Below are 72,089 nucleotides of genomic sequence, written 5' to 3'. Positions count from 1 at the left end.
TCTCGTGTACTCGAAATGATGAGAGCAACACCTTGTTATAACCAATTGATGCCTGTTTGACACTAAATATACTAGAATTGGAATAGATTAACTGTTAGTTCGGTAACAATCGTAAACCACGCAATCCTTCTTCTCAATGAGACTTTGGTGTAGTATCCATTTCAAAATAGATAACGATCCCCTGCTGTTTGTTTGTATTTTAGAGCAGGCCTATATACCTAAGAGTGTTTTCTCTCAAACTCCAAAATTAGATCAAAACAATATAAAACACACAATCCCGGAGCCAGTGGTCCAGAAATGCAATAACATGTTTTTTCTCATTCCTGCATTAATGAAGTTCATTCGTAACAGTTTAGTCTAATTCCTACAAATTGAAAGATGGGCTCTGCATTAGCAGCAGTGAACAAGTACAATGACAACTTCATTACCATAAGTAGAACTGTGCATCATAAAAATCATATTAAAAATTGCTCCCTAAATTGCCATATTAGTTTCTTTATGGGGTAATTTCTACACTACATGCAGTAATAGAATATTTTCTTTACCCTCCAGTGCATATTAAACTCACTTATCTTCCCCTATAAACTCTAGCCTTTGTGAATTTAATGGTGAAATAGGACAAAAAGTTGCTTCTCTTCTTTCCAGGCAAATATATTTACAATACAAAATTGACACTGGCAAATGCTATAGAGGCAAATATCCATTTTGAAGATGATCAAACATTGTAATTTATTTCTTATTAAAAACAGCAGCGCCTATGAGGATAGAGTGAAATGGTTTCCAAACAACAAAGATGACTGATAAAGGATAAAGACGGCGCGTAGCACACAGCTCCATGGCTTATAGACCAGGTTTGGATGGATGAGGCGGGGAGTCAAAAGAACGCCAATAAATTAGTGATAAATGATTCAGCTCTGATTAGAAATATTGCTATTTTTCAGCGCTGTCAGTAGAATAAAGGCATCAGCACAATGGAGTAGTTACTGACTTTTTCATAATTGAGACTAGACCTACTAGCTGTGCCCCACAGCTTAACATTAATCAAGCTGAATGAAGCTGAGGCAGTGTGACAGCTTTGGACAGCACAAGATGGGGAAGGTGCTTTTTCAGGTAGCCGGGCAAACCAGAGAGTCATTCATCCACAACTCAAGCAACTCAAGCACTTAATTTTTTTTTTTTTGCTAGTTAAAAATCTTCTGAGTGTCCTTATCAATGTTAATTAATTCGGGTTGCTTTTTTTTTTTTACATTTGTGCAGGTGTGTACTGTGTTTTAATTTATTTTGAGACCGGTGTGTGACTGGTTTGTATTGTTTGGTACTGGTAGCTTTGGTACCATTTTTACCATCTGTCACCCAAATACTGCTGACCTACTAGCAGCCAGATACAACCCAAGATGAGCGAATCCTCCTCTTTTCACTAGGAAATTAGTCGTCAGACATTAGAATTATAAAAATGTAAGCCATGATGTAATAGAAACCCAATAAATCTACAAGTTGACAGTGACAGGGTATCCTAAATGGGTTGTCACTAAGAAATCAATGCGGAATGGCAAAGCCCATTATTGTTGAAAGATGTTCATTAATTATGTAATTTAATTGGATTTAGGCAGGTGCACAATGAACACCTCAGCCAGGGTGGTCAATGGTGGGAAAGGCCTGACCGTCACTCTCTTTTTCTATTAGGAAGCAGCATGTCCCCTGCCTCCTGGAATTGCTGTGCTCTTTATTGATTAATGACTCTAATTTATTACCAAGAAGAAGGCAGTAAGTTGTACTAAATGTACCATTAATCAATTTTTCAGCATCAAGTTATGAGGATCTGTGTTGAAAATGCCACTAGGAACACAGGAGACCAAGTGGCTGTTTTCCCTCAGCTCCTCCTCGAGCGAGAAGTCCAAGGTGCTGATTTTAACAGGAGCTAAGAGTCTTTCATTGCTCTAATACCTCCTGTCTTGTATGACAAATGTCTCTGTGAGTTACTGAGCATAATTCCTTTTGATGGAGTGACCGCCATGTTCTTGCCACAATTCACAGTCAAGCCAACTAGAATAATGAAACACCAGTCCACACCCTTGAAGACCATCTATTCATTTCAGAACAGGAGCAGGAAAACGCCCGCAGCCTCAAATATATCACAGATAAATCAACAATATATTAAGCTGAAAACAGATAAGAGGTTAAAGAACTGGAGGCAAGACTACAATGAAATCAACTCTCACAAGTCTGTACAAGGCTATTATTTCCCCGTGAAGGGAGACATTTATGACATCTTAAATCCAGCTTTGTAAAAACTGCAATTGATCATAATTTCTGAATGCATTGCCTAACAGCCTACAACTAGTAGTTACTCCAAATGCATTTGAGCCCTACTCAAGTACTCAGGTCTTTTTTTTTCCACAGCTGTGTTATGATGTATTAAAATGCTATGAGCATAATTTTACAATTAACCTCTTAAGCAGATGGAAATGATCAGGAAGTACCACTTAAATTATCCACATTTTACTGTAAAGGTTATAACTCACTTGTTATTTCTAAGGAAACGTTTTTTTTTTAAATCGGTTGGGTTATGTTAAGTAGTTAAAACTTTCTTCTTTTTATATGAAATGCAAAACTTTTGTTGCACCTTTGCCTAGTCCAGCCTGCGACCAGTTATTGCCTTCATGAAGAGCTGTAGCGTAATAGCTGCAGGTACACTGAATACTCAAACAGATTTTTGAAGCAAAAATCCATTTGACTGTTGAAACTCAAGTCATGGGAGTGTGAAATCAGTCATTTTAAGTTTTACAACTGCAGTTGCTCTGAGAGTCGTTCACTTGCAAAAAGATCTGTTGGACCATCCCAGACTGTTGAAGGAAAATGCACATTTTTTTTTATGCATGACAATTTCTACTTCAAACCTAGAAGCTGACATTAGTTATGTTAAAATGCTGCAGTGATGAGGGGTGCTACCTACCCAGTGTAGATAGGAACTGGGCTGATTTAACAAAGACATTTTGGTTTTGTTTCTCGGTGGTGATTTGTTTTTTTCTGCTCTATGTTGCTATATGTCAGTGCTGCTCTTCATTATACCTGTAGTGTAGTAATCTATGGCAATTTATTTCTATTCATTTTGAAAGATGGAAAAATGTGTAATGAAATGCATATCACTCAGATGTGTTTAGCATTTTAATGATTAGATAAATGGCTGATTAGTTAATTGTCAGAAAATTAATCAGCACTTTTTGATTGTTTGTGATATTTGCTTAAAAAAAAAGACAAATAGTTTCAGCTTCTGAAATATGAGCTGAAAAATGAGACATTTAAAGACATTGTTGCATAATAAATAAATGCAAGTTGTATTTGCAGCCCAGCTGCCTTGAAACACAATAAAAAGCATCGCAGACTGCAGCTTGATACTATAATCAACTAGGTCTCTAGAGGTGAAAGAGAAAGGTTAAAGGTAATTGTAAACATAATGTTATCTAGTTAAGATCAGGATGTACACTCCCTCAGGGGAAGCCCTGGTGTCACAGACAGAAACAAGGTGAGGGAAAGCATGGTAACAGGAAAAAAATCACCAGCACAGTGTAAACTATATTCCCCTAAAGGTCTCTACTGTGTAACATGACAGCAATGTATGCCTCAACAGATGTGGAATTATTATTTTTTTAAGGACGGTAACCTTCAAGCTCATTTTTTTTTAAATTTCTTGTGCAGTGCTCACACTTTCAGTCTGGCAACAGCATGCATGGCTGAGCTGCGAAAAAAGCAATGTCCCATGATGATCGGGGACAATCCACTGGTTTGTCAAAACCTGGCAGAATCTCTGGCTCCAGCAATAGCACCTTGTTAGATTGAGGTGCTCAATCAGGGGAGTGCTGGAGTGCCCAGCCAGGTTGAGAGTGGTGATTACCGGGGCACGGCTGTCCAAAGCCGGTGAAATGCTCCACCTCTCCGCAGGAGGCCCTCTGACATTCAAGCCTGCATTTTCTGAATCAGTCTTGAGTGATTAGGGCAACGACAGGCAAAAGGACAGATCAAACAATTATTCCTCCTCACCCTCCTCTCTATCCTTTTGACATGTGGCAGAGCAGGAAGAGTGCAACCATTTTAATCAGTTCTAATCGGAAAGAATATTCAGGTGGGTTTGTCTGTTTTTTTTTGTTTTGTTTTGTTTTGTTTTTTTTGGGGGGGTTTTATTTTTTTTAATTCATTTTTAAAGAGACAGATCACACATCTTTTGAAGGTCAGCTATTTCATAAAAAAGAATCTTATATATAATTAGCATTGAGAAATGTAAGCAGTGCTTTTAAACTGCTAGACAAAGGCAAAATACTACTAATCTCTTTGTATGAGGGCTAACTAAGCTCATTCAAAAGCTGAGCATTATAGACGCACGTCACTGATGCAGTGGTTCTCTCCATATTCATAACCTGCAGATTCCAAAAGATCAAAACTCTCGTAACAGGTCACGTGTCCGTTTGTTGTTTACTGCTGTGTATGAGCTGCGGGGACACCGAGCAGTAAAAATTAGTCGGTGTGAACAGATGAGAGGGAGTACAGTATGTTTCAGAGCACAAGAGGGCAGTGTAAAATCCCTCTGACAGTCATCCAGCTGACTAACTTGCCTCCCACCTGAAACAACAGCCATAAAACCTGTTGTAGGCTGCCAATCTCCAGTGATTGTTTTCTTCCATAAAGCACAGGCCTGAGATCTGATTACAGAGGGAAAACTGGACCACAGACGGCTGCGAGAGACAGGGTGACGGTCTTGTATAACTGTTCAGCAGGGACTCCACTTTGATCTTGCAGAAGAGGACTTTCCATCTGCGTGAATATGTTTTCAGACATAACAACAAACAGTAATAACAAATTAATAAAGGGGATAAGGTAACCAGATATCCTCGTATTGCCTCTGCTACGCTGACATCACTTTTTGAGAAGATTAGTAAGAAGAAGATTATAGGTCTGGAAAAATAAAGGTTAAATTCAGGTTGTGAATGACATCAGTAGAGCCTGTACCTTTACACACCTTCACTAAAAATACACTAAACCAAGTCTTATCAACCAAAGTTGAATATCAGAAACGTTGAAGTAGCATGCACTATGTCTTGACTATATATGTGTGCATACGTGTACATATGTGTACATGCGTGTGTATATAGGATTTATTATAGGATTTATATATATGTATATATATATTTATATATATATATATATATAAATCATATGATTAATATGACTGAGGAGAGAGCGACAGCCCCTGAAAACTGGACAGAACAGCCAGTTTCCTGCTGCGGACAGAGAGCACCCCAATACCCATCATAGACACAATACCCCGTTCGCCCCATGTCTCCACTGAATGGGCTCCTTTTTACTTATTTTACATTTTTACATTTAATGTTTTCAGACGTCTGATTTGAAGGTCAAAACAAATAAATACAACATGTGTCCAATTTGCATTGAAAAGCTTCACTTTTCTGCTGCTTTAAACATATTCAGGGGAAATTCCTGACATGTATTTTAGCCTTTAACCCTTTAACTAGGTCATTTTCATTTCCCACCAAGAGGCAAATCAGGGTTTTTTTGAAGCCTGATCAGTTGCATGTTCCATTTTTAGCAGACTACTTCTGAATCTAACTCAAAATTTTGTCAGCATCATAGCTTCAAATGTAATATTTAGAAGACTTTTTCATTGGGGATCATTTTAAGAACATTTCATTCCACATGCTAGATAAATAAATACCCTGTTTTTATGACATACACTATACTGTATATTCTGAATCTGACATTTTCTCCTCTAGTTATCTCATCCCAGAATACAGGTGAAAGGTTACATTGCTTTCAGGGGGAATGCTGAATTGAAATTGCCAGCAGTTGTTTTGGAGAATTCCCTGGTTGCTTTGAAGTCTGCACCCCACTGAGTGTCCTAACTTTGACACAGAGAGCCATGGCTGCAGCTATTTATACATCTTGTGGGAGAATAGGTTTCCCCCACGTAACAGATTTTTTTTTCTTTCTTTTTTCTGTGAGGCAATCCCTAAATTTCAGCTATGCCACAGTGTAGGAATGGTGCGATAATTGACAAATGTGCAAAAATGTCTAGTGTTTACAGATCATTTTGGTGTTTTATGTTGTTATTTTTTGCCTTTGTTGGGGATAAGTGCAACTTTACTGACTTTCATGTAGCAAAGTACCAGGGTCACAGTCAGAGTCCAAACTAAGGCATCTCTTACAGTTCTCACAATCTATTGATTCTCCCTCTGAAATTTATGTTGCTTTTCAGTGGGACCCCCTACTGTGGCCCTCACTGCCTCCCCCGTAGGAGGGTCACAGGGACACAAGAGTGTTGGGCCAGATGCCGAGAGATCCCCTCCAATGCACCTCATTTTCCAAAAGCCACATCCATTGCCACTATAGGACAATCAGCCTAGACCTCATTGAAGCAGCACACACCAAACCTGAATCACCAGCATCGTCCGCTCTCCTGCTTTTTTTTTTTTTTTTTTTTTTTCATTCAGTCAACAACAGCAAGTGTAAATCTCCAAAGCAAATGCTCAGCGAAAAAGATGGGAGAAGAACTAAGGTCAATAAAGGGGGGGGGGGGGGGGGGAGAAAAAAAAAAAAAAAAAAAAAAATCCAGCTGGTCCACCTTTGCCACTGGAAGCCAGTGAAGTCACCCTGTGTTTTTGTGAGGGTACGTGTGAACAAAACGGTCTTTGAAGTTGGGTTACAGCACTGTACTGTGGCATCACTACGGCCACTACTAAGCCCCTGCAAAAATGTGCTGGCTGATTATAGAAAATGCTATAGAATCCAGTCATAAATCAACTAAATTTTCATGCAAATGGCCTCCTCCATGGGGCATTTATGTAGTGTGTGTATAGTAGCATCAATACCACATAAAAGATGCATTTTGGCACTTAAAAGAGAAATCACTGAGACATCACTGCCCAAATGCACACAGAACCTTCAAGGTCAAACACAGCAAAATAATAAAACACTGACACACAGTGAGACACACACAATTGGGAGGTACAACAAGACTGGAGAGTCGTTAAGGCTTTTATCTTCTGGTTTGAAGGAGAAAGATCCACCCGACATCCCAGAGGGTACTGATCAATCACGGCCTGACTGGTTCAAACTGTTTGTGCTGGATTCCACATCTATCACCATCCGATGGAGCTCCGTGTCCAACTACAGCGCAGCAAAAAAAGAAAGCACTTTCAATTAGGGCATGGCGAAATAGACTCACACCACTTGATTTATAGTGCACGACTAATTACACAAGCCTTTTTCTCCTTAATGCAGTCAGAGCTGAGACTTAGCCTCGTACTTAAGGAGGTTATAGTCTTATATTAAATGGCAGGGAGTGACATGGGCGAGGGCTGCAAGTTTTCATGTCTTCTTAGCAGAGCAGTTGATAATGACATGAAGGATAACAATGGATTGAGCTGCTTTGATGTTCTGCACTTGTTCTAGCTCAAGAGTAGTTTTTTTTTATATAATTTGAACCATAAGTCTAAGTTTATAACCTTTTTATATAAAACTTCAAACACGCCCATAAATCATAATTAAATAGTTAAATTCTATCCCCTAGACATTTGTATAATATTAACATTAACCCAGGATACTTTCACTTTTAATGACTGCTTTTATATATTATGCATAAATGTAGATTATGTCATTTCAAACGTTGCCACTAGCCTATACCTCTGGGGAAGATAGAAGGCTTAACAATAGCTACAAGCTACAGGCAGAGCACTGGGGCACACTGCACCTCATGAATATCATTAGCTGTGAGCTGAATTTGTATTACTTTGGGATTACATCTAACCCTGTAATGCAACCTGATTGTGATTGCAAACTGAAAATACGTAATAACATAATCATATGTAAAGCAAATGTAAAAATACAAATCATGTTGTGGCATTAAAACCATCCCAGTTGGCTGGTCTGTAAAGAGAAGGCAGGGAGTCTGGGGGTACAGGTTTTTTTTTCTTCCCTCACATGAGCATTTATATAGTGATAGTATTAACGCAATGCTGTGCTTAATATAAATGTATTTAAAATAGTCTAAGTGCTAAATGCACACGTGAGATGTCTTTATTGTCTCGGAACAAACAACCTGAAAGGATGTCACTCACTAATTTCACAATGAAATGTACCAGATGGCTTTTACAACTTCATTTATCCACTGAGCACACGATTACCCACCTACTACATATCCTCGCTTTTATTTAAACACTCTATAATCAATGCTATCAGGGGTTGATTGTATTTCAGTCAATACCTTAAATGGAAACGTCTCCTAATGAGGCGTTTCTTGTGTTTACGCTTGAGTAACTACGAGGAAGTCGGTTTGTAACCTGTGACATCCCCTTTGCCCAAGGATACTGGATCCCACAGTAGCAGAGGTGGCGGATGTGTGGGAATTTAGACACGTTTTCCATCACTGAGACTAAAAGGATTTCACACTCTTACTTAAGACAACCAACACCTTCTGATAGGTGTTATATTTAAGATGAGAGTACCCGTTCCCAGTGAATAATCAGGATTTCCTGAAGAACAAGATCTGTTGCACTCTTGACAATGATTAAGTTCTAGTCGCTGAAATCTCTGTTTATTAGTCAGCTAATACGTGCAAACTGTATTATTTATGTTTTAACATCACCAGACATGGGAAGCAATCTGAACATGTGAAATGTCTCTTGCGGATTCTTATAAATAATGAAAAATGACACTTTTATGGTTCTCATCCCCATGGAACCACTAAAACACGCTTTAGAGAGAAATTCTGCATCAAACACAGCATGAAGGAGCAATTATACTGCATCCCATTGTGGAAAGCTGAAATTATAATAAATGTCCAAAATTGCAATGTGTTTGTTAGCATTTTCTTTTATTTCATGCAAATTAGGCAGAATTACTAACACACATATACAGTACAAACAGGGCATTGACTGTGTTTGTGGCTGCTGAATTATGCCATGATTATTACCGTGGCACCGACCAATCAGAAATGCACAAACTACCGTGCCAACATCCAGATTAACTTCTTCAGCTTTGCCTGATTTTTGCAATTTGGATGTAAGTTTGAAGGAACATCAGTGAGATTTGAAGTTGTGAAAAGGTTTGGATTAAAAAACCTGACATGAGGTTCCACTCTGATTGAATTTGAGGGCTGCTGATCAATCCCCAGTTAAGGCCACCTGATCAGGACCGAGGCGTCAGTTCAGAGCTTAGCTGGAGGCGTAAATGACACACTCCTCCTTAAGCAAGATGAAAGAATGTTCCGCTTGATACGTACACCTCCTAAACACTTTGACGGATGTGATCGACCAACCCCCCCAAAGACGTGTAGTGACAACAGATGATCTGCTCAGGTAAGCACCATTTTGCTTTTCAAAGTGCTTTACAGTGTAGTGCTAGTAAGAGGTTGATGTCAAAGTCACTGCTAGACTGCAGCTCGACAGGTTTTCCTGCCCATGTGGATATGTGGCGACGTCACGGATGTCTTGGAGGCACAGGTGATAATAGGGCCTTAATCGTCGTGCTGGTTCTGCTTGTCCCTCTCAATGTCACATATCCGGATGAATGCGGTACATATTAGTCCATAGTTGGAATAATGCCACTTCACTGTATCTGCTTTTGTCAGACCAAGGTCTTGGTCACATGAAGTGGGTGAAAGATGAAAGGTGTATGTAACATTTGCAATTTTTAAAGCCAGTGTAATGTATAATCACCAGGTTAATACTATTTGGATGGTGCAAGTTTGAAACTCTTGGATTAAAAATAAAGCTGAAATACAAAATGCATATTTTTGCATGCAAGATGTAAAGGCTTTCGAAACGAGAGGCGGCTGTGTTGGGGCTAATTAGCATTTTTGACACAGACAGGCGATCAGAGCTGTACAGAGTGTGGAGATCCAGCCTTTGGTCAGTGAGAGCTTTGTTCAGCAGTAATGTCGTGTGACTGCAAGGTAATTCTAACAACACACGGCCCGTTTCTACACAATACATTACAATTTCTTGACATAAAGAGCAGTACCTGCATTTCTCCCAACAGGATGCTTTGATGAGGGAGGATCTTGGCAGAAACATGGTGCCCCTGTCCATCTTCTTACCCTCCAACATGCCGGCTGTACCTCACGCAGTCATGCCTTACCAGCACCCCCGCTGTTCAATACCTCCCCATTTGTCATGTATCAAATGCAAACTTCAACGTATTGCCCTCACATATGCTGTGGAAGAAGGAGGCTGCTACAGTGACACGTTGGCTACTGTCCAATCCTCAGCTGCATAAACAGAGGAGCCGTTTACAAGTTGGCAGACACAGAAATGTTCCACCTCCCTCCTTTTACTTCAGTTGACCCCCTTCTCTCTCAAATGCAAAGGTGAATAGGAAGTAAAAAGACAAGATCTCATGAGTGTTCAAGTTACTCTGATCTCCAGAGAACTGCTGTGATTAGTGAGTAAGTTGGATGAGTCTGCAGCGTGTGGAAAAGAAGACGAACAACCAAACTTTAGAGGACGTCATACAGAAGTGCTCAAGCGAATGCATGGTTTTGAATGATTAATCACTGACAAATCAATCTGCAAATTGAGACAGATTAAAATAAAAAGTAAATGTTGATACTCAAGTTAATTAACCAATTACACATCTTCTGATATTTGATTATACATGTATTAGGAAAACCTAACAAGTGCCTGGATTATTCTGGTGGGGAATGTTTTTCTCCTGCAGCACAAAAGCGCAGAGAACCTGAACCATACTGAAGTGATTTGAAGGTGGTCAGGTGGCTAGGGGGCATACAAGGAGGAGGTCTTTGATTCTGCAGATATTCTGAGTCTCAAATATGGTTTGGTTTTAGCAACTTATACTCTATTCATAGTTTTACATAGTGATATCATGACATATGCTATGATGAAGCCAGTTAAATGACTTTAATATCAAAACTTCAAACTAATAAAGCTGAGTAATTAAAATGCTACAGCTAGTTACAGTTAGATTGTTTGCTTCACAGAAAAATGTGCAAAAAGGCCAGTTTGCTGTCTTTAGGGGGGATTGTGCACCTGACTTCCTCATTTCTATTAACTTTCAGTTCCAACTTTATTGTCCAACTTTTGCTTTATGTTATTGAAAGATTGAGTTAATCATTAGCCATGACAACAAATACTACAAATCACTTGATCATGATTAAGACCATGTGCTGTAACTGCTTATAGCTATAAAAAGCATGTCCTTGTTGCAATGACGGGATATTGTGGTGAAAAGAAAATCAAATTTTATTTACACAGTCCTGCATCACAAATATGCACGTTTGAACATTTTGAGTTTTCAAACATACCGAAACTAAAACATTTTTCTCATTTTGTTAAAAAAAAACATGCATTTCTTCAAAAGCATAGGATATTTGTCTATCTATCGGCTGGGCTGGGCAACCCCAACACAGACATGTAGTGTGTGTGCACACATCTGTGTGAGTGTTACAGTGATGTGTCTCTCTGTAAACTCAACCGCATTTCAAACACTCAAAAGAAAACTGTGAAAAACATGAGCATGGGAAATGCAGCGCAGTCCAACCTCCCGGAAAAATTGTCACAAGAAACAACAAGAACCAAAACAAATGCCACTCTAAAGACACTGTCCTATTGTGTATTCATGACCAGGCTCTTGTTTGGAGATGGTCTTTCACCGACACAAAAGCAAGCAGGCTCTGCTGTTTCTGTCAGTTTAAACAAATAACAATGATACAACAGCAGTGCTTCCAGTGAATGTGAAATGCACTGTTGAATCACCAGTGGAGCCCCACAATGGTTTGCCACGCATCACAACAGCCAGGACAGGCTCAATATTAACATTTCCTTTTGACATGTGGCAAAAGGTTTTCTTTAACCCACTGAGGTTGAATAGGAATCAGCGGATAATAAGAAATTAAAAGGTAAAGAGGACACAGGGGAAAGAGCAAGACAGAAAGCCAAATCCTAGCCCCAGGGCTTAATGTTACAACACAATGGCCGCCAAGGCACTAAAGGAGTCCACATTTCTTATTTGCCCCCTCCCCTAGTGCCACCTGCATTACAATTAACCTCATGGCAACCTTGAGGTCTCTGATTAGTGATGGCCTATTGTCTCCATCCCATTAATGCTTGGCCCCCACTCTGCCCTGAGCGCACTCACATCAACAAATCAAACCCAGTTTCCGGCAGGGTCTTTTACCAGAGAGAGCTGGCCTCTTATATGGGACAGCTAACTAAGGGATGACTGCAGAGGGGGCCTGCAGAAAGCTGCTTTAGGTACCTGTGACATTGAGGAACAGGAACAGGAAAGAGCATTTGAGGACGCAAAAACACTATTTGTATTACCAGATGCTGCTAGGTTGCAGTAAATCCACAACACGTGAAAACTGGGAAAATACAACAGGAAATTGCCGTATCGATAACGGCAGCAGTGCTGACAAATGCAAAATCCAAAGATACAGAAAAGAAAAGATACCGACACATGCAGTCTAAGCCTTGCACCACTGATATTCAGGAAAAGTAGAAGACATCAAATTGAAAGCATTCAAAGAATTAAAAGCACGCCAGATGTTGGAAAACCCTCAAGGAATAAACCGACACATTAAACATAATATCACCTCATGCACTGGAGTGCAATCACTGGTTCTCTCCGGGGAGCTGTTACACTATGTGTTGCTGCCACAGTTTAAATCTCAAGAACTAGAAACTAATGCGCTGCAGACGGGGTTGGCCCAAGCGAAGAGTACACTTGGGAGCTCCGGCTGATTTGGGAGCTCAGTGTCAAAAGCAAAAAGCTATGTTTCAATTTGGATCAAGTTTAAATTTCAACCCATGGTAGTTGTATCTGATTGGTGAGATAAACATCAAATCATTTTATGTATGCTTCCTGCCATCTACACAGCAGTTGGTAAATCTTTCTTTAAAAGTCTTTTCTTCCTTACCTCTGCCTGTTTTTCCTGAATCTCACATCTCAGCTGTGACAAGGCTAAATTATTCACACGGCATTAACAGCAAACAGATGTATCGTTTAGGTGCCAGACAGGTGCCGATGTGTTAGTAAGTTTTAAAGATAAGAAAACAAATGAGCTTCCATTATCATAATTAGTAAAAGTATGTTCAGAGCTTCATAAATGACATTATCAAAAGGCACAACTGTGAATGTTATGGTCATTATCAACACAAACTTACATAATATGTATTTTTGTCTGTTTTTGTTGACAGTGTTAAATTTGTGTTGTGTCAAGTTACAAGTTCCAATTGGAACTAATTGCATTTACTGCAGTTGTTATATTGTAATTACTGTAAATTGTTGTTTGTATTCATGTGTGAAAATATAATAATAAGCTGTGTTGTGAAGTATTAAACTTATCGTTGACAAAACTTTGACAAAACTTGTTTTTCCTACCTCCCTCTACTTTTTGTTTCCTGTCATCTCACCATCACTGGCAAACCAATGAAAGCATAAATTTCCCATGAAAAATTGTTTTGAAAATTAAATTATTGGAGCAGAGTGAATTGATCAAGAGTTTCATGCTATGGATAAGATAAGATGCAATATGTAGCTTTGAACTACGCTGTAAATTCACTTCAGAAGAAGTAAACAATTAAAGCTTAGCTACTTATAGCAATAAGGTTTAGTGTAGTAGTTAGCAACACAACACAAGACTTGCATTTAGCTTTTTCTATTGTGACTGAGAAGAAGCAAAAAACAAAAAAGGAAAAACAAAACAAAACAAAACAAAAAAACATTTCCCTTAATATTAACAATTTTGACAACGATACACTGTTTCATTAAAAGCCTAAAATAAAATTAAAGATGTGCAGTTAGATATTTAAACATATCTTAGAAGAAACACAAACAAGCCTCTTGCTAATGCCCACTTTACCTTTCTGGAGTTTGAAATTAGCATCAGCTTTCATGGATCTTTTGCTGGATTCATTTGTTTTAACACATCCAAGCTCTGCAGCGAGTCTTTGTGGGAGAAAAGAGCATATAAGTGTTTCTAAGCCTTTTCCCCATCTCTTATTGTTAGATCAGATCTGCTCAGTCCGTGCAGTGTGTCATTAGGTGGTCGACTCCATACCACATTTATCTTCTGTTCACATTGTGGTTCAAGTATGTTCAAGGATCACTGGACACCAACAATCAATGATGGGACGTTGGATCAAAACAGAACGTCTTTAGTATGTAATAGCTTAGCATCAGGTCACTTAGTTGTTATTAAGCCTCTTTTTAGTACCTTTTTTATCTTCTCTTTGTCAACAACAAGGCTAACAGATGAAAAATGTTTGTGGTTGAAATATGAACTGGAGGTAAATTAGATTATTTTGTTTTGTTATTTAATCTTCATCAATGTTTGAATGATACTTGAAAATAAAAAGCTTCCCGGTGTTCGTTCAGTGTTTTTTATTTTCCTTCAGCAGAAGATGACAGGGCCATTAAGCATTTAATTCAGACTAGACCAGGTGTCTCTCTCTCTCTCTCTGTCCAGCTAAGCAATACAACAGTTAAACCATTTATGGACTGTCCAGTGTGCAGGTGGCAGAGAAACTTCTGGGGCACACCTGCCAGCTGATTCAACCATTAGACTACGCACCACAGTGTCTGTAGCCCCGGTCCCCTGAGGATGTCTCTCACCGTGCAGGTGCAGAGATGGAAGAACTGATGGATTGCTCCAGATTTAGCAATTGCATCCTTGAAAATCTCTTTCATTGTGTGTGAACAGGACAACTGGATGCATATTTCCCATGCATTACCAGGAACACTTGCCTTCATGCTACAATAAATGGTTTCCGTTAGAAAGGATGCACGGAAGTGAAATGTGGTTTTCACACTAGCATGACAAGTGTATTCATTTTGAATGTTGTCTCTAATGTAAAAGTCAACAGATGTAAACAAGATCAAGAGTACATTTAACTCATACTCAGATACAAATGATGAAACTTGGTATGTTTCTTAATATCTGAATCAATGTAAGGCAAAAGCAGGACCAGTAACATAGCATAAAAAAGGAGAACCCCTTTCTTTCTCCCAGTGAAAGCTTCAGAAGCCACAGAGCTGCCACTGTGCTTATACTGTATGCCCTCACCCAGCAACTATTGTTTTTATACAATCTGCAAGAATCATTTCAATTCAAAGTTTTGTATCATCATTTATTTATATGAGATAAAAACTGCAAGGTGGCCATAGTGTAAAGAAAAGTGTGATAAATGATGGCGCTTTTCTGTAGTGGAAAACTTGCCATGATTAAAAGTTAAATTAAAAAACACATGATCATCTTTTTTGCAATGTAACAGTGCTAATTTGTCACAGCTGAAAATGAATACCATAAACTTTACATACAGCTTGAATTTATGGGGGAATATAAATAGAGGGTATTCTATTAATATTCTTAGAGGAATGACTGGGCCTGGTGTTATCTTCCACGAGATTCATCAGCATTGGTAGTTATTGTCCAGACCCCCCATGGTTGTAATTCTTTATCCTTGCCATCTCTGTAAAACATTATTTAGTTAAGATGTAATTCTATTCCCTTCACACGATCAGCAAGACTCCAGACGGACCCAAGGCAGTCACACATGTCCTCTATAAGTGAGTTTACACATGTTATGGGCTTAGTGTGTTTAAGTTATAGATGAAAATTAGAGATGTGCAACATCAAGGGAGTCATTTGAAGAAGAGATTAAAGTCTGGTTGCACCAAAGAATCAGAGAGATGTCAGTTTAACAACAGGTTAATTCTTTTGATGATTGGGTATTTATGTAAATCCTTTATTTATTCATGTGCTGAGCTACAGAAATGAGACATGAGCGTTGTTTCAACCAAACTACATGTCGACTTATCTGAACTATATTTTTCTTTACAGTGCATTATCCTAGATAATGCACCAATAGATTGACAACAAAGGAACAGAGTTGAAACACTACAGCGAACCATGTAAATGATTTATTTACCTATTACACACGCTGCTATATTGTTTGGTATTTTGCAACTTGATTTCATGCACATCATCTCTGCAGTTCAGAGTGGTGTATTTATCCGAGCTCGTGAACAAAGTGATCATTAACCAGCAACACAAAAAAACAGCGTTTTGTCTTGATAAAATATGACACCAGGTGAGGCTGTGTGTCTTGACAAGTCGCCATTTTCGGGCCACTAATTTGGTCTCATTGTGGCAGTGGCAACTCCCAGCACAGCAGCAGGACAATTACATGCAGGTGCAAGGATTTGATTCAACAAATTCTAGGTGGATCATTCCAGCTTGCTCCGGGCCCTCCATCCCCTCTTTGCCGCGTTGTCTGTCTTCTGGGCCAGCTTGGAACAGATGCCCTTGAAAAATGTACAGCCATCACATGTGACTGAGGACCTTGACGAAAAGCTGAAGCACTTCCAGAAACTTGAAAGTCATGAACCATGTTGTATATTATAATAATTGGAATGGCAGCAACTGGAAACATTCCCCTGAATATTCCAGAAGATAATGGGACATGCTAATGAGCGTGGAAGCAAGCCAATCAAAAAAATGAGAGAGGAGAAAAGAGAGTGAGGGGTGGAGGTGGGAAGGTGCATGAAAAACAAAAAAACAAACAAACAAAAAAATGTAGTGTTGAAGTGTGTGGGCTGTTTGCATATGTGATGTATGTGCACGCTGTCTTTTGGAACAGCAGCACTGTTGTATAGTAGAATAGCTCCGTACAGTCTGCCTGTCAAAACTGTTGATGCACATTTGGGGGACGTATGATTTGGGAGCTCGCACCTGGCAGACTGAGGGATTTCATGCTATGCTGCTCTGCCAAAGCACTCAAGCAATGCCATGCTAAAGCTAAAGAGCACTGAGCGTATTCCTCTGATCGTTACACACTCACACACACACACACAAACCAGAACCAGAGGCAGATAAATATCTGAAATATTTGAAATTCCAAAATGCTTCTGATAAATTTGAGGTGATTTAAACCATTTTAACAGCATTCGGTCTAATTTGGTGATTTATTTTATTATAGTAGAAGATTAATGGTATCATGCAATATTAAACTCAAAGTTATCTGTCACAATTTACTGATGTACATGAAGTCTTAAAGCAGAGTCTCCTTTAAGTTATAAGCGCTGCTTTAGGAGGAGCTTAAAGGGCAATGTCTTCTTAAAAATGCTGGACTGCATCTTCCCCTTACAGCGAACTCTGTCATCAGTGACACACTACATCTCAATCCAGCGGACAGCTGATTGGATTTACTCAAAACTTGGGCTGGAGAAAGTCTCACGCTGAGAGTAAAATTGACTTAGGCCTGTATTCAGAGCGAAAGATGAAGGGCATCTAGTCTTATCGTTCGCCATCCCATGTCTCTGTGAAGGCCCAATACTTTCCATGTGTTATTCCAGTGTGCGTCCGAGAATTTTTCGACATGTGATGTCAACATCAAGCCGGGACACCAAAATCAAGGGCGGTACAAGGGGTTGAATCAGAAGTGCTGCCAGCATTTTTATGACTTTGGAGTCCGTGTTTAGATTTTTTTCAGCTGATGAAAGATTGCTGTAAGAGACAGATGCCAGAAATGTGGGGAGCTAGTGTAAATTAAGATGTACACAAACCTGACAGTAAAATCTAAACGTGTGAAAAAATCTGTTTGCACAATACAGAAAGCCTTTCGTAACAGTAACACCGCCACAAATCCACAAAGCAACCTGGCGCAGGCTTCAGTGTCACAGAGGTTGACATTTTTTATTGCATGCTACACTTGAATTTTTATTTGATAGATCATAACAACATCTTCATAACTGTGTTACATAAAAATGCAGACAGTGTAAGCAGGAGGCTGTGTATAATTTCATTCCCACTGCATCCTCACTGGGGTGCTGGTTCTCAGACTTCAGCCAGAACACAAGCCTTTGTTTGATTTAGGGAACTCCCCCTCTCATGTGCCTCCTCTGCTCATGAAGTGTCCCAGTATGGAATGTCTGCATTATTGCACTGCTGACAAAGATTGATGCTTCTCCAAACCATCTGCACATGCAACAATCCACAACATGAATGGATTTAATTGGAGAAGAAAAAGAAGAAGAAAGAAAAAAACAAAAACAAAAAAACAACACATTTAAGAGTTGGCAAATACAAAGAATGAGAGTTTTATCTTGGGATGTTTTTTTTTAAACATATGTTTGGGAGATTAAAAAAAAAGTTTTTGTGATGGATGTTGAAGATTTTTGTCAAACACCTTCAGCAAAAGTGTCAGGAATGAGTGATTTATTGAAATGCTGCACATGGTCACGAGGCTGGGATGGGATGTGGCAGGAGCATAAAGCCACTGACTGATGTAACTATGAAATTATTTATGATTGAACAACATATCTTCAGTTCAACGTTCAAATAGACCTCTTAAAATAGACATACAAATAATTCAGCGTCTTATTCCACAACTTAGCACTACTTTTACTCCCCCTGTGCACTGTATTAATATCACCTATCCACATACTTCACATAAGCAGGTCTGTCATATGTTTTTTTTCTTTTTTTTTTTTTCTGGTTCTTAAAGGATCAGAAAACAAAAGCTGCCGTGAACTCGTACAGAGAATCGACCTGTAACCCAGTGGGATAAACTGTTCAAACTGTACAGTACATCACCATTTTGTTTAACAAGGCTAAGGATCAAAACACTAATCTCCCCTCATTCCCTTTGGTTATAATTAACTCGCAGTGCTTGGTGCTAACACTATTTTAAAGATGTGTTTCTATGGCCTCTAATCCTGATTCAAGCTCACTTCCTGTGTTGAGCACAAAGGGGGAAAGAAGCAGAGGCTCTCTTAGTACTTTTTGTGTTCACTCGCCTAATTCAGTACCTAATATCACAGGGTATTATGACTCGAACACGTTTGTGAAAACAGACAGAAAGGTGTCTGATCTCCAGTGGTTTGGATTCAATTCGTGCTGGCAGCTTTCACCTGCTAGCACTGTCTCATAAAGCAGAAGATTGATCAGATTGTGTGACTAGAACCAGCAAATGATTTGTTTACCCAAGTTAAAGTCATTAGAAAACATAGAATAAAAAAAAAAAAACATGTGCAAGCTCCAAAACATTTAACTCTGATGTTTCACTAATTCTCTAATTTAACACCTCAATGGATCTTTTTTATATTTGTTATTATTATTGTTATTATTATTATTATTTTGCATTAGAAAAAAAAGCTCAACTACCTAAATCAAAACATAAACAAATCTAGTGGTGCACTTTCAACAGTCAGATTGTGGCTTTAAGCAGAGACCAATTATTTTCTGAAAAGAAGATGTGAACTGTACAACAGATTTTTGGAAGAGAAACAAAATATTAAAACAATTTGCAGAAATAACTGCTTTCCAACAATCACCCCACTCACCATTAGGTATCAACATGCCGCCATTTATCTGTTTGTTGATGGGGCGCAGTTTTCTGTGAAGCGATGACAGATACTTGCAACAATACAAGTTTGGTAACAACATCTAGTGAGAAGTTCAGCTGGATACTCTTTTCAAAGATTTATCAACACTTTTCCATTAGGCACAAGCCACTGCTGAGCATGGCTTTATATCAAATAGCTGAGTGTGGTTGCAGTGCAGGGGGCTGTCATGTTTATTACAAAAAAAAAAAAAAAAAAAACAGTGGTTACAGACAAGTCATGTGACAACTATGTCCCTTAAAGAATCCTCCTCTGCTGTGTGCTTCTCTGTAGCAGAAGAGCTATTACTCACGTTGGAACGAAGCACTAATTATATAAAGATATAACATTTATATTAGCGTTCAGACACTACTGTCTGCATATAGTTTTCATATGGAAGAAATGTTTGCAGTGCATGCAGACTCTTAATATTCATTTTTAAGTTGCAAAAGCTGCTGACAAGTTCCCAGTAAGCTATAAACCACCAGTGCAACATAACTTGCGCAATGCAAGTTTTATTGTTTGGATGCGGGTTCACATGTAGCTGTGATTCTGCCGTTCTCTGTGCTCCAGAAACATAAACTTTCATCAAGATCTTGGAGACATTCCTACAATTCTTGCCAGGTTTCGATGTCACCAGTCAGTTAAGCCCTCGATCTTCTAAAGAGACCTAACCTTGTTTTATAAGTGTTAATATTTTGTTTGCCCTTTCAGTGGCGTACAGTGGTTTTACTAAACCTCAGTTATGCAGAATGTTCCACGGTGTTCATGCACAACACATAGTTACACTGTAATGATTTATTACATTTTTTAGATGAATAAAAATACTTACTTACAGTACTCAGAGATTTACTGATACGCAGTGTTTTGTAATAAATCCATTCATTTAAGTCTGCAGTGTTTCCACTTGCAGACAAGTATCATGTCACACCTTCTCCTGATCTCAGTGAAGACATAATGCTCAGATATGACATGCACTGAAATCAGCTGCAGTCATTTGTTCTTATCATTAATTTCTAGAGTCCTAACTATGCCATGCTGTTTCTTCTCAGCAAATACAGATGCTGCATAAATACAGTCCAGAAATATAAATCTGTTTATATTTGAATGTTTTCTTTCATGAACTTCTTGGAAATTAAATAATAAAGATTTTGATACTTGGCCACATTTGTGGTTTAATTTCTGTTGCAGGTGGAAACACCAATTAGTGATTAATTGAAACGGGTGGAAAAATAATAAACAGCAAACACCTGGACCAAGCAAATTTGGGCCAATCATTATCAATCAAACTATGAATGAGCAACGGGCAATTGGAATTAATGGCCAACACATGCCTTATAATATTGGAAATGTGTGACATTTTATTTAGGAATTATTATCAGCAAACAAATTGAATTATCACAGTTGCAACTGTCAAATGGTTGGTCACTCAGTTAGAATAGATGGATTTCTTGCCCAGCAGGATGTTTACACAAAGCCGCACGGTTACAAAACAGAAAATTATGCTTTTTTTTTTTTTTTTTTTTTTTCCAGATGTGCTTCATATCTTCAAAATGTAGGCAAACACAGCATCAAGAAGCAGAGAACATACCTTTTTACTCTGGGGTGTGGGTTTTCAATTCATGACATTTTGCGTACCCTCCTCACACATCAGCCTTCATATTGATAATTAACTGGGAAGTCATAGCCTGCATCACCTTCAAACATCTCAACGTGTCTGTACTTTAAACTCGGTGTCACAGACTAAAATCGTTTCAGAACCCCCGGTATGTATTCAACGTTATTACAGAGGTGCTTTTCACACAGTTTGTTCTCATTTCTGTCAACGGAGCGCAGAGGTCACGGCCGCTTCTGAAAGTGATGTGACCTTGTTACATCACAGATTTTCATCTATTCTCACCTAAACCACAACGTAGCACCGAGTTAACTGTGATATCAAGGAATAACAGAGTCAAAGACATACAATCGAACCAGGAGATACTTACAGAAGCAGCTGCTGCACACTGGTCAGACCATGTGTTCATGTGGATTTGGTACATCTCACTTCGCTGATCATCATTTGGAGTCTTTTGTTAAGTAAAACATGGCATTTAATTTGCACAGTCTTATGTTGCTACTGTTCATGCACACTTGTATAATATCAAGTTTCCCTCAGGCAGGATTTTTGTTATTGGATCAACACAAGTTGCATGTTTTTAGTAGTTTCTAAATTCCTCCTTACACACAGTGGTATCCTCTGGCAACATTACATAGTTAATATCCTTTGCTGAATAGAGTGCAACACTTAGTGTGCAGCCATACAAATACACACACACAGTCAGACAAACAGACACACATTCAGCTTCCAAGTCTTTCTTGGCTCCCACTACCAGTCAAGTTACATTTCCACTTGTGTCCTGCTGATGCAGCTGGTGAAAAATCTCCCCATGCCAAGTGTACTGTTATGATGATACCTTACATACCACAATTTGTTTTCCAAATTCTACTTTTAATCACTCTCTTCCTGCGATGCCAGAGCTCTGATAAATGAATGCAGTGCAGAGAGGTGGAACACATCAGGCATGATTGAAGCGTTCGGCATCAGTCGGTACATTTCAGCAGGCTGATGTGACATTGACATCTACTGTGCGCTGGCTACAAGGGGTCACAATGGATTGCAAGTCTTGTTAAGGTCGGTGAAGGTGCGCAGTGAGAATATACAATATTCCATTCAAATGACTTGCTTCATAACATTTCATAGTGAGTCTCACATTTTACTACAGGTTTTAGACTTTTGGTTTGATGACATCATCGTGTTTTTCTTCCACCGTGAAACACGCCTGATGTCGAGAATGCTTCAATAACCGAACCATCCACAGATGCACACACTCACACAACAAACACATGCACAGCGACAGTTCACACTGGATTCTAATGATGGATGTATTTCCATTATCAGAGTCAACCTGAACAACAGTGAGCTAAAACAATTAAAAGCATCAAATGAAAAAGAGAGAAAAAAAAGTGTTGACATTAACATAGCATTGAAATGAGGTGCAATTCTGCATGCATGAGCCAACTAAACAGGGGAATTGTGATTTTGCTGTGTTGCATTCCACACATTTTTTTTAAGGCAAGGACTTACTCATGAGGAAAAAGAAAACATCACATCCATTTCTCTTTAAAATATTTGCACTCAAAGCATCAGCTAAACAAAATAACCTGTATTTACTGTCTAGTGTCTCCGAAAAATATTTGAAGCTTTGGGGCGGCAGCTCATCTGTGAATTGCATCCAACTGGAGATAAAATGGTTTTGCAGAGGCTTCAGAGTTTAGTGGATGGTTTTAATGCACAGACCCTGACATTAAAAGATTCACTGGCGTAGTTTAACACTTAAATGTTTATGTTTATGACGTGCCATTTGTAGCATTTGTGATCTTTTAATCTGATCCATAACCAATCTGAGATCAAACTAGAGAGAGAGAAAACAAATGGGATTAATTGATTGGGAGTTAATTTTAAAAGGTCTTTGTTCCCATGACAATTGTCATGGGAACAAAGACACATTTGTTCACATTAACAAATGTGTCTTTATTTATTAAACAAATAAGTTTAATGACACATTAAACTTATTTAATGTGTCACATATAAAAAACAAACAAACAAAAAAAAAAAACAATAGCAAATAGGTTATTCTGAATTTTAAATAATACAAAAAGAAATACCACATGATGAAAGCTTTGACAAAAAAAAAAAAAGGAGTGTGATGTGGAAATGCATCAGTGCTGATCTGTCAGTGATTATCTTTGCCTGGTCATCCTCATTGTGAAATAATAAGTCATTAGCAGACTCATCAGATAAGCAGATGTCGACAAGCTGCTCTGTAAGTGAGAAGGTCTCTCCATTAAACACACCACATGTAACATTTTATTCTTTCACCTAAAAAATAAAATAAAAATCAAATTGTGACCAGATTTCAGTCAGACTGGTGGATTCACTACAAATAATAATAATAATAATAATAACAATAATATTAATTATAATTATTAATACACAGATTGGCCCTTGAGCTGATTGGGTGCAAAAAAGGTGAAAGAACTGGGATTCAGTAACCGGAAACTCGTCATTAGCCAGATGTAAGGTTGCCCCTGCTTCTTTTGGAGTACCCTTGAGCAAAGCATCTCCCCAGCAAAGGCGCACAGAGCTTTGTGAAACGCTGCGTTGAGCGACTCAGGTGTGAATCGGGACGTCGCTGCACGTTCACCTGACTTAGTCCTGAATAAACAGGCTCCGGCTGTGACTGGGTTCCTTGCTGTCGGGGAGGCCGTGGAGGTGCGCTGCATCCCCCCCACCCACCCCCACCCCTCCGACGCAGAGAGCTAACTGGAGTGGCGTCATTTAGCAACGCGTCAAAGGAGACGCGACAACACCGTGTCAGCTCCCCCACAAATCACCTCCACGGTCTGAACCTAATAGCGTGTCAGAGACCACAAGTGATGCAGCGGAGGTCACCGGGAGCCCTATGTGTCACTATAACGAACCCGGCGCGGGGACCGCGGTGGCACAGCGGAGATGAATGTCCCAATCAGCCGTGTGGTTAAATAAAAAGAGCTGGGAAGTGCAGCTCCAGTCTGGCTTATAATAAGACAGAAAATGAAACAAATCATTTGCCTTTCGTCTTTTCGTGTGAGCAGCTTCTCCAGGATGGATTCAGTCTGTTTCGCAGGTAAAACGACAGCTTGCTCCAGCTGCAGCTCAGGTCCCGGTGGACGCGTGGAGTCAAACCAGTTGTTTGTGAGTCACGAATAATCAAAGAAACTGTTTAAATGATGGGCCAGGATTTAAGGTGAGGCTGGATTCTGATATTGTAGCAGACGATTTAATGGAAATAAAAGCCATCATTAAAAAAAATACTTCAACTCCACAGTTCATTTCATCACCGTTATCTCCCAATCTGCTGGTCTTGAGTTTCTTCTTAAAGTTAATAAGTAAATATTGTTATTTTACAAAAGAACAGCATCCAGTCCAGTCACAGTATAATCCGTGCAGATTAGAAATGGTTTGGTGTAACATCAGTGTCTGGATCAGCACTGTATGGATTGGAATGGGTTGCTCCATTAACCAGACTCTCAAATCGTTTCATGGCTGTGAATACGACAGTTTGAAATGCCTGCATGCCAATAAACTGAAGTGGCCTTGACTTGAATTTGACCTTTTTCTATTAGGACTCTTTAAATTCAGCAGATGGATGATTTTCTGTTTTTTTTTTTTTTTTTTCCTGCAAGATATTTCATGACTTGCAACTCGGGGTGTAAAGTCACTGAAGTTTTTTGAACTGTGGGAGCAGTTAAAAATAGATATCACATGTACTCTTGCAATACACGGTCATTTTGCTGGAAACCTAATAGTTAAACCCCACTGGAAATGTTTAAATTATCGATGTAGCTCTCAGTGAGTGACGGCAGCTGGGCATGCAGATCAGAGTGCTGGCAAAAGCTTGGGCACCTCATCCATCAAAGGGGGCACGAATTATAGCTTTCTTCTAATCTTGGACTCTACGTGTCTTTGGATGGAGGTTCTGGAAAGATTAGTATGTTGCATTTACGTGTTTTAAAAACAGAGCTGGTCCACGACTCCAAAAAAATAAAAAATAAAAAAACATCACTAAAGATGATCCAGAGGAAAACTATTACTGTGATTTTTTTTTTACTTTTTACTACAGCCTGCCTCCATTTACTGAACACCCACGTTGTTTACAGAAAAAAAACAGATACTCCTGACTTCTAAAATGCAACGACAACACGAACAGAAAGGCTGAAGCACCACTCTGTCTGATATTTGATGCGCAGATGAGCTGCAGAGTGTCTACCTTAGTAACACAAACGTCAGGCTCGGTTTACTGGCCACAAGTGCAGGTGATAAATATTCATGATGCTGGCGCCTGCGCTTTGCCAATACCTGAATGTTTGTCATTTCCAGACTTGAACGTAAATACATTTAAAGTAGATGCTTTTCCTGCGTTTCTATTTGATCTGGACTCGCCGCCAAACCCTACAGACGCGCTGCAGCCTGTCGTCGGAGCGTTTCTTATTCGACACCGTGGGTTCAGTGTAAAGTAATAGGACAGAAGTATGAAGGGGAAATTAAAACAAACACGGCTGAACGCGCAGCGACTGGCTGTTGTTGGCTACAAGCTTGTAGTTTCTCTCCTCAGTAGCCTAAATGTGCAGGGAAATAAAAAAAATAAGAGGGAGGCTAAACTGGGAGCTCAGGTCTGAGGCCATAACGGGGCAAATGACGCTTAATTCCAAACAAAACTCAAATATGTTCAAGGAAATAAACCCGTTTTCCATCATTACTGTGGACTGGGTGGTATTTTCCAAGTTCAAATGACAAATAAACGGCTTTTTAGATGGATTCAGCCTCCACTCTCCTCCATATCTGCATTTGTCAGTCTGGCACCAGCTTCATATTTAAATGTGGTGCACGTGTGGAATATCCCGTCTGCCTATAAACCACATGAGCCAGTTTTAACACATCCACTTTAAACTATTTATATTTCCAGTTACATGTGAACATTTTTCTATAAAACCGTAAAGTGACTTTCTCCAACGAGTTCACACGGCGAGGAGAAGTGCGTCTTTTTTTTATTTTATTTATTTATTTATTTTTTTGGATATAGCAGTGCGTCAGTGAAGCAGCAGCAGCAGCAGCAGCAGCACTGGAGCCCAGATAGATGTGATGATAGTGTTAAATAGAGTCGAAAAAGTCATTTTATTACCATCCTTCATTTATCTCCACACGTAATAGTCCGTGAAAAGAAAATATGAATACATTTCAATACATTTCATCAAATCATCTAAGATGGTGGGAGAGTCGTGGATGTTTTTATTTTTGATGGGGGGGCACGCGCTAACACGCACGCGCAAACACACACCTCTTCTGCTGCTGCTTCTGTGTATTTATTTATTTGATTTCTTTCCTGACTCAAATTGCTATTTGGTTCTTCTTCGGGCTGTGTGCAGCAGCTCTGACAAGAGCAGCAGACTAGCAGACGGACCGTGGCTCCGTGCGCGCACTGGCACTGTTAACCGTGATCAGTGGCGGCTGCTGATGTGATCTCTGCCTAATGGGGCGGTCAAGCAAGCTGCAGCCAGGAACAATGAAGGGGCCACATTGACTCCTCAGCTCTCCCTAAATCCATGAAATCCGACAAACGCAGAAAAGAAAATAAATTAGATTTGAAAATTAGATTCCCGAACAATTAAGTAACGCAAACTATTCCGGTTTACACCGAGGAACAATCGCCGTGATTAATCGATTTAATTTGCACATTACTGGAGGGCAAAGTGTTGGATGTTAATTTTGGATAAACAGAAGATGCAGAATGGGGAGTGAATTTACTCATAATTGACTGTCGGGGAAAGTTGTGACAATGCTTTTGAAACACGGTGCAACCTCTTGCTTTAAATGAGCTGTTGCCTCTGTGTCACACACACACACACACACACACACTTACACGCTCTCTCTTTCTCACACACACTTGCAAATGCATGCATGCACAGAGGATTTTTTTTTTTTCCTTCTTCTTCTCCCAACTAAACATGGCCTAATTATTTAATCGAGACTGTGCTAAATTCATTCCAGTAATGGGAAATGTCTGTTGAAGTCTGCAGCAAATTAGGAGATTTGGGTTCAACCTATATCTAAAAAGAACCCATTAGTTTTTTACACAGCACTCACGTTGCGTTCAGCCTCCAACACTAATGAAACCAATGACGTCCAACGCACTGCATTATTGTATTTTTTAATCCTTTAATATAGTACGAAATGTATCCAAACATTTTTTTTTTTTTTTTTTGTAAACTAAATTTTACATACGAGCGCATTTCTCCATAAATACCGATCATTTTCTAACATGTCACCGGTCCTTTACATGCGGATAAATATGGAAAATTGAGCTACTTACATGTAATAATACTTCCTTTCAGACAAAGCAATTGACAGAGATTTTATATTTATCACGTACATAAACAGATTGACACGGAATTTCAGGCTTTCACTACACGATTTATCGACATGACATTAAATAACAACAATGATACTGTGCTACTCAAACTGGACCTTGGACGAAAATGTTGCACTGAATAGGCTACAAAAGCACATTAATACTAAGAGTTGGTTAGGTCGACGTGTAGACTGTAGTAATACTGAATAATTCACATTTGGTACACAACTATAACATTCTTTTCAATGAAGTCTATTCATCGCAAATATTCTTAAAACCATCTCGTTTTCCATATATCTAGGGACCACATTTCACACATTCCCTTAAACTGTGATAGAACTATTTACAAAATAAAATATTACATTTTTTTTTTCCCCAACTTGGTGAAATCTTTATGTACAAAAAAATCCAGGTCTCTACCCGCAGATAGCATGCTTTATGAGATCTCTTTTGAGCAGTCTCTCAGTAAAAATAAAGACTCAAAGAAATATTGAGGTGGGGGGGAGGGGAGAGGGGAAAAAAGTTTAAACGTGGAGGCTGTCCGTGTCTCCTTTTAGTCCATGCATTCTGTTTCTCTGACATTAGGACAGCCTTTAATTGATCGTTTGGGCCTCCCGTGTTTTCTCAGTCCATGTTTCACGGGCTGACTTTATAAAGTCTTTGATTCCAAGCAGTCTCTCTTTTTTTTTTTTTTTTTTTTTTTGCTTTCTCTTTTTTTGTTTTTCAAAAAATATTTACACGTACCATTCATTGAAATTTGACGACAGCGTGCTGTGGCTGGTTGTGTGATGTACTGCAGAGGCTGCTGGTGATATGGAGCTGCTGCTCTGGTTCTCTGTGGACGGTGATACTATGGTGGGAGGTGTGGACGACTCGTATCCTGAACTGGCCGCTGGAGATGGCTGCGATCCCGGATTGGTGGATTCGTGGACCTGCCGCAACGAGAGACACGTTTTGTTATTGTGCAAATAGAAGGACATAAGAAATGCATCAGGGGAAATTAAAAGCCTTCGCTTGACATGTGAAAAATTCTAAAACAAAGCACACCCAAAACATTGTTATTCTCACTGAGATCTTAATCTGATTTGTCGGTTTAAAGAACAGAGAGAAAGAAAATGTCAGAGCAAATTAACTTATGCTTCTCTATTTCTGCAAAAGGAAAACGTGGGCTAGAATTACAAACTCTTCAAAATATCACACGGGGTTCAATAAATTTACAAAACCTGCTAAATAGAACTGCAAATGGCAGCTTAATACTTCTTTTTATTTTAATAATAGAGAGAAATAAACGCCTCCTGGTTTTACCTTCATGTGTTTTCGGAGGGAGCTGGGGTGTGTGTATGACTTGTCGCACATTTTGCAGAGATAGGGTTTGTCCGACGTGTGGACGTGCATGTGTTTCTTGCGGTCACTGCTGTTTGCAAATCGCCTGTCGCAGCCTTCAAACTCACACTTAAAAGGCTTCTCACCTAAACCAAGAGAGAAAGAAACATTAGACACAGCGTTTAACACGGATGATGTCAAAAATCCACATTATACTCATCCTTTGATTTTTTATTTGTTAACGTGTTAAAACAGACTAATCTAAAAGGTGATGTCTGAGAAAAGGGCGTTTTTATTTTACCTGTAAATATAATATTTTTGTCCTTGACACACAGCTACAGTCTGTAAATTGATCTGACCTTAGCCACTAAGATCGATGCATAAATTCTTATAAATGCGTATAATAAATAACACGGTCACATAAAATAAGCAATGAAACAACACAACATCACTAGGAAATATTTTCTGTCGACAACTCCACTGGATCACATGCCATGCTGGAGTGAAGAGAGTCCAGCTGCCTAATAAATAATAAGCCGGATCGCATGCATATTTTGGATGGGGATATTGTCAGCATGGATTTGGCAGTAAAAAAAAAAAAAAAACACAAAGCACTGTCTGTACGGATCTTACCCGTGTGAGTCCTTTTGTGAATTTTTAAATTTTCCGATCGGGCAAATACTTTGCCACAGCCGGGGAACGGACACGGAAAGGGCTTTTCTCCGGTGTGTACTCTGATATGATTTACAAGTTTGTATTTGGCTTTGAATGGCTTTCCTTCTCTGGAGCAGTCCTCCCAGAAGCAGACGTGGTTGGTCTGCTCTGGTCCCCCCACATGCTCCACCGTCAGATGGGTCACAAGCTCGTGCATCGTGCTAAAAGTTTTGTTGCACGACTTTTTGGGATTTGTCAGCTGCTCCGGCTCGATCCACTTGCAGATGAGCTCTTGCTTGATCGGCTGCCTCATGTATCGAAAGAAGGCCCCTGCTCCGTGGTGTGCGGCCATATTCATGTTCATGGGGCCATAGCCGTGCAGCTGGGTCGAAGCGTAGTGGTCGGACCGTGGGCTTGTAACGTGGCCGTACTGGTCGGCCCGTCCGTACATGTCCCCCGAGAAGCCCAGCCGCATCTGGCTGTTGACCACGTTGGAAGACGCATGGCTCGCCGCTTGCTCGTGGAGCCCTGGGAAGAGCAGGTGTCCCGCTGCATCTGAGTGTCCATGTGGCCCTGCGAAACTTCCGGAGGCAAACAAACTGTGCTGCGCCCCGGTGGCGTCCCCGAAACCCCGATTTCTGAAGAGAAAGTCCCTGGTGGAGTTGAAAGCCGCCGTGGAGTAAGAGCCAACGTGGGTCGGGTGGTGATGGTGTCCCAGGGCGGCCGCTGCGTAGCCCGGTGCCTGGGAGGAAAACGCCGTCTGTCCGGAGCCAATATCGTGGGAGCTGTGGTTTATTTTGAAGGCGCCCATCCCATCGGCAAACGGATTTATCCCCAACGCCACTTCTCTCTCTGTGACTTCGCCTGTTGAGTGATGCCGTGAGGAGCCGAAAGTAGTGACTCCTATGGTGGGATACTGCGGTCCTGCGTCCAAGAGCATCTTCAGTCTAGACTCGCCGAGACGACTGAGAGCAGAAATCAAAAAATCACGCACAGATATTCTTCCTCCCCCTCTCTCTGCCTCTTGGACCTCACTCGACTGAGCAAACTCTCAAATCCACCGATTTTCTGTTTACTTTCTAAGACGCGTGGAATTCCCCTATACCGCTCATCCGATGCACACGCAAAATCATGTATACATGCAATATTGTCTTTTGCGGTTTATCTTCCTGTGGCGCAACTTTCACCTCCTCAGTCAGGCGGTGAGCTCTAGACTGATAGTCGCAATCATTCCTGCAGATAAATGAATTGAAAAGACAACACAGTCCAGCCCTGATGAATGGGAGAGGAGGGGGGTAGTCATGTGGCGCCCAAGCTGCGCGCTCATTGGCTGAGCCCCTTTCCCCCCAATAACATCCACTCACCAAATAACAATCCACGGTGCAGGACCCACACTTCTATTGGCCTCTTTGCATCATCAATCCCAGATATTGTGAGATTGCTGACTGTGAATTTGGTTAAAAGGCTGAATAACAGCAAAACAAAAGTTGAGAAACACAAGACTCTGGCCCCGTAGAAAGTCAAAGCACGTTTTGTAGCCAAATGCTGCACTGAGTTAACAAACCAAGTATGTCAGATTGTCTTTGTTCAGATGGGGACATTATATTACCAAGCAGCCCTTTTGTGGTTTAATTGGTGACGTTTGTGTACAATTACGCACTCTCACCGGCAGATAAATAGAAGGTATTCTCTCTGCTTATCTGCATTAGATAAACTAGAAAGGGCCTTTAAGTATAATTTTAATGAAACCAGTTTCATTCGTTGCAGGTGTTGGTCTGGCAGAACAGGAAACAAACATCATAGCATCCAAGGTTGGACTCTCTTTGCGTGTTTCGGGTGCAGGTACATCAAAATGAGCCTGGCGCATTTTCCTTGGAAACACTGAGGATTGATATAAAGTCTGTCCACTGTCATCACTCTCTTTAAAGGCTTGTTATTATCAACTTATACCTTTAACCCCGAATGGACCTCACTTGATGTCTTGTTGTGCGTCTGGTGTGCGTGCACTTTGTGCGTCTTCTGGTTGCGTCTCTCTTGAGCACAATGTTTCCTCTTCCACTGGAGCTCACACCAGTGGAACATCTGTGCTTTGGATTTCCACATCATCATGCTCACCGGCACCCCACGTTCATAAAGGTTACACACATACAGGCCAGTATTTAACTTCATCCACCAGTCTGTCTAAAGCATCCATCATCTTTTTTTTTTTTTTTTTTTTTTTGTAGGCCAGTGATGCATAAGCTGTGTGTAAAACGTTGTGGGTTGTCGAATTTATCAAGTGGGATTTGCGGCGCTCTCTGCAGGAAACTCCGGCTGCTAGTGTTCAAAGCCACATGCACAGACGTGCCATGCGAACCATTAAAATATATTCTTGGCTACTAGGCTAGTTTCTGCAATGCATTCTCCAAGTCAGTCTTGGGAGACCAAGGAAAGGGAGGAAGTTTTGCTGTTCCTAACTTAACAAGTAGACACACAACTTGACCCGACGTTTCAGGTCTACTCTACTTTACAAAATTTTGGAGGGATCTTTCAACAGGTGGAAAACGGTAAGGATGGCAAATCATTGGAAATGCCGAGACTGGACTTCATGAAGTCAGATATGCAGCAAGTGAGAGTAACTTGGAAACTGTGCACAAAGAGAAAAACTTTTGACTCTTGTAGAATCATGCAGAACTGTGCAAGTGTATTTAAAGTCATGTTGTCATACGCCCTAACATAATTGTAACATATTTATTTGGATGCTTAAAAGATCCACTCAAATTAAAAGGGCAGAAATCGTTTAGTGTCATGATCATAACGTGCTGATTTACAGTGAAGGAAACTAAGCCAAAGCAGCAAAAGCAATGTTTTGTGACACAGCTCTGTACTATTCAGCGTTTTGTTTTTGTTTTTTTGTTTTTTTCATTTTTTGTTGGGGATCATACACAAGTCCACTGCTTACTTGTCTCCAAGAGGGAGTGCATGTGCAACCTGGACCAAAAATAGCACTTCAAAGTTTTGCATTTCGCTGGTGCTGTGATGCCTCTGAAGGCTACAGCTGTGAGCCTCATGAACCCCACGCGTAAAGGCCATTTAATAAACATCTTTTGTATTTGTCATGTCTCAAAATATTGACTCAATTTCTAACGTGCTGGAGACGACGCTGTCAGCAAAGATTTTGACAAGTCAATTCAGTGAAATAATCCAGAGGACGTGGTTTATTATATTGTATTATTATTGGTCAATTCTTGTGATACAAAATAAATAAATAAATAAAAATAGCCAAGTGGCCAAGTGTCCTATATTTTACACTATATTCATCCACCTAATTTGGGTTAATTGATATCTCTGAAAATGACACAGACAGAAAACAGAAGGTCTTATTTTGTGCAGATGATTTCCTTGTCAACGAAAAAGTAAAGTTTTAGGAGTTTTTATTTAGGTTGTCATCTTCCAGGTAGCCAAATAACAGTTTTAACAGATGTTATATTTAACTACAAACTAAACGTTCAAGAAAAAATTCAAATATTCAGAATCACAATTTGGCTTCAGCTCACAAACCATAAGTCAGAAAACTTAACGTAACAATTGTTATTTACAAGAGTATTATTAGGATAAGACAAGAAAAATATTTTGTATTATCTAGTTGTGACATGCACGTAAATTAGGGGGGATTTTGGCCATGCATGGTTGTTACCGTGCCGAATATTATATTTCATTTACAGTAATGTCTGAATATTAATTTACATTTTTAATGAGCACACGTTTCATTTTTTTCTAGGTAGTTCCGTCGGCTGTTTAAAACAAAGTTCACTATAACAATCAATGAGTTGTGGATCATTTCTAAAACGGTACGGCTTGATGTTATGCGCTATAACTATCTATCTCTTCTAACTAAACACACAAACAAAAGCAGAAAACAGTCGCTAAGATAAGGTTTTACACTTTGTAGATTGTAGTAGCTGATACTTACAGTACACACACGTTTTAATTTGAACTTCAGTCTGCAACGGCACCACCTCCTGTGACCCTCATCTGCTGCCGTCCTGGGTCTAAAGCAAAATTACCCCGGATCATAACAACAGGTCCCGTCCATTACATTTTTTTCCTCGGGACAATGGCTGCAGCTCGCCCTGCTCACACTTATTACACACACGGATCCCACTAAGCAGAGCACGGAGTAAACGCTGGTACGCGCTGAAGGCGAGCGGCTGCATATGTAAATATGGGTATTTATGGGAGCGCACATTAATGGTTTGTACTTCGCACTATTTTAAACTTCCACGTGGAGTTTTTCTCTGCTTAAGTTGATACGTTTTTTTCTTGTCTGACGCCGATCTAGAGCATGCGTAAAGTTGTGCGTAATTTGTGCGTAAAGCTGTCCTTCATAGGTTGCAAGGCGAAATGAAGATATCACTACATTATTTATGATCCGTACAACTTTTACAGTGACAATATGCATACTCTCTTGCGAGGCAGTCTGTTTTGTAATCGCGTAATCAAAGTGGGGAAATTGCTCTTTCATAGCCGCGCAGCCTTTGTTCGCTGCGACAAAAGAAAGACGACTGTTTATCTGGATCAAGTTTTTAGGAGTTTTTGTACAATAACCTTTGCATAACAACTATTTTTCTCAAGCGTTGCCTCAGGCATTGCGCATGCGCGCTGGCTGCTTGCTGTCACTAAGACATTTTTCTTCACGTTGGAAACTGTCACTGGTGACGTCAATCACAGGGCTCTGACCAATTAGAGCGCAGGGTGATTGTTTAGCTCCACGGGCTGCAGCGCCTACCATGAATCTCTATTCAGTATCAAAGCGTCCTGCTGCTGCCTCTCAACCGAATGGGATTCCATGTAGTCTGCAGATAGACTTAACTTTATGAAGTTTTTTTTCTTTATTTTTCATTGCGATTAAAATATATTTGTCATCATCATTATTATTTTGCCTGCTGTCAAGTTATTCTAAAATTAGTTAGTAATGAGCGTGGATGCATTGGGAAGCCCCGTGATGGACCCTACGTTTTCCAAACGGAACACGGCGCTGAGATTAGTTGACTTGGCAGGGGCTCACCACCATCACCATCATCACCACCATACCCCTCAGAGCGTGACAGGCTTCCCGGGGTTCAGCAGCCATCCACACTCAATGGCTCACTCGCACCCTGGGGAGATTACTGCGGAACCCCGCCTGGGGCCGAGTCCATTCGGGCCAGAACACATGGGGCACTCCGCGGCCCTCAAAATCAGCCCAGCCCATCATTATCCCCACCACCATCACCACCACCACAATCATCATATGGCAGGCCACAGTGAAGTGGTCTCCAGTCAAACGGGAGCTTTTGGCCCGGTTCAGGCGACATCGGTCCCCTATTCTATGCCTCACACGGCCCAGGCTTTATCCGCAGGTAGGGATTTCCTCATCCGGAGAGATCTGACAGCTCAAGCCATGCCAGTGCTGACTGACCAGACTGCTGGTTCAGCCTCTCACCACGGAATGTTTGTCTCAACAACAGGTAGCTATCCCGGACACTATGGTCATCACTCTGACGCTGGGAACCATACCCTCTTCTCCGGACTCCATCACGACCAGCCGTCTAGCGTATCACCGGGTGGCCAAGCGTTGAATGGACAAATAAGGTTAGGACTACCTGGTGAAATGTATGTTAGGTCTGATCACTTGAGTCAAGTGGCAAGCTCCAGGGCTGATCCGTTCTCCGCCTCGCCTTTACATGGCTACGGTGGTCTGAATCTGAACATGAATCTTAGCGCTCACCACCACCACCACCACGGAGCCGGCGCTTTTTTCCGCTACATGAGGCAGCCGATAAAGCAAGAGCTGATTTGCAAGTGGCTGGAACCAGAGCACTCGCCGAAGAAACTTTGCTCCAAAACTTATAGCACCATGCACGAACTCGTAACGCATGTGACGGTGGAACACGTTGGAGGACCGGAGCAGGCGAACCACATATGTTTTTGGGAAGAGTGTCCGAGGGAAGGCAAACCATTTAAAGCCAAGTACAAACTTGTAAATCACATTCGAGTGCACACCGGAGAGAAACCGTTTCCGTGTCCATTCCCTGGTTGTGGGAAAGTGTTTGCAAGATCCGAGAATCTTAAGATTCACAAAAGGACGCACACAGGTCAGTGGCTGTATTTTCATACAAAGAAATGCTGCTCAAATGTTGGAATTGCTCTGTGATGTATGCAGTTAATTCAGGAAGTTGCACGTTAAAATTAAGACGCAGGCTTCGCGTAGCATGTAGAAAAAAAAATAACACGTTTTACATAATGTCCACGTTGTCCTTTATTAGATTAAAAAAAAAAAAAAAGCGCAATTAAAATATTCTCTGATTGACCGATGCAATAAATCAGCCTGTGCTGCTGCTGCTAGATCAACACGCAGCAGCTCCTAGCCACCTGTTTGTTTTGAATTGCATCAGCGCTTGCAAGTTCCACAAAGGTTGAGCTTGGGGGATTATGGTACAGCTCACTCATGCGTTTGACGGTTCAACCTCTTGTTTATACCACAGCACAAAGACTGAGGCACACGTCGGGTCCAAGTAGTTTAGTGCATGGCAGACATGACTGACAGCAACGCTGGAAAGGTGCATGTTCACGTGCAGTGACTGATTTGATGATATGGTTTCCAGTTATAATGATGACAATCGTTGGATGCTTTCATTGCATCGTTGAATTTAAAGCTCCAAAAAAAAAAAAAAAAAAAAAAACAGGGGGAATATTTGGTGCCTTACATGAACTGTATTTTCTAGGAGAGTAATAAGAGAGTTTGCATGTTGACATCATCATAATAATAATAATGATGCTTTTGGAATTAACCAGCCCTGTAGAGCATTTAACAAAAGCAACAAGTAGACAAGTGCTTATGGTTAAAAGGATTCACCAACACGCTGCCAGAGCACATATAGCGACTGGAGCGCGTAGCACGCAGCTAGAGGAAGCACTGATTTAACTTTAAAAACCCAAGAATTGTACAACATGGCTGCTTGCCTGTGTGGCCCAGTGACGTGCTGTGGAGTTAGGGAGGGAAAAGGCCTCAAAATGTCGAGTCAGACTTATACAATTCCAAAGCAGCACACCAAATTATACAATTCGGTGTGCTGCATGGCACTCCCCCCTCTGCTTCATTGCTGCACTCCATGTATTATTCATATCATTTGCTCACATTACCTAAGTACAAATCTATTAAATTATTTCTGTGTGTTGACTCCCAAGGGGCCTGGTCTTTGGTATCATGTTTAAAACCTATCCGAAAGTGTGGTTATGACTGGGGCTGCCCCTGGGGTCTGTTCCTCGACGATTTCTTGTACTACACTAATATCCTTGATTGGCTCTCTCTACCCAACAGCTGAAGGTCAAATTGATATTCAACCCGCAAGTGTAATTAGACAGAGGCAATTACATATTCTCAAAAGCTTTAATCGGAGGAGAAAAATCAGCAGTGGATGATTTCCGTGTAATTTATTCAAATTGTCTTTTTTTTTTTTTTTTTGCCTTGTCATAATCAGGTAGAAATACTTGTTATTAAGACGCAACATTGGACCGAGTCCACAACCATTTGCAGGATTCAGAGAGCACATAGGGTTGTCTTAGCACACAGGAGGGGACAAAACTTTCATTTATCATTATATTTCCAGTTGGTTTTGGGCCTGCTATGTTTGTGATCGTAGCTTGTCTGTTTTGACTCATGCCTTGATTCATGCACACGCCAGGTATAGATCCAGGACAGTGGGGGTTCAGCCCTCCTGTTTACACCAGACTCGTGCCATGTCTGTCCAAAGAGGCAAACTTTTAAAAGTGCAGTCGTACTTTCTGTAACTGCAATGACAAAAATATATAGGTGCACAGTCAGCGGGGCTGGAATTGGACACACCTTTGCATGACTTGATCAATTAATACATTTTGATGTTTTGATCATAGATACTTGGATACTTGTTGCTTAGTTTACCTTTGTGTTCTCAAAGAGGCAGGTTGCTCAATGTGTCAATCATTACAGATTTGTCTACTAGGCTATTGTCAAACTGGTACAACTAAGCTGTCTTGGCCTTGTAAAATAAATAACAAGAAGCATCAAATGTCACGGTTTAAAATCTTTCATTTATTGTCACCATCGCTGTTAACAGGTGAGAAACCCTTCAAATGTGAGTTTGACGGCTGCGACAGACGCTTCGCCAACAGCAGTGACCGAAAAAAGCACTCCCACGTCCACACCAGCGATAAGCCCTACAACTGCAAAGTGAGAGGCTGCGATAAGTCCTACACGCACCCCAGCTCCCTGAGGAAACACATGAAGGTGCACTGCAAGTCTCCCCCGCCCAGCTCAGGCTACGAGTCGTCCACACCGTCGCTGGTGTCCCCTTCCTCAGACTTGGGCCGGGAGCCAGGGGGCTCCTCGGTGCTGTCGGAGCCGGTTGGATCCTCCCAACCCGCAAATTTAAGCGAGTGGTACGTGTGCCACAGTTCAGGTGCCAGCGGCGCCCAAACACCGCCCAGCGGGCCCTCCACGCCAGACCCCACAGACGAGCCTCCTTACCGAAACCCAGAACCGAGGGACGCGTTTTAAGCCCACTGGACTCCAGCGCGGTGCCAGAAGAAGTGACAGAACCCATTTGCAGAAGCTGAACTGTTAAAAACTGGTTTTGGCTGCGGTGCCTATATGCCTGCGAAGGTCCACTGGTCCCTTTTACTTTGGATGAACCACCAAACAGACACCCAGAGCCAAGAGGCGCGTTGTAACCACATTGGAAGGAAAATGTATAAACCTTAAAGACGTGCTAATGTCCAGGCACAATAAAAGAATCTATTTTCAAACCTCAGCTACTCAATATGGTTGGCTCGGTGCCTGTAAGTCCTGACGGCCCACTGGTCCACTTGTGGAGAGAGAGTCTTGTACATCCGTTAGACTGTGTGCTACATCATTGCAGACTAGGCGTGTTGGTGTAAAATGATTTTGTAAATTCGAGTTTCGACTTCAATATGTTTTTATTTATTTTTCAATCTGATATCGAGGGGATTTTTTTATTATCGAACCAAAGTGCATGTTACAATTAGGGCAAAAATGTACATTTGTAAATTTTGTAACTTTCGATGTGTTGATGTTGATAGTTTTTGTAAGGATCTGTCTCAGAGCAGTTTCTTACCGATTACTGCCGTTATTTGTACAAACATTTCATGTTTACAGCATTTTCTTTTTTTTTTTTTTTTTTTCCATTTGTGCAAAGGGTCAACAATTGAACTGTTTCATAAGCCTGCAGTGTTTGATATACAACCGTGAAATTCTAAATGTTTTATCCAAGTGGGAATTTTGTGATTTTGTATCATTGTCGTCAATATGTTCTTTTTTTTATTTTTATTTTTTTTGCATATTTGAAAACGAGCTGCACTCAAAATGCGTACCGACTTGCCTTGTCATTTGTGAGTATTTTGAATAAATCTTGTATGGATAAAGTGAAAGCTGCTGAGCCATTTGGGTTTATGTAATGTGAGTGTCTTAAAATTGTCCTTTTTATTTTTAGAAACATGCGCAAAATGTTTTCACTGTGTCACTTGTTTAAAAACAATATTTCCATTTAAAAAAAAACTGTTGCATGCTTCAAAAACAGCTTTTCAGACAAGCTTCCCTATAAATATGTCCACGTCTGCTTTTACAGATTCAAATTGCTACCTAAAATACAAAGAAATAAAAATCAGTGAAAGGTCCTCTACGTTACTTTTAGATGTTTTATTCTCTAAAGTGTTTCTCAGCAAAAAAAAAAAAAAAAAAAAAAAAAAAAATAGGGGGTTGGACTTAAACTGTGCTCCACTTGTGTTAAGTCTTACTTTCTCAGCTGAGCTCTGGTTGGGTGCAGACGTGGGCAGAGTTTGATGAAAGGCTACAATATTCTGATCCAGACTTCAAAGAGCATCTTGTACAAAGAAGCATTTTTTTCACGACGGTGAATCCTCATGGTGAATTAAGATTTCTATAGCAATAGCCAAGTCAAACTCAAATGATATGGGGCCAAGTCCGTGGACTCAAAAGCCCGCTCTAAAGAATGTAATATTTGCTTCCCATGGGGTAGGAAACGGTAATCTATGTCCTTTATGCCGCAGACTAGGGCAGAATAAAGAAGAAAAATATATTCTTTTGCTCCAGGCCTACTTTACGACAATCAAAGGAGAAGCCGCTGAAACGCAGTTGTCCCCACCATAATAGACTTGCATTGCAAGAGGGCCGAACTCCTCAATGGATACATTTAACTATAATCATATTTTAGTCTGTAATGGTGACGATAAGTGCACATTTCAATGATAGGCGTGGAAATTAATTATATCAGCTCTGCGCAACATTTGAAGAGCCTTTCAGACAGACATCCATTTTTTCCCCAGTGTTAAAATATAAATTATAACTTGTACAGTTATCTTGAAGACGAGTTAAATATGGAGAAAGAACCTGACGAGCTCTGCTTTGGCTTAGGGAGAAGTGGATGGAAACGCAGCCACAACTTTCCTGAGTTTGGTTAAGTGCATGACAGTTTGCTGTTGCACCAGAGTCCCAGCTGAAAGCAGAGGACAAACACTAAACCGACCACATGGAAGAGGAAGCTCATGCCTCTTTTAGCACAAGCTCCTACATGTACAGAGAATAAAAGGAGAGAGAAACAACAACAACAACAACAACAAGATAGTTGAATCTCAATTGAAAGTGGGAGTCTTTGAAGTGGAAGTTAATATCAGAGGGATTCTTCTAGGTCGCCTGAACAACGTAGATGACACGGAAAGCCTTTTGTCTCCGATTTGTTGGGCTCCTCTCTATTGGGCCGTCTAAAGCTTTTAGTTCCAGTCGTCAAAATGAACAAGAACTAACCGAGTCGCGTAAAAAAACATGTTCCAGTCAGTGCTGAAAGTGAAGGATAAGCAACATTTAAAGCGTTTGTTTCATTAGGAAAGAAGGAGCGAGAGGAGGAGGTGGACAAAACCGGAGGTCCGCGTTTCAATGAGATGTCGAACTCTCCGATTTATTTCTTTTATATATAGATATTTTATTTTATTATTCAGTTTATCTAAATGTGACTTTTGTTGCAAGCAAGGATCAAAGGAAAAAAGATTCATTTGGAGGCCAAAAAAAACAAAAAAAACAAATCCAACCAGTGCTGCAGAAGCGTGCGCGTCTGCTCTGCAACAGTTTGGTTACCTTTACGCCTCAGGATTTATGACTCTGCCCCAAATATAAACATCCGGTCTTCAGACAGAAAATGCGCTGCTATGAAGCAGGATTAGAAGGTTTCTGTTTCTGCTTTTTTTTTTTTTTTATTATTATTATCATTATTGTGAAAGTTGAATTCACAGGCAGTTAGAAGTGCAAGAGAGGATCCTCCACTGCTGATCCCGTGGGGTTCGCTCGTTGGGGCTTCCCATCTTCGGCTGAGTGACAAGCCCTGATCTGATACCAGCTACGGGGTCAAGAATCAAGAACAGGTGTGTGTGTGTGTGTGTTTGTGTGTGTGTGAGAGAGAGAGAGAGAGAGTGAGAGCGACAACACTGCACGGCTGCCAGTCCACTCCGAGAAACAAGACAGGAAACTGATGGCGGCTGTGCGATTCCACAGGAAATACACAACCTCATTAATTACAGACAAGAAAGAAAGGACGGGGAGAGGGTTTTTGAACTTCCAAAGCGCAACAAAAAAGAAAATGAATCATTTTTTTTCTTTTCTTGCAGGGCCCTCTCACCACTACCGCTGCATCCTAAGGCTCATTTGAGTGTGAAATATAATTTCTTTGTAAAATAATGGAGGCGGTAATCCTACTTCCGGAAACTGTCCGGCATTATTGAACAAAGCCCTTTTAATAGGGGGATTAGCAGTCTAGGAGTAAAAGCCTCACTCCCCACACACACACACACACACACACCCCACCCCCCCCCCCTTCTTCCTCCCTATCTCCATACACTCACACACCATCACCACCCTCATCACTCCCCCTTTGCTCCACGCCCACCCCACGCTCCCAACACCACCATCAGCACCTCCAACACCAACCAGGTCATAATTATCAGGAATGAAGTGGCCGAAATTGGCATGGAAAATAAAGAGAAAGACGGAGAGACAGGTGCAATAGAGCCACCAGCAACAGACCGGAAAAGCAGGACAGAGCTGTTCTAATAGAGCTGACACTCCAGAAACACTGATCGAGGAAAAGCGTTCATTTGTTTACGGTCATCCATAAATAACAATATTATAACAAGAGATTTTACATCTGTCAATGTCTGCATGAGCAAAAAGAGGTGAATACCTTACAGTATTATTTCCCCCACATCTTAATATTATTATAAGCCATTGTTTTTTCTTTTTAAAGGAGCATTACACTTTATTTCGTAGACTTTGATCGAGTGCACAGAAGTGAGGTCAAAAGGCAAACTCTGCACACCCGCAATTTAATTACAACCATAAAGCTTGTCATGAACATTGAATATTTTATTTTGATAATATCCGAGGTTTGTGTCCGAGGGGATTTGCGCGCTCACGTGGCAGCGGTGCACAGGCTACCACGAGCTTCCGTCATAAAGATTTATGACAACCTTTAAAGCTAAATTAACTGAATTCCACAGCGTTAAGGCAGATTTAAGGCTGCAGCGCCGCGGTAGCTTTTGTACATGGCGGGCAAACTTAACATAAGTCACCATCCTGGGGTAAAAAAAAAAAAAAAAAAATCAGTGCCAGTAAGACCTTATAGACTGCACCCCCCCCATCCTCCTCCTCACACACACACACACACTCCTCCGCCTCCACATCAACCCCAGGTTTTAGGATTACCGTCATCCGCAGATTTCAGGAAACTTTCATAGATGAGCTCCCTCCAAAGAGAATCAGCCCCCCCCCAGTAGCCTATAGGCCCGAACACGGATGTTCTAACAACCTCCACATTATATGACAGAATGTGCCACATACTTCACACCTGCACCCTGAATAGCAGCTCCTTTTCAGTGTATGATACGCCTGTTGGCCTTGGTCTCAATGCAGCTGCATGAATGAATCAGCGACCCCGCTCATTTGGTCTCTTTTGATCTGAGATCTCCTGCTCTCATTTGATCTCTCCAGACTATCTAGTTAGCAGCGAGAGCCGTGATGACTTCTTTCATTAATGCAAGTGATTTCATATATGCAGAGGAACTTGTTGCTGCAGCTTCAACAAACATATGGATCTAAATATTGTTGTAGTCTATTCACACGTCGCGTGTGCCATGCGCACATGAAGCGGGGGGAAAATATGGGTAATTAAAATGTGCATTTAAAACAGTAGCCACAATATAAACACTAATCTGATGGCGCACTGTATTCCTTCCTGTTCATTTCTGTATGACAGGCTTTTATGAGACATTATATTTACAAACTTATATTTACATGACAACAAACTAAAGCTAGTTATGTAATATTTCCAAATCACACTTTAATGCTGATGTTATGAGTTCTGCACTTCAGTCTCTTGTATGTGCGCACACACTCTCAGACTTCAGAACCAAAGAGGTGAGCCAGGCTTCACGCAGAATGAATGAGTCTGAATTTGAGGACTTGCCCTTTGGCCATTAAGTCTAGTTGACGCAGAGTCATTTATCATAACTCGGATTTTTCATCTTCTGCTGACCTCTTTGGGATCTGAGAGTATCTGGTGACACTCAAATCTGACAAAAGCAGAACTCATTGCGAACAGGTGCGTTAGGATCCACGGAAATCCAACAAAAACACTCAAATATACTAAAACCAGAAATGTAAAGACTCTTGGAGGCCTTGCCCCGCAGGTCTTCAGGACAACTCTGTCCTGCAGAAAGCGATTCCAACTTAAGAAGTTGAGAGACCGAGTGCTGCTGAAATAAAAATAAAATGACTTTCATGATTTTCATGCTCTGCGCTGGAAGTGGTTCACAAACAAGGAAATGGACCGTTTTAGGACAAAAACCCTCCTACTGATTTAGCCAAAGCCATAATGGCAAAAGTGCGTTTATACACTCGATAAAAGAGACAGTATGTCATCATATATCAAAATAACAGAGTATTAGGAGATGCAAATGCTGCCAGTATTATGAATCATTGGTTTATCTGCACTATTTCACACGTCAGATGGGAAATATGTTCCGAACACACAAGCAAATGCACAGTTTGAGAAGAAACATAATGCATGTGATCAGTGTAGCAGTATCGAAGACTTTGGGTCATTTCGCCATCTCCCGCAGGAAAGACATTATGCCTCTCATATTTACATACTCTTTAATATTTGTCAAACATTCATAAATTACAAACTAATGAAATGTTCGACGGTCCTTGGAGATCAAGCTAATGAAGACATCGACTTTTGCTTTTGACACATTTTCTGTTAGGTTTAATACCATTCTCTCTAACACGCTCTATTAACTATTATTATACTTATGTCAGGCCACCGCTGACACGTTACGACATCAGGATCACCTGCTGGAGGTGGGCACGCCATGGGATATAAATGGCCTCCATCTATAATGCCAGTAGCCTGTATAAAAAGTATTAAATGTTAGTGATGTTAAAAAGAGGAGATGCTTATTTTCTATAGGCTGAGGCAACATTATCCTCCACAAAATCTATTTCCCTTAAAAATATTAAAAAATATTAAAATATTTATCTTTTTTTTGTTTTTTGTTTAATTGTTTTTTTTTTTATTAAATAAATTTGACAAAAATAAAATTGCCAGAGTTATGAATTAACAGATTCATGAAGAAAAAAAAAATACTGCAATGCATGCTTTGTTAAAATGTTTTTTTTTTTTTTTTTTTTTTTTTTTGCAGTGCACGCAGCTTGTGTGACCACTACAACGTCAAGAGGTACTTGGAGGACTGAACCTGTGAAACCAAGAAAGACAGAAACGAGGTGAAAAGGAGCGAGAGACATTAATTATGCACCAGTGTCGCTTTGATGTATTAATTCGCTTAAATGATTATATATATATATTTTTTTTTCTTGCTTTGACCGAAACTAGAAGCTGCAGCACTCTCTGCAACCTGCACCGATCAAACCCACAGGCTGCGCGAACCTGAAATACTTCGAAATTCAATGAATGGGAGGTATTGTCAGCGCAACAATATAGATCCTTGGAGACGTGTTTATTTGACAGAGCAAATCCCCAGTGTGTCAGGGTTGTCATATTCCCCTCAATGTCCAATGCAAATGTCGAGGCACAATCAGATGCAGCAGCATGACGCGTTTATTACTTTGTCAATCATTTTGATACGACAGTATTGAAACAAAGCGAACCCACGTCCGGTAATAGAATTAAAGAAAACCCTTTCAGCGACAGGCAATTTCACTGTGAGGCGTAAACCATATGTAGACTAAAGCCATTCTCACAGAGGCCAGCGGCTTGTAATCTGTCCGTGAAAACATAACAATAATAATAATAATAATAATTTTCAGTAATAATTCTGGCTACAAAATCTTATTTTGGAGGGTCTTCAAAACACTGAAGAACTAAAGCCACTTGATTCTGTCCAAAGAAACACAAAGTGGGATTTTATAAAAAAAATATAATTCCTACTTCAACGCAGAAGACGCTATGTGAGGCTTTCCTCCCTGTCCATGAGTTAATTCATCAAAAGAAAAAGTTTCAATAAGATTTTTTTTCTTGGTTTCAATAATAAGTCGACCACTGCGACATTCTTTGAGCTTAGGCTATCTTCATAATACTGATTTGTGTAGCCTAGGAAACTACTCACACCAGCGCACAACCAAGCCCAAAGGATTTTTTGTCCAGTTATTTCTCCAAATTCACCCATAAGGCTGGATAAAATTACGCCAGTATTTTTTTTTTTTTTTAATTTCTAATTTTATTTTAAGGAAACCAAAACTAGAAATACGCACAGCCAGTGCGGGAACACGCAAGGTAAGTGTTGTTTTTCCTCACAGTCTATAGTAAAACGCACATGCGTGAATGATATGTGAGAGTGTGTTAAGAGCTGTCAGGAAATCAACCTCTGAGTCCTCACCCAACGTTAAGGCTGTCTAATTTCTAGGCATAATTAACTTTATGCTCAAAATCAATTGTTTCCTGTACACAGCCAGGGTCCAGGGCTGCAAGCAGTGAGAGGCCTATTTGAGCATGTGAGAAAGCAGGAAGCAGCCCTACCTGCCACTCATTAAGCCCACAAAAACTCAATACAAAGAGGGGGGAAGAAGGATTAGACCTGATCGTTATACCTGCCGCGCAATTAACACTACTTATTCTTCTAATCCTTCTGATCTAGAAATAATTGAACTTGCAATATTAATACAAAAAAACACCAAGCACGACCCTACGCCTAAATTGTAGAAATGTGTATATTTTTTTTTAGGTGCACGATAATTAGTATAATAATAATAATGATGCTCTGTTTATTTTATGTCCTATAAAGAATTCGAGTTGCATTTTTCTCACTTCCTCTGTTTGTGAGGCGTGAGGAGGGTGTATGGGTTATGTGGTGGGGTGGGGGTATCCTTAAACGTCCCTAAGAATCTGCTGCTGATTTGTGGAAAGAAAAAAAGAAATGCTCTTCCTCCTATTTTCATTTGAACCAGGTGGAGAATCAGCATCTTCCTCCACCATCACGAGGCGGATAATCACATCCCCCTTTAGAAACCGAGGTAGCTGCAACTCTTTGTCCCCGTTGTGTTGTAGGTGAATCGGAGCACACTTGAACTGAAAGAGGACTTGACCTTTGCCTTTATGTTTTCCCCTAATGTTTGTCTAAATCACAATTGTCTTTTGTGAGGGGACATGCGCTGTCGTGACACGTCCCATTGAGTGGATGGATGTCCGCAGTCACACGGAGTGAAGGGCGCGTCATTGGCACGTAGGTGTTTGTAAACTTTCTGGATGATATGTTCACAACTAAACAAATAAATAAAATAAAAACAATGGGCTAGGATGAGAAAAGATGGCACTCGACTGAAGAGGAAAAGCTTGCAGAACATTTTCAAGAACTTGACACTGGTTTAAAAAAAAAAAAAAAAAAAGACCAGCACAAATCTACTGCTAGTGTCTGAAGAGCAATAGTTTCCATAGGTGATTGATTTCTCGCTCCTGTGTGTTGTAAACACGTTATAAACGCATTTAAGGACCCCCGTGACGCTTCGAGACGCACAGGCTTCATATTGTACGAGGGATAAACTTGTTACCATTCATGTCGCCACACAGGTCTACCTACATCTCTGCTGGACTGGTCATACGGGTCAGTGGAGCTCTCTGAGGTGGGATTCCTCCGGTTTCTGTCAGAGTTGCCTGCAAACAAACACCGTCCCTCATACAGTCAAATAATAAATAGAAGTAAAAACACACGGTGACTGAACGAGTCAGCAAAAAGCAAATAAACAGCAAAACAGTAAATAAAACTTCCAAAAACTCATTTTAAAAAAAATTTGAAACAACCTAATTGTGACGTTTATCAGATAAGATCGACTTAATTTATCAGTGCTATAAAATAATTAAAGTTACATTCTGTGCACTATGTTATAAAACAATTTAAATATACTCCAAACACTCTGGAGCGCTTTCTAAAGCGTATTCATTTATCAGAATTACTTCAAAGGCGCACTCAGTGTTTTTATTTGTATGTTTCTACCACTTACTTAAATAGATGTTAATAATTTTCCTACAGCGTGTAAATATATTCAGTTTGAATCATTCTAACCGTATTTTTTTTATCTCACAGTGTAGCTTAACAAAACATTATTAGTTTGTATTTATTTCTGATGTAGCCTACAGAGTTTGTCAATCCCCACATCAAGTCTTTGCACATGTTATAAAGTTTCGTGTTCCAGTGGTTGGACTGAAGCACAGCAAAGAAATAAAGGTCGTGGTCATGGCTAAAATAAATCAGCCACAAAGGCAAATTCATCCATTCACATTCGTGAAACATCACTGAACGAGCTGCTTTGACGCACAGTCTGCAGCTCCGCACAACGCACCGCGCCTCTTTCCACTCTTTGACACTGCAGTTGTCACTTTTCACAGTATCTTTATTTCTGTCTTAAGTCTCGTCGCCGTTCCTCTCAGCACTCCCAGTAAACTGCGGGAAAGTTGCTTGGGAGCGATAGAAATACTAACGGAGCCAGTAAACGACTGCTGTTTATGACAGGAGGGACATGATGGCGATGCATGCAGCCTATGGGGGAGCAGGAATGTGTTCATTTGTCATGAGTGGCAGCGTGTGAGATGACACAGAAAACAGAGACAGCAGAAGCCCCTTTTCTTCATCATAAAGCTTCATCAGATGACTCTATATGATGATAATTACACTGCTGAGCATTGGAGCCAGCATTTATTATTATTGTTATTATTTTTTTTAAGGGTTTTATGCACGCATGCATATATTTACATAATATAAACAATATAACGTTTTAATATATGTGATGTTTATGTGTGTTATTGGGATTCAAGAACTATACTGCAACATAAGGATGAGGATATTCCAACTAACTATTAGACATGTTATAGTGATAAGGATTCAACTAACAGCTCCACCTGCAGAAACTTTCTTCATTTCTGTGCTATTATACAAATGTGAATGTGGTCACTAATATTAAATGCTCTTTAAATACATCTGCATTATGTGGAAATACAGTAGCTGAGACCCCACATAATGTATTTGTATAGTAGTCAACAAGCAAAACCTACATTCAGCTAACACAATTATCATCAAACAAAGTAACTACACACCTCTACATCTTTATTCCCACTTACTGTCACTAGCTATTTAATAGTTTAATGAACCTCTGGTCTAATACACAGTAATATCTTAACTTTTAACTTATACCAACTTTTGAAATGATGTAATTTGCCACTTAACATTTATTTTTCTGCCACTGATGTAACACCTTCACAAAGTGAATTAGGAATAATTTGGCACTGATAAACTGTTCCTAATAAATACACAAGCTGAGCCCTGCGAAGGCAGGCTCCAAAATATCTCAGAGTAAGGAGTGTTACCCCAGAGTGGAGCTATCGCACCCTTTACTGTACTCACGTCTGGGTCTTTGTAGTGTAGCTCCGAGATGAAGATCACAGAGTGAGAAACATGGATTAACCATTTGACTGTCAAACGCTAAAGCTCTCCTGAGACTTACAGAATGTCATAATTAATGTTCAGGGCTGATTTGAAGTGTGGACTCTCTTGGCCTCGAGGGCACACGTGGAATGTGTGGATTTCATATATCACTTATCCTCCAGACCTCAAAATCCAGTTGCTACTGGAGTCCCACACTTTTCACTCCATTTCTATTTAGTGTCTTTGTTGAATCCTGTGAACATTACACTTGCATGTCCAGCGTTGGTGACATGTTTCTTTGCTCATGCAGTAGCCGCACAATCCATAAAGAATTTAATGAATTCAGCATCTGGGAAACTTACAAATAGTTCTGGTTATTTTTCATGACTGATAACAGGGGAGGCAAGTCAGCAAATGTTGCATTTATTCTTTGTGGTCTGCACTAATATTCAGTTTCTGCTCTTTCAAACTGGAGCTGAGAGAGAGTGAGAGAGAGAGAAAGAGAGGGAGTCCTCCTCTATCAGCCACTCTCCATAACTTTGTTCCTTTCGGTCTACAGATCAAAGGCCTCTAAAATTGGTGTCCCGAAGATGTACATTGTTGAGATGACAGGGCGACAATTGCAGAGAGAAAGCGTGGTCTATCAGACATGTCAGCCGGCAGAAAGGAGAGGGAGGAGAGGCTGAGAAAGGCATGGGTGTCGATTTAATACCCCAACTTGAGGAATTTGAGGCTTTTAGCTGTGGTCAAGTCGGTTTCTCTTCAGTATTCTTCCAGTAAGCATCTGTGATCCATGTCTAGGGGTGGGTGGGGTGGGGTGGGGTGGGGGGCGCATGTTTGATAGAGTAGAGTGATAGAATAAAACCCGAGACGGAAATTTGATATTATACAAGTTTGTTTTTTGCAAAATACAGTAAAAAAAAAAATGGCGCATTGCTTTTTGGAGATCATAATTTATAGAGAGATCACTAACAAGTTCAGCATCTTTGGCTGAAACAGAATAAAAACTCGTGTGTGCGTCAAGTAAAACGTGTGTAAGACAGAAATGAAAAGAAGAAGAAGAAGAAGAAAAAAAAAAAACGTGTCTTTGCGTCCATGCTGCAGCGTCTTGGCGCTGCAACCTGCTGCTCCAACAAAGACTTTAATAGTTGAAAAGCATCCGAAGTGACTGGAGCTCAGACACTCGCAGAATAAATATTTGTATTCATCTGAGAAATGAGGATTTGAACAACGAGACAAAACCCAACAAAAGCACAAAAAAAAAAAAAAAAAAAAAAAAAAACAAGGATGAATGCAAGTATTGTGCTCGGCTTTGAAATTCTGATTCACCATATCATAACCCCTGCGAGGAAAAAAACATCAATATCCCCGCGGAAAGGACGCGTTTCTATGGAAAACCAAAGAATTTTAGCGCATAACAGATCTGGCGCAGTAAAAAGGGGGAAATCAAAAGGATCAAAGGCTGAGCTCAAGGAGGCTTTTTGCGCGAAGAAAAGATGGACGATGTTGACTTTTAAGTGTTGGCAAGATTTTGGAGACTCGCTTTTTTTTTTTTTTTAGCGTCCTGGCTCTTTGAAAGCGTCTTAAAAGTGAATTTGCCGTTATGTCACATATGTAAACTATTTTTTGCTTTATTTTCGTGTAGCTCATGGTGTGAACCTGATTTTTTGCTTATTTAAGTTTCATTCCATAAAAATATAAAAAAAAAATAAGAAACCCAGTCATTGGTTCTGGTTCTTATTCCCATAAAGTGACTGCGCTGCGCACGGATGAGAACGCAACATGCGCAAACTGCGTCCTTTTAAAATATCCCATCACAACTGGATTGGAAAATAAAGTAATGTTAAACTTCCTGCAGCAGTGTTTCTTCTGCCCATAAGAAACCCGACAGGACACGGGGAGCTGGTGGCTGAAACGTCTCAATTGTAAGGCACATTTTTGTCCATACGCCCTTTCAGGTACCCTGACACGCAGGCGGCATAGAAACAACACTAAAGTAAACAGGACTAACAGGAGACTAGTCCCTTTGTTGTGCCAAGGCAGCTGCCCGGCCCTCTATTGTCCCGGAGCAGACTGACCGCATCCTTCCCACTGGCCCCTCACCAACCCACTGCACAAAAAGAGAGGGATGTTCTGCTTGCATGGGTAACACTGTCGTTCCAGCCCTTAGCAGTGCTCTTACTCTCTATTGAAAAGAGTGGGAGTAGTGGACACAGCCTGAACCGCGGAGTACAAAGGCTCTCCGTAGAGTTCCATTGGAGTGAAAGGAATGAAGGGGCTGGAAATTTCTGAAAGAGGGTCGGAAGATTTAGAGAAAGAACGGAAGTTTTGTTGTTGTGCTTGATTTCCTTTCCTAACTAGCGATGGAGTGGATGGATAAACCCACTTAAACTCAGTTTGCTCACCTAGCCTGGCACAGAATCTGACTGCATGCCACATTTAGCAAAGGTGTTGCTAGATTGCCCATGTTTCCAAGAAAAACAAAAAACAAAACATACTTCCCTGATCACTCAGATTTCTTTATAGAAATACTTCAACACAAAAAACAAATTCATCAAAACATAAAAAAAACAGCTATTTTAATTAACAGTAATGATATACCGTTGGATGCAATTAGAAGAGTTAGATATTAAATGTGTTGCCTGGCAGAGATGGGAGTGGGAGGCCTGCGTGCCCTCGGGGGAGTCCCATGCTGGCAGGGTTGCTGGGTTTATGTGGACACACATTTTCAGCGAGGATTGAATATGACCCTGTTGTTTCAAAATGGCCTCTTGATTTATATCCATCAAGGTTTAAAGGGCATGTCATGTCTGCTGAAATAGAGGTGTTGACAGCCACACTTGACAGCTTCTGGCTCATACTGTTTTAATGTTGGTTTTATGACATTGCTGTCTTATGTGTATACTCGCCTGTGTCCAGGCATTTTGGCTTGAGTAACCATGTGGTTTAGGTGTTGCTCGCGTTCTGGTTTCCTGTCTTGGTGGGTGTGAAGGTTTATCAACGAATAATTAAAATGAGTGCTGCTTTTTTAGGCCTTGGTGACTGCTACAAATTGACGGGATGGTTCGAACCAACAGTAAACGGACGGGAGTGACTTTGGATCCTCTGCAGCAGCAGCCAGGTACGATGTTTCATATTGCACTATCCATGTCAGAGCCTACTATAAATTGCAGAGTAAGCCAGAGTGAATAAATGCTGGTTTCACATAATGCCATGGGACTGGAAATCCTCTGAGAAATTCACGCACCCCGAGAATCCTCTTTGAAGGCACATTCCATAGGTCACAGTGCAGACACCACACAGTTGGGCTGTTTCATCCTCATCAACATTTGTGTGGGCCGCACAGCCGCCCTCAGGCCAAAAGAAACACGCTCGGGATTTCTCAGTCTATAGTTAGCAAAAAGGCCAGCTTCCCTGGCTCCACTGAGCAGGGACAGGACTGGCATCAGCACAACCACTTTTCTGATTGGTGAGGGATTGAGTAGAAAACAAGAACGAAAAAATCAGAAAGCTCTGCTGCCTCACCACGTCTGAACTTACTCTACATGCACTATTTGAACTGTAAATGAGAGCCGTTGCTGGTGTACTTACATTAAGCACAGCAGGTCTCACACAAATAGTGTAAATACAGTGGACCCACTGTTTTGCTACCAGTTATTCCAGACTCAAGCTATGCTATTTTAACTCTGTGTGCATACTGCGATGGCGAGCAGACTTATAATGCCTCTCGTGTTATAATTACATCATCTTGAGCCCTGTCATTCAGACACTAGCATGTGAAGCATGTAAACCCGATGGTCGGCCATATATCAGCCTGCTTTGTTTGACATTTATGCACAGCCATGGTCTTGTGTAATTATGAGCATATTGTTCCGTCAAATATTTAATGCCTTGTAAAACAGCAAGCAATTTATAATGTACAGTGAATAGTGCGGCACAATCTGCAAGACAGGAAGATGCAAAGGGTAAAATATAATCCATGACACATGCACAGTAAACACAATTATAACTGTAAGTTTAAGATGCCAGCAGACACCAATAACTCATGAACTCACAAATCATGTAAAAATACATGTTTTCATATTTGACATGTATTTTTAGCTTTGTGCTGCTGAAAATAATCAGTGGGAAAAGCATTCAGCCGCTCCCTGTCAGCAACACAACAATGGAAAAATACTCAGTAGAACCAAATAAAAGACTTATTGCCATACATAACTGTCTATGTAGTGGTAGTTGTAAAAGTCTAATTAAATAAAACTAATCTGGCAGCATGGTTCTGTCAAATATTTATCAGATTTCATACACTATTAATTTTATATTATTATGATATATTATTATTATTAATATATATTCATATTGTGCCTGATGCAGTAAGAGCTCCTGCTACTTTCTTTAGTCAAAAGTAATCCATAATAGATTTTATGAGCTACAAGAATAACATTTGAGTTTATTATCGCACAAAATAAAAATACTTGCAGTTCGCATGTAACACAGTACATCTACCTCAACACTGTATTACAGCCGGTTATCATTATGAGATATTTGGAAGAATATGCTGTTGATTAATCTGACCAGGTTTTTGATGGCTGCACTCGTAGATGTCATAAATACATACATATACAACTATAACTATTTAAATGTTTAATGTAATGTCAAAGACACGTGAGCACAACACTGGGTCTGTCCATATCTGAAAGGGACTGTGGCCTAGTGGACAGTACAAGGACACAGAGAAAGTGTTTCTAAGTAACGCCGAACACATGGTAGCTGAAAGTATTAGCTCAAAGCATTGTCCGGTTTGACTTATGTCTGTTTCCCACCATAGGGAGCTTTACATGTGGGAATAGAGGCTCCATGCATGGTTGCCATGCATTGGCCCTTACATTTTGCACATGTAGGTAAACAATCCCGCCTTGTCTACTGAGAGGCCTGCGTTTATACATGGGTGCAAAACATGTGTTGCAGCCAAAGTCGCATCAAAGGTCACTAAGCTATGCTTTGAACACTTCAAAGCTGGGGGATGAGACTGTAGCTTTTAAGTTTTATGGCAGGTGTAAGCAGGGGTTGCTGACCAGCCCAGGGTGGTCTGCTCCCCGGTCTGCAAGAAGCTGCTGGTGGTTAGCATGGTAGAGGTGGTGGTGGTGGTGGTGGTGTGTCGGGGGCTGGGAGATACCCAACCAGCCAGGCTGTGTCCAAAATGTCTTCCTGCAGCAGACCACATTTGGAGTACTTGGATCTGAAAGGGTTTCTGGGAGCAGACTGGACACAGGCAGACGTCCACTTCAAGGGTCTCTGGTTTCAGAGGACCTCAGCAGGGTACGTCTAAGGCCTGCACCAGTCCCATTTGGAAACAGATACATTGGCAGAGAAGAGTGCAGGGGCCACTGCCTGATGACCATACCACAAAGTGACCACAACGCTGCCCCCTCCCCTAACAGACCAGAAACAGACCCTATAGCAAGTTCAAAGGATCCAAAGGTGTCTTGCCAAAGTTCATTTGCTGGAGTTCATTCATCTCTGCATGTGATGAGGTTCACTGCTTCTTGTTTCATCGGGCATTTAAAGTTTTAACTTTGAGACTTCAAAGGCTGCGATGTTATTAAAAGTTCCTATTCAAAATGAGCCCTTCAGTAACAATGCCTGTAGGTTGGAAAGTTTCCAGTTTGCTCTTAATAATGAATGAAAATCTATCTTCTGATATTCCACATCACATCTCTGAGCTCCGTCTAATTTTGTCATATCTCCCCATCGCATAATGGGCTTCTGTGACGAGGAGAAGAATTTAAACACAGTAACAATTTTGGATGGCACCATGGTAATGCTATTTAGTTGATTCTGGTCTCAATCCAAATGAAATGGATATCACTTAAAACGACTCCGCTAACAAACATAGTCGCCTCTTCTGCCTCAAGCTGTACAAGCCCTTGTTCTGCAACAGAGCTCCAAATTCACACAGTTGGGTGTGCTTTGATACACCACATCATGAACATTGAAATCAACACAAAGTGGCTTAATAACTCCTCTGGTGACAGAGCCGGCTAAATTGATCATTTTGAATGCTTTACAATATCCATAATTATGCGAGTGGAATACAAGGTGCTGTGCGTCTAGTTGATGATCCTGGGATGACAGGTCTATAAAAGCCCTCTCTCCTTGAGATAGTTGGAGGCCCACATGCACATTGAGAAAAGTCATTACAAGCCCGCGATGAAGCAGGTGTGTTTGTGGCACTTCACAGATGGCTGAGAGCGTTGTTAATGAGAGAATAGTAAACACCAGAAAACTTTTATCTCTGATGTGAGATTGTTTCGCCAAGCGCACGGCTCTGACATGAGTGCCAGGTCAGTTGACACGTAGGATTCGATTGACTGCTAACAAGGTCCTGCCCACATGTATTAACTCGCAGTTTATGGACTCACATGTTACTGGAGGCATTTACCGTCTTCAGCCGCCCGACCTGCAAGCTTTTTAGCTGCTTAACAAATAGCAAAATGTCACAAGTGTGGTCCCAGAATGGCAGAGCTCTTACGCGCTCTTATTAATGGTGTCCCATTAAAATGAAACATTCTGCATCACCCAGAGAAACATTATCCTCTCAGAGTGTGTGAGAGGTGTCTCTGTTTTACTGTCGTGCAGCCACGCTGAAGTGAGATGATTAAAAGTGCATTACCTGAGCTCGGTGATTCCCTGAATGAACCTGTGCTAAATTAGTTGTTTTCTAGCTTTGATTAATTGAACTTCCACAGCCACATTTCAACATGCTTTGTTTTTCTGTCCCTAGTCATCACCTATTATTAAAGACAAATTTTCAATATCTCTCTGGGAGTCCAATTAAGGATTTACACTGTGACAGAATTTTTCACTTTAATTACTATATATAGTGCGAGCTTTGACTTATATTCTTATTTATCAAACAACACAGTGGAATAGAATTCATCACCTGAACAGATTAGCTAGATTCAGTAATTGCAGCTTCGTTTCAGCCGCGCAAAAAGCACAGATCTGCTGAACAACTGAATAATAACTCCACTGAGAAAATGACTACGCAGCATATTCATGGTGAAACTGCAAAGGATACTGTAGCTGGAAGGGTGTACGGCTGCATGTACAGTACGTTTGGTTTAATGTGTTAATAGATTGTATGTGGATAAAAGAAGAAATCAAAAGAACTGGATTAAAATGTTATTATAAACTTCATTCCACCCCAGCCCTCTGAATCACAGTAGCTTGTAAGACTTGTGAGAAAATATATGGTCAGTGCTATTAATTTAATTTCGCCTCATATTGGGAAAAACTGCTGGAATCCCTTTACAACTATAAGTGTAAAATATCATTGGATGCCAGCGTTTAAAGTGATGCCTTGTGGCCACTGCACTTGACTGGTACACAGTGTTTGGCACTGGCATTCTGGGATTCACCCTTAATACTTAAAATCTAAATGTCTCATTGTTGGAGACGACTGCAATAGTGCCAAAGTTAAGTGGCTTCAAATTGAAATTTCCTGTGGGTTTGTAGCCTGCATATGGAGCCAATAAAAGTCCCGTGGCCCTGAATAAATGTTAATTTTTCTTTTTGTGAGTCTGCAGGGTAAGAGAAATGATGACAGCTTCTCTACTAAACATGCAGATATTCTGTGAATAATCATCTCATTTCTTGAGAGAGAAATTTAATAAATAAAAAAATAGCGCGGCCATCCTCTATTCAGTGATGGTTCCCTGGAAGCAAGGCCTGCAGTAGTTCGAAGCTACCCGTGGCATCCTGCTTAATGCCCAATTTTCATTCAGCATCTATACCACCTCCTTTGTATGACCCTGCAAATATCCTCTGGCCCTCTTCATTAGTCTACGGGGTCTGCGTTAAGGCTCTCCAGTTAATTTGCCCCGGCAGGACTGTTTCCCCTACTGGAGACCAGCTGGAAAAAAAAAAAGCCTGCATGCCTCACTCAAGGACTCACAGACTCACGCCTGATGCAAATATACAGTTTACAGTAGGGTTGTGTTTTTCCTATGTCTTTAAGATATTCTTCTCATCCATTTTAAGTGCTTCAGCAAATCTTTCACACCTCTCATTGACTTGTTTATGGCCAGCTTTCTGCTCTGATCTTGTCATGCGCCGGTGATATGAGCACGGTGGTGGATCATGGCTATAACATTTTTTTTCTGCATTGTTTGGCCGACCACTTGCTGCTATAATTGACCTGCGAGTGGAGCTGATGACCAAGATGACAAACCCCTGGGGTGCCCAAGTCAGGGAAATCATGCGAGAGATGGAGAGAGACAGAGAGGGAGAGCAAGAGACTATGACCAGCCTGCACAACACGGGCATGAAATCCCACACAAACACACAGTGTACTGTGTTTCCACACTGCTCTCAGTGGCTGAGCGCTGTGTATTTTGGTTGAAGTGTCTGTGGTGAGGAGACATGCCACATTTATGCAGCACAAGGCCGTCATTTCTTTTTGGGTTCAGGAGCTCCTAGTGAGATGCTGGCATGATGTGCCTGGCTCTGACAGGTGCTGCCATCCTGACAGCGCAGCTCGGCCACCAAGCAGACAAGAGATGTCTGCTCAAACTGCAGAAGACCCAGGACCGTGCTGGGAGCATGATCCCAACTTGGCACTGACCACTGCACCAATCACTGAAGCTGATTTAATTGTGTCACTCTTGGGAAAAAAAGAATTTGGGGAAAACAGAAGCGAAAGGCAGAGGCGGCCTACATCCCCACTTAGAGAATGAAGCCATGAACACAGATTTTGTTTGTTTGTTTGTTTGTTTAATCCAGTTCTTATATCTCTCTGCAGCCTCTCCTATGGCACTATTTATTTCTTTTTCCTCATATCATAAATGTAGGGTGTGTAGTCAAATAGGTGTAATGCGGTTTTGTAGCAGAAGTAGACACGGAAACTGAGCGAAGGGATTGCTTTCGTAGAAGACTGACTCACACCATGAAACATTTGGAAACACGTCTTCCTCCGCTGCAGGACTGTGGGGTTGCACATGGAAAACATTAAGCTCTTTACAGATTGAATAAGGATGGGCCAATAAATGTCAGGAATTTCAAAAAGCAGGACCAAATCAGACAAGGTGGGACTCCATTAGTTATCACCAATCGGGTGTTGCATTCATTATTAGAGCAAGCGTTCCTCACCACATCCCATGTTGTAGTTTGCTGTCTGCTCTGTAATTAGCCCAGGCAAGCTATTGTTTCCATGACAGCAAGTACAAGCAAGAGGCAGACAAAACACAGATAAGGGAATAAAGAGAGAATGAAGAAAATACAGACCAGGTGGAAACTGTGGACACATCTGTAAAATAGTAATGAGACATTCACAGTTGACCTAGTACACTTCCCAGTGCCATTCCTCTCCGTGCTGAACGGAGAGCAGTGAGTTTAAATGTGGAAAAATAGACAAAAAGCCTTTTAAAGAGATGAGATTAACATAGTCTCACGGTGCTGGAAAGAGATAAGGTGACAGTTGATGAGATTGAATGTGTCAGCTTTAATTTGGGGGACTTTGGCTTAGCTTGGGCTGCAGATGATCTGGTCTATACTTTGCTGGACAGCGTCCAAGTCTGTCTCCTTGGAAGAGTTACTGGGCCATGGGACTTTGTCCAGACACCCCAAGGAAGGCAATGTACACCACAGCGCTTCAGATGGGAGCAGTTTGGATTGGTTGTGAGGATGGAAGCTCTGGGTTTTTTTATGATCAAATGTAATATTTATCTGTATAGAATTTGTCTCATGTTTTTTTTTTTTTTTTTTGGCTGACTGGATAAGCTTTTGATCTCAAGAGTGTAAATGTGTGTTTTGGGTTTTGATCTTTTTGAAGTTAGTTTGGACAGTGCATCCATGTAAATCTTTTTAACATAAAGGTGTAATTCAGGTATGCATTCTCAATCTAATAGGTTGATAATACATATTATTTTCACCATCCTCATGTTCCCGTAAGCCCATTTTAACAATCATCTTATGGAAGAGGAGGATCCTGTCCTCATTCTGCCTCCGCTGCTATTTAGACATTCAAACTAGTTCTAATACACACTATAAGTTTACTTCTTGTAGTTTGACTTTGAACAGATTAGATCATAAAGTTGTACTTTCAAGTGACCATTTTTCTACCCATCCCTCAGTTCTGAGACTTACAGGGGGTAGAATCGTCAGAGGAAAATCATAGGTCTACAGATGTTTTCAAGATGTTTTTTCTGTCAGTTGCAGATTATCCCCTGTAGCAAAATCTCATTAAAGTGCAATTTACAGAGCTGCACTGATGCTGCCATCAACCAAAATTAAAGGCATTAATTTTTCAAAGAAGTTCACCGAAGTCCTCACAATAAATGATGTAGCACTTTGTAAGAATGATTTGCCAAAGTATTATTTTGGAGGAAGAAATTAACTCACATTAACGGGACGAGGGGATTGGACAGAGGCTGGAAAAAAGATGTGCAAATGTGGCCATTTAGTCAGAGCGTGTCGGTACCGAGACATGCATATTAAGGCTACCATGCTGGGACAGATGAGGGAAGAGGGAAATATGAAACCCTGATGGCAGTTATGACACAGACACATAGAGAGACATGTACACTTCAGGGCTAAAGCACCCACTCTTCTGTACTCAATGCTGTTGTGTGCAGGAGACTGAGACAAACTAAACCTTCAATGTTAAGTTAAATTGAAGCTAATCGTTGGATTTAAGTGCTACAAAAGGTGAAAGTTACAATGCAATAAATGTTTGTATTGAAGAATTCAACATCAATTATTTCTCAATGTTGATTATTTACAAAACTAGAAAAGATTTCTTTGAATTGACAGGATTTCACCCTCAAATACACAATAAATACACACTTCTTATTGCAATATAACCGCATATATTTTGTTTTTAAAAGTGAAGAGTTGACACTTTTCTGTGCTTTTGTGCTCTTATTAATGTGAGAAAATGTATGATATGAAGAATGACTAAATTATGACCTCCAAATTAAATTTTAAAACAGTGACATTCAACTTAAATTACACATAAATCATTTAAAAAAAATAAATAAATACAGGGAACTAAATGGAAAATAGCATTTTGTATTTTTTTATCTAATGTCTCTGTAATTTTGAAGATGTCAGACACCTGCAATGAAATGCTGAACAGAAGGTGCAGATTCCCAATGAAATGTTTTACCTCCACAGTCAGTGTCACGTTTTAACGCTTGTTAAATATTTTGACAGGTTGTCAAATGTTTGCATGTTAAATAGTCAAGAATAAATCTGAAATGATGTTTTCTGAATGGGGGTTTTATTGCACAGTCCAGTAATAATAATAATGATTTACGTTTTATTACAGTTCTAACGAAGCTCGCTGCCATCGTTTATTTCAATGACTGATCACAGAAATTCCAATTACCCAGGCCGGATTTTAATATGATGTGATATACATTATAAATCACGATTGATTACACGAACGCACATCATAAATATATAAAGTGCAGCCCCATATTTTATGTATGTTAAAATTAATAAAACGAAATGTTGTTTAAGCTGTGCAACGTGCGCGGGCCACTGCTCGGTCCCTGCAACAGTCCTGGTCGCTGCGGGGATGTGATTTATAGTGATGTGGGATGTACTCCTGTAGACCACGGAGGGAACATAAAAAAAAGTAGAACATAATATTGTACAGTCTGATGATTTATGGTAGTATTTATGATTCGGAAACGGTGCAATTAACATCCACAGACTCGTGGTCTGAAGAAATGCAGCCTTGCACGATTATTATTATTATTATTATTATTATTATTATTATTATTATTATTATTATTATTATTATTATTATATTTGTGGAGGGGAAAACTTATTTGATTGGATTTTTCTGGCTCAAAGGCTGTCGCACTCTGCCCATTTCAAAGTTAAAAGTCCGTCTGGGCAAAACAATGCAAGGCGGATATACGTTTAATTAAGTTAACTCATGAAAAAGATGTCACAGCGTGTCGCAACCAGCCTGCCCGCCGCCCATAATGTAGGCTAAAGAGCAAACGCAGGGCTTTTTTCTTGCAGCTGACGTTCCTCGGAGGCACTTGTTGTTCGGGGCGTCATGCCAAAGCCTATCAAGTAAATATCAAAGATGCAGAGTGTCGGATCCCTCCACTCTGCATTTTTACCTTATTTCATCCAGTCCCACCTGCTGTCACGGGTTAAGTTATTTAAATGCAGCTTCTATTAGGAGGCTGCACACGCATGCACGCTCAAAATGCCTTGTCTCCCTCTTCTTCTACTTCTTCTTCTTGTTTTTTTTTTTTTTTTTTTTTTCGTTTCATCCTCAAATAAGAAATCATTTGCAAGGAAATTATAGGCCTCGCGAGGGCAGGTCTTTGCATACTAATTTTGTTAGACTTACCTCCCGTGGTCAATGTTCGATTTGACCATTAGTGTGAACGCTAGACTTTATTTTATTCGATTGAAAAGACAGTGTTTAGAGTAATGTGGCGGAGGCACCTTATGCCAGCTTTGAGATAAATGGCTGAGGAGGCTCTTTGTCTGCTCCTGGACTCGGGCCCGCTGCAGATATGCCTCACAAGTGTTTGAGTGGCGACTTTAAAGGATTTAAGGAAAACACGTGGCCTTTGTGCAGACACAATGACCTCTTTATCACGCGTTTCTTTCCTTGTACTACACAATATTAGACAGTAAGTAACGTTGCGCAACCTGACACCGGATATCCTTCACTGACGTGGATCCACTGACCTTCACACCTGAAACAGCGCCCTGTCTGCATCCATCTCTGTGCCTGATAGAATTACACAGGCCCATATTTCTTCTCAAATGATGTGGACGCGTTTTTTAAAAGGTGAAAGGAAATATTTTTACGGGCTAAAAAGTAAACACGTATCCAGCTTTGTTAAAAAAAAAAAAAAAAAAAAGAAAAGAGCTGAAATGAAGCTGAGGCAGGAGTGATTTTTACTGTTGGCTACTTTGGGGGGTTGGTGACTTTGAATGGCAGAAAAGGGGAGGAGGGGGGGGGGGGAGCTTCAAAAGCTGCTTACCAGCAGGTGGCGGCAGCATAACGTTTGAGCAGCCCCACCCCTTCAGCTCCTGGGTTGTGGACTTTCTGGTAATATTGACAGGTGTTTTATCCTCCAGCTCAGGAGAAATTAAAACTGTCAACATGTCAGCAAATATGATATTATTGATCATCGATGAATGAAATTCAAAGCTGTTCCTGTGTGGTGTCTTGAAGGTTTGGGATGATTATTAGATTTACACCATCTTTGGTGGGTAATAATATTCAAATCTCAGTTGCAGACCTTTTGCTCTCACACCTAGTTTGACAGGAATTCATTTATTGCTTGTTGAACAAATCATGACAAAGTCTTAGCATCACTGCCTGACACCTGGACAGACAGGATAGCCATCAAGGTCCTCAGTGATGACTTCTCTCCAGTGGTCAGGTCAGCTTATGCGCTGGGAGTCATTCAGAAGATGAATCGCACGATGCATTTTTAATTTCCCTGCCGTGGCCCCGGTCCAGGACGTGGTGGGTCAGATGGAAATGAGCGCTGGATGGGCCGGCAACATCAGCTGATGAGGGCTGCAGCACTTAAGACATGATGTACGACAGTCATTACCAGAGGCAGGTCAGGAGGGAGTCCGGGTCATTCTTGCCCCCAAAGAGAACCAGCGGAGGAGGCAGAAAGTGTCTGTCCAGCCTAGAAAATGCCACATCTCCTCAGACCTTCTTCAGGAACACACACAGGGCCCCTGATGGGTGAATGGTCCCTAAAGACAGCAAGGGATTATTACAGATCCTCACCTCTGCTCTTTGTTCTTGTACAGTATGCGGCTGCAGCACTTGGCATGCTCTTTCTCTCCGAGCTGCATCACAAATAATGGTTTGACATATGTGCCACTTATCAACACGTCTGCAGACAACTTGGCAAGTCACACATCTATTTTAGTTTGAGGTCGGCTGATTAGTGGTGCAGATACGGGACTGAGCATATGTGTGACTTGCACTCTTTGTGTTGGCATGGTGTAACTCCAGCATAGTAGAAGCTCCGACTAATTACCAAATGTCTGACGGCCTTTTCTTTCACTACCTTTGATTGAAAGTTTGACTTTTGCCTCCGGGGCTGTGTTGTGAAATGACTCTTCATTGTGAATATACGCTTCTGGGTGGAGCGCAGAGCAACGGGCCACGATATGGGGGCCTCACTGGTGTGTCTGGTGTCACAATATTTGGGGCATGAGAAGGAGCAAATAGATTAGAGCAAAGTAAGGTGCGAACGTCAATGAAAGTCACCACACGCATCTCTGCTATGATTTCATAGCTTCCTTATTAAAAGCAAAGGATTATTCAGAATTAAACAAAAGTGCCTGACAAGTGGAGAGTTAATTGCATTCAAAGCCAGTTCAGAGCTCGCATCCCTCACGCAAAGAGAGGACAGCATGTCAAGGAGATTAAGAAGTGAATCAAGCAAGGAGAGAAAAAGGGGTGGAAGAAAATGAAAGGACATAACCAAAACGAAATAATGTGCTGGACCACCTCTGGAGCGAGTACAAGCGTGGCATCTGTGTCAGATGTTGTTAATTAACGTCAGTATGTTCCTCGCTGGCACTTGGCTTCCTGTCCTTCGTGCAGGGCAGATCCTAGAGTAGAAGAGCTTATGGAGAACAAGTGTGTGTGTGTGTGTACGTGTGTGTGTGTTGAGGGGTGGGTAGGGGGTCTGAGGGGTTAGAAACAGCAGTAGTAGGGGGTGTTAATCCCAATCATTATAATTTCAGTCTGTGGCCTGTCTTGAGAAGGGACCGTAGTGCTGCCTCCTATCAATATGTATTTCCTCTTTTTCACCTTTCCAAGTGGCCCCAGTGTGCACTGTGGCTAAATAGCCTCTCTCACTCTTCACCTCTGACTCTTTCTTTTTTATTTTGTTTATATCATGTTATATTTTCTGGATTAAATCATCAGGATTCAAAACTACTGAATATTATATATATATGTTATGTTTATTTCTAATAGAAAATCCAAATATGTGTTGGGGGATAGACTATTGTAAAAGCATGGTAAACAGAAACATGATGGAAAATTACTAATGTGGGAATTATTGCCTTTGGATACAAGCGTCTGCCAAAACACTAAATGTAAATGTAAATTGGACCCATATGTTATGGTATCATACTGACTAGCTTTGACAATATGTGTTGCTAGATTCATGTATGTATAATGTAGCTAACAGCAGATGAAGAGGTAGTGATTATAAAATAGTGAAAACCAGGAAAAGTATATGATCCTTATTAAATAGACATTATTCAAAATTCTTATTATCTAAATACAAGTGTGTTCACTGCTTTGGCACTTTTTGGCTACAGGTACTGAACAACCCTGACAACACTACATGCAGTATTAATTCATATCCAATCTAATCTAATCTAATCTAATCTAATCTAATCTAATCTAATCTAATCTACAAAACTGCTAGGTGTTTCTAAGTTTCCTCTCTGTTGTTTTGTCGAGTTTGATTTTTGCAACATAGTGAACCTTGTGTCAAGTCCTTGCACATTTTGTCATGTCTTCAGGGAAATCAAAGAGTTTAAGGACAGTAAATTATTTTTAATGCTTGCACAAAAATAATAGGCCATTTTCTAAACGATGTGCCATGCTGGTACTTGGGATCATCAGGATGCCAGTTTTGCCTCCCTGTTGATCGGCTAATTTGTGACTGAGCGCACCTGGTGTGTCTTATTGCGTGCACAAGTGCCGAGAAATGGCACTCTATCTACCGGGTTTGGTTATTTCCATGCAGAGCGGAGGTACTGACGATGAGCATTAACAGACCATTAAAATGAAGAAGGATGAAGTCATCACCACGAAAAGTTGCTGCGCCTTGCTAAATGAGAGACCAGAGTGGGACGAGATAAAGAGGAAGTGAAGCCTTTAGCGTGGCCGCCGTGTCCTGTAATGACCAGTGTTGAGCTTTTATAAGTCCTCCACTAGCAGGGCCTCAGATTAATGTAGACAAGAGCGTGACAGCAGTGGTCTGAATGGACTGCTGTAGGGACCCCACTGGGGCTTGTTTCAGACAGCCCATGCCTGATGGTAAAAGTGAAATGGCTGTGACATGCAGATGTTAGAAGCATCTAGGACTGTCCAAGAAAAGCTCTAAAACCTTTAAGAGGGCGATAGCGAGCGACGGTTATGGTTCTGACTAGTATATCTGCTGTTTATCACTTTCACCTGCCTTGCTTGGAGTGTGAGGGTGTCTAGCTGGCAACCGCTTCCAGCGGAGCGTCAGGAGCTTATCTTTTCAACAGGGTTTGGACAGCAAATCAGGGCAGGCTCAGGAAAGGAGGAGAGCGCAGTTTGGGGTGGCGCCACACCTCGGCACTAATTTCAGGGTTAGCAGAACGCCCAACAGGAGAATGGCATTGCCATGGCAACAGTTAACAGCTAAAAGCACTGTCTACAATCTGATAGGACCTCCAAATAATCGGTCGACAGGACACCCAGCCAAATATAACAGTCGTTTTTGACATGAAGAATTTAGGTAACAGTTAAATCTATGTTTTTGACCTATTAAACATTTCAGTTTATTTATACAACACCACAAATGCAGTGGCATCTCTTCCACATGCGACGCCCCTCGAGTAGTACACTTAACACATGTTCGATCCCTTTTTTTGTTCGAGCTCAGTCTTGTTTTCATCTTCCGATATTGCACAAAATCTCCTCTTATTTAGCATTCACACACTATCACAGAGTAATAACAGCAGAACAATAGCTTTATCCATTTGTCTTTTCTCATTTATTTTTTAGCAGATGCACTCTGTAATAAAAACACCATTACATTTGCTTTCCAAACCAACCAAGCAAAATTACTCTCTCCACGTCTGTACTTGATGTTGAAATGATTTTATTTTTCCTGAGCGTACAAGTGATATAAAAAAGCGAATGAAGAACGTGAGAGAAGATGGCAAATCAGAGAGAGGGAGTGAGGGGCAACCAGAAAATACTTTCCATCAGGATCTAGTCAATTTATCAGCAGAGAGACGTTATTAGCTTCCAGATAGCTGCAGCGAAAGCATGTAGGTATTTTCCTCCCTATCAGTCTCCTTTATATTTTTAGATGTTCTTTATGTGAGTACAATGGCCTCAATATCAAACATTTTAAATGATGCTTGAAATACCAGTCACTTGACTTTGATGTCACAGGCAATTAAATCCAACCTTACCCCTTTCCACCGTTAATAACAGCAATCTCGCCCGGCCTAGTGCCTAATTAATATGTGCTATTTGTCACATTGCCTTGACACATGTATATCAAAGTGGGGGTGGGAAGAGTGGCTGGAGGGGTGAGGAGGTGGCTTTAGAGAGGGGAGTGGGAGGTGGAAGAGTGGTTTGTTGGGTTTTCATTAGGTGGCATCTCTACACGGCTATGTGAACGGCAGGTAGTGTCATTTGATTTCATAAGGGGGCATGAAGCAAGACATTTATCCTGTGGTAATCTGCTATACGATTCAGGGATTTAAAGGCACTGATGTAGATTCTGTACAGGTGAGGGGAGATATTTGACTGTGCTGGAAGGTGAAATACACCAAAGACAAAAATAAATAGCCTGCTTCTTCATTAATTCTTACCATTTGAACAATTGCTTCTGATGGTTATTATTTTGGATGTGACACATTTTCACATGGTGGATGCTTAATTTTCAAATGAAAATATTCATATTGTCTATTTGTCTGTAATTTTGTGCCTTTTAGGAAATCATCATCCTTCACTGGAGTTTGACTGTGGCAAAGCGGTGCTTATAATTAGGCGTTTGTTTGTTTATGTGTGTGCATGCATGTGTATTGTGCATTTGAGCACATGCCTTGTCATTGCCAATTTCCACTATGGCTCTGCGGGTGGGAGGGCAGTGCTGCAACACTGCAATGAAATCAATGATCCATGGTTCTTTAGATGTGACCAAGAAACTAAGTTGTCATCTCATTCTGAAACAAAAGAGGTGACGGGGGGAAACTGAAAGCAAAAAAGCAAAAGAAGCTACAAAGATTACACCGTAAATGTGCAGGGTCTCATGCCAGTGCAGTTCCCAGTGGGGTCAGTAAGCAAACACCGACTATTCATACACATACTGTACATCTGAACTGTATATGTCTCTGTTAGTCCCCTCACCCCTTCCATCCGCCCCTCTCACTTTCCGCCTGAAACCTTCTGCCAAATGCTGCCAGACTCTCACATCTGTGCCGAAAATGAATTGTATCCCAGAGCCCTCTGAGTCAAGGATTCACTTGTAAAGAATGCAGTTTTATTGGATGAACAGACTAATGTACCATGCAATGTAGTTGCACTAGCATTTTATGCCACATTGAAAGAGTCAATTAATTTGCATAATTCAAACGAGCATGTACTGCCACTTTGAAGGCATGGCTAGGCATCCTGGCTAGTCGTGTCAGCTTCTCCATTTCTGATAAATTAATCATTCTTGCCATACAATTAATTACTTTTATGACAATTTGAACCTTAGTCCCACCCACCGGCCCCGCAATTTTACAGCCTGGCTGCAACATCAGAGCATCCTGATGAAACCCTGGTGATTTAGAGAACACCTTAACAGAGAGCCCACGCCTAGGGCTGAATAAAATTAATATTTTGTTTCCCATCTGGTGGAATCAGCAGCATTAATGAGGGAAGGAGGCCCGTAGCTACGCAGAATCCAGGGATCAATCTGCCTCTCTCTGCTGGTTGCTACTCTTTGCTGGAGGTGTGTGTGTGTGAAGCCGAGGGTGGGTGGGGGTGTGCGGGGTGGCTGTTGAGATGAGGATGATAGTGGCGTGTACACTTCTGCAATGTGGGCAACTGTCACCCACAATGCACTATGGTGATCACTACTGTAAATGAGTGATTACAGCAGTGCCAGTCACTTCTCGCAGCCCTGACAGACAGCACTGTTCCTTACCCACCACCACCCTACTGATTAATTTTCAGTCATGGCTGCCCATCTGTCTGTCTATGCCTTTGTCACTTGTTTACAGCCTCTAATTGAATTGCAGTGGGGCAAATGTCTTTGAGCTTGCTGGCGTGGAGTGCTGGCAGTTCAGCGACGATGTGCTGTGGCAGAGCAAAGCTAGTTTAGCTCGAATAGCTCAGCATCGGGGATGCATGTGGTTCTTATCGCCATGGGGATGGCTGGAGGTCAGAGGGGTTTTTGATGCTGTCAAAACAGAAAAAGAGGAATTTGCAAACTATCTTATTGTTCAGGATGTTTTACAGTAAACATTTTTTCAGAATTCAATTATTATTTATTAAAGAGGTAAATTTGCAAACTGCCACCATGTTTAGGTTTAAATTGGAGTAGTTTTAATGAAAAAGCACTATGAGGAACATTTGCCAAATCACTTCTTATCGTTCAGTATGTTTCACACTGTGCATTTTGCTAGATCCTTCTGAGCCAATGGGGTTTTTGTTTCCTTTTAAATCAGAAGGGTTTTTATTCTGTCAAAACAGGAAGAAAACTCACAAACATGCTCATTGTTCAAGGTCTGTTTGATTTTTCTGGAGCAGTTTTTAAATTATTTACTCTTTATCAGTGGGATTTTGATATGTTGACAAAGAGGGAAAGAGCTGGATTGACACACACGCTCAGTGTTTTACATTGGAGATTTAGTTTTTTTCTAGATCTGTTGGATTTTGAATTTGCCAAAACAGGAAAATGGAAATTTACAAAACCACAAACTACTTTGTTGATTTTTGAGTGTTTCAGTGGGATTTGTATTGGATCAGTGGAAGTGAATCAAAGGGAATCAAAGTGGGGCAGCAGAAAATCAGAAATGCAGTTTATACAATGTATTATAGTATTTTCATAGATAATTTGGGCTCTCAACAACAACTGATATGCTATTCATGGAAAAAAATGATGAATAGAAGCATCCTAATGACCTATGTGACCCCATTAGTCAGTGGAAAAAGATATTCATGAATAATAATATATGATGTGAACACTGTAAGAGAGGAAATATGTGCAAAATAGCACATTTTAGCACCTTCATCAACCTCACATGTGCATGAAAGAATATAATAAGCCAAAGTTCATGTCAGTTGAAGCACATTGCCCAAAGTGCTCCTTTTAAACTTCTCTCTTTTCAAGTACTTTCAATTCATTGAATGACTTTGGCTGCACACGCTGAACACGACAAAAAACAGCAAAGGCGTTGTGTTCATTTCACTTACTCATATGTGGCTAGAATGCAATTTGGTATTTTAGTCATCCATTTCCTAGAGAGGGGAGAGAAAGAGAGAGAGACAGAGAAAGCACTTGTATGGTAAAATAGGCACTCCCATAGTGTCATCCAATCTGGGCACCCCATTACCTCCTTCTCCTGCCCCATGTGTGGGTGAGTGTCTGTGTGTGTGTGTGAACTGGCCCCCCTCGTCTGCCTTGCTTGCTCCACGCAGTGTTTTGCCGCCTCGAGAAGGTGGTAGTCATCTCTTTGAAGTATCACTTCAATTACAGGGTTTAACCCCACAGGTCAGCCCTTGATTATTTACACAAAGCTGGTGTAATTCTGTTGGAAAGCCTCGCCTTTGCCATGAATACAAAGCCAGGCATCACACCGATGGAGTGAATTTCACATCAACCCTCGTCCTGTTTTGTTACGTCATGTTTGACAGACTTTACATGTTGCGTTTGAAGAAAATACAACATGCAGGAACATATGAGAGGGTGAGGGATGATAAGATGCTTTAAACAATGCCTGCACAACAAGTAAGCGCTGCTATGATCTTCTTGTAGTTATATTGGAAACAGTTAAAACACTCCTGGAGGGCAGTTCTGTGTGGGAGGTTTCTGATGATGGCTACGAGTGACGTGACACCATCAATGATTTTATTTTATCTTTTTTCCACCAAAGCTTGTTTATGTGTTTTGTTTGCTTGACTGGCCTGATAAATTGGGGCCACGTTAAAACGGATCTTTCCAAAAATGGCATTGAATAATAGATTGTTTCGTTGATCAGGTTGCTGTTTACTTACCCTTTCAAATCCCTATTCTGCCTCCTCTCAGCTGGTGGCCTCCTATTGACTTGTTATTTTTTCATGAAGTGAAGTGGGGGCAATACCAAGTGCTGCTATCACTCCTTCTTAAATAATATAAACAAAAGAACAACAGAAAAGGTAAAGTCTAAGTCATCTTCCCTGTTTGTTCATTTTAGCCTAGATGGCCCTCGTTCGCTGGAGCATGATGCGTGCAACGAGAAGACGAGGGTCCTCTTCTCTCCGCAGCCCTGTGTGCACAACCCCCATAAAAGTTGCAACTGCCAGCTCAGGTGGAAAAATGTTGCAGAGTAAAAGATGTATTCAATAAATAGAGAAGGACAGCATGGGGCCTGGGGAAAGCATGAGACAGAGGTTTGGAGAGCGGAATAATGGAAGAGAAGGTAGATGGGGCATGAGTGTACATTAAACAGCGGTGCTTGACGCCTGTGCGAGGAAGCATACCGCTGGGAATATAACTCTTAACTAGCATTGTCTCCTTTCAATTTAAAGAAACAACCAGGGCTGTCATCTATATAATTCTCTCTTTTTAAAGGGATATCACTGAACTTCAGCATTCAAATTTTTTTTCCGCACACTGGGATTTTTTAGCCGGCACCATGCAAACATGTATCACTGTCCCTCACTGCAACAAAGCCACATAGGTTTCTGCTGACCTTGAAAACAATAGATTGGTAGAAGACAGTGGTACATCACCACTGATTATCAACTGCTTTGTTGAGCAACACTAAATAGCTGACTAGGAATGATCAAAAAGCTATTCGAGAATCGCAATTAAGATGAAAGTGATGTATAAGTTTTGAGTTCCTAGGTGAAGGTAGCAGATATAAGGTTCAAATTGTTTGAAAATGAATTAATTAATAGGTTAATAGCTTAATAAGGTTTAAATGGCCAGTTTTTCCCACTTTAGGTGGTTAATTACTTTCCATCCACCAGCATTTTGTGGATTTTCAATTTGCAAATAAATCCAGTGTGGAAATCTTGGAAATAATGTTTGAAAGTTATCCTGACAAATCAAATCTTGCTATTCATGCTACAGTAGTAGTTCGCATTCACTTGTGCTTATTCTCATGACATTTATTCACACCACACCTGAATAAAAATAACAAGTATAGTTCACCAAACACTGTCAGTTTTTACAATATTGGTTCCAATATTCAGTTTTAGTAAATTTATAGCATTTTACAATTAAATGAGCATGTTTGGAACATGATAGGCGGTGTCAAAGAAGGTGTACATGAGCTCAGCTGACTGGGCTATGAAATGTGAAACACTGATACACTGTACATACACATACAGTGAATTCCTTCCTGAACTGAATGGTGTTCGTTATTGCACTAGAACCCCCTAACAGAATCGGTTCCTTTCTTTTTTTCATGTATCACAATGAACACGATTGCAGAGACTATCTGGGTCTTGATGAAAGATTCTCAGCGCTGTCAGTCCATCAAGCTGATACACACCTGTCAAAAAACAACAGAAATGTGCCACGGTAGTCATGTGGTCGTCACAAGCCTCAACACCGCACGGATGGTGATGGGGCTGTGAGTGACAGCTAGTTCTTTGATTGTCAGCTTGTCACTCCCATGACCTATCATGAGTCGGTCTGTACGCCACGCATACAGTGGCGCGGTCCCCTACCAGTGACAGACTTCACACAAAGAACAGCAAGCACAATGTGAATACTGCAGAAAATGACAATAATTTTAATCTTTTGTCCAATTTTTAAATATAAAGAGTCGTTCAAGCAGTGTCATAGAACTATACTATATTGTCCAATGTAGTCCGATTAACTAAAATAGCATAAAGAGCAGTTTAGGAATGGATGTCTTCGCCCAAACTAGTGTCCCCCGCTACAGTAATTGGGCGCACATTTTCTCCAATCCCTCTAAATTTGAATAATATCAACAGCTGGCCGTCCGCACTTTAAAAAGCAAAGCAGTCAGAATGCTGAAGAGCTGAGATCCCACAATGTCTTGGTGGCATGTCTTTGTGTCACCAAAGCACATTCATTACACCTCCTTCTGTCTATTTCAGACAAGGCATCAATTTGAAGATGTGAGGTATCACAGTGCAGAAAATGTCACATTTTCCCTGTCAGTGGTGCCAATGTTTCTCTTTCCGTGGCCCGGATAAAAGGAGTGGCCTCGGCATGCATCTCTGCCATTTTTTCATTCCCCACGGAGATATTTGAGTGTGAGATGAGTCTCCCTCCATGCTGTGTACACAGAGAGAAAAGAGAATTGGTGTCAGCACATACATACTTAGGAAAAATAGCAAGTTTTTCCTCAACAACTGAAACACAGCAAAAGTTTTCAATTTACAACATCTGCTTCACTTCAATAATTCATTGCATTTGAATGTTTTATAAGTAAACTGTGTAATCTTTTGAAGAAAGGAAGTGGTATGGTAGTGGGAGCTGTTGTAACTTGGCTGTGTCTTCCATAAACAAAGATGGCAGGCTGATGTATTCCTCCACACCGTTAACCCTTACTGGCTTGACCATTAGCCCTTGTTATATATGTATGTATGTATATATAATATATTATTTTTAGCTTGTTAGCACTGGATGATTTAGCTTTGAAAGCTGAATATTGCTCTGTATTGTTTAGAACTGAATGATTTTGGCTTTGTTGAAAAGGAATTATAACAATTTCTCTGTGCATTATAGCTCTTGT

General features: G+C 40.7%; 2 protein-coding genes across 3 annotated transcripts; one reads left to right on the top strand and one right to left on the bottom strand.

The window, feature by feature from the left end:
* Positions 1-28,078: 28,078 nt before the first annotated feature.
* zic1 (zic family member 1 (odd-paired homolog, Drosophila)) lies at positions 28,079-30,602 on the bottom strand. Its single transcript, XM_026363207.1, has 3 exons — positions 29,355-30,602; positions 28,704-28,867; positions 28,079-28,330 (listed from the first exon to the last, which is right to left on the bottom strand). The coding sequence occupies exons 1-3, from the start codon at positions 30,313-30,315 to the stop codon at positions 28,133-28,135; spliced, it is 1,323 nt and encodes a 440-aa protein (XP_026218992.1). The 5' UTR covers positions 30,316-30,602; the 3' UTR covers positions 28,079-28,132.
* Positions 30,603-34,329: 3,727 nt separating this feature from the next.
* Positions 34,330-38,652, top strand: zic4 (zic family member 4). 2 transcript variants are annotated; one of them, XM_026363286.1, is made up of 3 exons: positions 34,330-34,756; positions 34,865-35,491; positions 37,493-38,652. In XM_026363286.1, the coding sequence occupies exons 1-3, from the start codon at positions 34,330-34,332 to the stop codon at positions 37,930-37,932; spliced, it is 1,494 nt and encodes a 497-aa protein (XP_026219071.1). In that variant the 3' UTR covers positions 37,933-38,652. The 2 variants fall into 2 exon arrangements, with proteins under 2 accessions (XP_026219071.1, XP_026219070.1); XM_026363285.1 differs by having other exon boundaries at positions 34,330-35,491.
* Positions 38,653-72,089: the final 33,437 nt, after the last annotated feature.

Source organism: Anabas testudineus, chromosome 2 (genome assembly GCF_900324465.2).
Source record: "Anabas testudineus chromosome 2, fAnaTes1.2, whole genome shotgun sequence".
Taxonomy (NCBI): Eukaryota; Metazoa; Chordata; class Actinopteri; order Anabantiformes; family Anabantidae; genus Anabas; species Anabas testudineus.
Note: the sequence above shows the minus strand (reverse complement) of the source record. Positions and strands in the feature narration are given on the sequence as shown.

Coding starts and splice junctions, on each gene's coding strand:
- zic1 (XM_026363207.1), bottom strand. CDS start 30,315: ATGCTCTTGGACGCAGGACCGCAGTATCCCACCATAGGAGTCACTACT. Junction 28,868..29,354: donor TCACAAAAGGACTCACACGG/GTAAGATCCGTA, acceptor CTCTTGGTTTAG/GTGAGAAGCCTTTTAAGTGT. Junction 28,331..28,703: donor CCCTCCGAAAACACATGAAG/GTAAAACCAGGA, acceptor TCGTTGCGGCAG/GTCCACGAATCCACCAATCC.
- zic4 (XM_026363285.1), top strand. CDS start 34,330: ATGAGCGTGGATGCATTGGGAAGCCCCGTGATGGACCCTACGTTTTCC. Junction 35,492..37,492: donor TCACAAAAGGACGCACACAG/GTCAGTGGCTGT, acceptor CGCTGTTAACAG/GTGAGAAACCCTTCAAATGT.